The sequence below is a fragment of the Mangifera indica genome, chromosome 3, assembly GCF_011075055.1.
Source record: "Mangifera indica cultivar Alphonso chromosome 3, CATAS_Mindica_2.1, whole genome shotgun sequence".
NCBI lineage: Eukaryota > Viridiplantae > Streptophyta > Magnoliopsida > Sapindales > Anacardiaceae > Mangifera > Mangifera indica.
Window position 1 is genome coordinate 15,794,828 of NC_058139.1, and position 72,089 is coordinate 15,866,916.

At 32.2% G+C, this 72,089-nt stretch overlaps 1 protein-coding gene and 1 pseudogene across 1 annotated transcript; both read right to left on the bottom strand.

Annotated features, from left to right (window-relative positions):
- Positions 1-22,691: 22,691 nt before the first annotated feature.
- LOC123210226 (galactokinase-like) lies at positions 22,692-26,844 on the bottom strand. Its single transcript, XM_044628473.1, has 13 exons — positions 26,403-26,844; positions 26,108-26,292; positions 25,972-26,018; positions 25,597-25,691; positions 25,380-25,462; positions 25,190-25,258; positions 24,825-25,010; positions 24,311-24,445; positions 24,012-24,146; positions 23,856-23,926; positions 23,434-23,511; positions 23,186-23,327; positions 22,692-23,102 (listed from the first exon to the last, which is right to left on the bottom strand). Exons 1-13 carry the CDS (start codon positions 26,656-26,658, stop codon positions 22,959-22,961), a joined length of 1,626 nt encoding a protein of 541 aa, XP_044484408.1. The 5' UTR covers positions 26,659-26,844; the 3' UTR covers positions 22,692-22,958.
- Positions 26,845-29,539: 2,695 nt separating this feature from the next.
- Positions 29,540-55,452, bottom strand: LOC123210227 (annotated as a pseudogene).
- Positions 55,453-72,089: the final 16,637 nt, after the last annotated feature.

Below are 72,089 nucleotides of genomic sequence, written 5' to 3' on the forward strand. Positions count from 1 at the left end.
TTTCTGCTTTCTTGTATCATATGAGTCATTATAAAACCAGAAACACTTGTTTTTCATTTTTCGAAAACATGCATAACTTAGAAAATGTTTTTCCTCTTTCTTTATTTTTCTGAAATCATGCATATGCTATGATTCCTTATATATACATGTATAATCATAAGATGAAATATGTCCATTCATTGTTTTTCCTTATTCTTTTCAAGCCTTATCGAGCATCAGATTATTTTCTCATGCATTTACATACATCTCATGCATTCCATATGATTTTACATATTTATTATAATGGTTTTTTACACATATCATGCACATAATTAAGCAAAATTAACTTATATCACATAAAATGACACTTTTGTCCTTATGGCCAAAAGTTATATACCTACCCTTAGTGCAAATTATTCCATCAATTCATCATTTCTCACATACTCAATACACAAAATCAACTAAGCTAACCTTAAGAATAAGAAATATCTAAAATACCCTTATGGCCAAAAATTACATCATAAGTCCTAATGAATTTCTTTATTCTTTTAAGCATAAATCACCTTAATTCTAATACTTTACACATTTATACAAGTAAAGGTTATTTAAATAACCTAACTCAAATTACTTTAAGTATGTAAAGTATAAAATTCTTATCTTTTATTTGCTAATTAGGTGATTTAAATCTATCCTCATTTTCTTCTTCCTAGCAACCTTAATCAACCAAAAAACATAATCATCCATCAAAACTCTAAACTTCACATCTCTTAAAAATTAAATTTTTTTACCTTAGAACTTACCAGAATTGATAGATCTACACTTTGTATAACTGGAGACTTTGAAAATTAGATAGTTTAACTAGGTTTTTTGATGAATTTTTGCTTGAAGAAAAAACCTTTAGTGAAATTATGGAGATTCTCGGCCAAGGAAGAAGAAAATGAATAGTTTGATGGTTTTATAAGCATTTTGGACTAATTTACCCTTAATCTTTTCCAAAAAATGACTATTTTATCCTTAGCCAATTACCAAAAACTTTTAGCACCATTATATAATTTCAAGTGTGTCGTTCAATTTACATTCCCACTTTGTCTCTTAAATCCTTCTAAAATGATCATTTTACCCCCTTTGAAAATTATTGCTCATTTTAGTGTATAATTAAATGTGTCATTCAATTTAGTGTATAATTATCTAAAGGTATCGAAGTCATATAGATTAACCTAATTGTTTTCACTATTATATTGCACACAGCTTAGTGGTTCAAACTAGTAAAGTACTTCATAAAGTCTAACAATCTTCCTCACATAGATCTAACCCAATTGACATATACTCGTGTCTCTAACTACTATGCAATTTGTCGACTTGATTAACCAATCAACTATGACCCACAATACATTATAACCACCTTTGACCCTTGGTAATCCATCCATGAAGTCCATTGAATATGTGTTCCACTTTCATTCCTGTTGAAAAGTTTAGATGGTCTCTAATGTTCAGCCTTAACTTGTTGATACACAAGGCACTTAGACATAAAGTCTACAATGTCTTTCTTCATTCCTAGCCATCAGAACATCTTCCTTAGATCTTTATACATCTTTACACTCCCAGGGTGGGTAGTGTAAAGAGAATTATGTATCTTTACAAAGATATTATCTTTTAAGCTCTGCTCTTGGGAAACACATATCCTTCCTTAAAACCTAAAGATATCTTTTACCATGCTGAACTTCATCTAAGCTTCCTCAATCATTTTCTATCTAATATGTAGACATCTCTTATATAAAGTTCCTGCTACACAGATCTTATCCACAAAGAGTTAACTAAATTTGGAGACCTATTAACTGCTTTGTGATTACCTTAATCCGCTCTTTCACTAACTTTTGTTATAACTCAAGATGAGTAAAAATTTGTGATAGAACCACTTTCCTACTCAGGGCATTTGTAACTACGTTAGCTTTACCCGAATGATACTTAATCTTACAATCATAGTCTTTTACCAAGTCCAACCACTATCTCTATCTCATGTTTAGTTCCTTTTAGCTAAAGAAATACTTGAGGCTTTTGTGATCCATGTAGATGTTACTTTTTACCCCATATAGGTAGGGTCACTATATCATAAGTGTGAACACCATAATTGCCAACTCAAGATCATGAGTAGGGTATCTGGTCTCATACTCTTTTAACTAGCAAAAAGTATAAGTTATCACCTTCCTTTTTTGTATTAGTACTACTTTCAAACCTTGATGTGAAACATCTGTATATAAATCATATTTCTCACCCTCATCGAGTAAGGTAAGGATAAGACTTAAGGTTAATCTCTTTTTCAATTCCTAGAAACTCTGTTCGTAAGCCTCTGACTATCTAAAAGGAACCTTTCTGTGTGTTAACTTTGTGAGGGATCAAGCTAACTTGGTGAATCCCTCAACAAAACACTTATAATAACCTATCAATCCTAGAAAACTCCTGACCTCTTTAGCTATCTCAGGCCTCTACCATTCTAACACTACCTTAGTTTTGCTAGGATCCATTAATATGTCATTCGCTAAAACAACATGACCTAAGAATGCCACTCTATCCAGGCATAATTCATACTTAGAGATCTTTACAAACAATTGCCTCTTTCTTAGCCTCTAGAGCATAAATCTCAAACATTGCTCTTGCTTCTATCGAGTTCTAAAGTAAACCAGGATGTCATTGATGAATACTACTAAGAACTTATCCAAACAATCTTAGAACAACCTATTCATAAGGTCTATAAATACTGTTAAGGCATTGGTCAATCCAAAAGGCATGACTATAAACTTATAATACCTCTATCTTTTTTTGAAGGCAGTCATAGGTATGTCATGCTTTGCCACTCTTACTTGATGATACCCTAACCTCAAATCTATCTTAGAGAACACAGAAGTGTCTTTTAGCTAGTTAAATAAATCATCAATCCTTTGTAGTGGGTACATATTCTTCACTATTACCTTATTCAACTCTATATAGTCAATGCACATCCTCATGGATCCATCTTTCTTCTTTACAAAAAGTATTGGTGTACCCTAGAGTAAGTGGCTCAGTATGATAAATCTGTTATCCAACACTTATTTGTAATTATTTTTTTAGTTCTTATAATTTGACTAGGGCATTCTATATAGGGCTTTAGAAATTGGTGTTGTGCTTAAGGCTAACTCAATGCTAAACTCTAACTTTCTTTCTAGTACTAACCCTAGAAAGCTATCAGAAAATACATTTGGAAATTCTTACACCACTGGAGTATCCTTTATGCTCAGAACTATCTTTGCTAATTTTTGAACCACATGCACCCCATATGTCGTACATACCTTATTCAACATCTTTTTAGTTGTGATATTATTGATTGTCATGCTGAGGATTCGACCCTCTCCAAGTGTGAATTGCTCACCATTATCAATACTAAATCTAACTTTCTTCTTTTTGCAATATATTTCTACCTCATATCTACCCTAAAAGTAAATGTCAAATATCACATTGAAGTCTGGCATGTCTATGATTATCATGTCCATACCTATCTCACGATCTCTTTCTTATCAACATTGAATTGTTATGAACCTGGTCCCTATCTAGCATCTCTATTCTGATCCAAGGGATGACTAAAGGCTCTATTTCTAATTTTTCTACTATGCTTCTAGTAATAAAATAATGTATGGTACTAGAGTTAATTAAAGCATATAAAGACAAGTGTGAAACAATAACTAACCTATCACAACTGTAGGGCTAGCATATACTTGTATTTAAATAGTTATGAATACTTTGAGGGTTGATAATGACTAAACAGACTATAAATAGGATGTGTCTGTCCTTTACTACTACTATCAACCTCATCTCGAGGTGTTCTTACCCTCCTCTTATGATGCTACACAAGGGGTTACTTTCTTACTTAACTTTTTATGCATTTTTCAGATATATAAAATCACTAGGAAATCTATGATAGCAACTTTTTCCCTTACTCTATAAGCTAATCGAAACTACTAACTAACCATTTGAAGATAGCCCTACCTCAGGGTATATATGTGGTGCATCTTGCTGATCATGTGAGGAATGTCTAAAAGCCATATCCTAACCATGCACACCTAAACTAAACTGATCTAGATGGCTATGCACCTTGGTGTCGAGTGTGTGATACATCTCATGAGTATTCAGTGTTATCACTTTCATAATTATTATCACTCAAGCATACAACAAGTGACTATCTAAAGATATGACACTAACTTTAAGGTTGCTTACTTTTGAATCGAATTCAACTCAGTGCAAACTTGTGTTGTTGTCCACATAATCGAGCATGTAATCTATGTCTTTCTTAAATTCTTTATCCTCTGATGGCTCAATATTCTTCCTACTTAACTTTCCTCTTCTATGCATATAATTTAGGAGTATAATCATCTTTTGTCTTTAACTAGGTGTACATGGTTGTGTGTTTTTCTATCTATGCTCGTGTGCTTTCTAACCCATATACATAAGGATGTGGCATTTACCACACGGTCGTGCATAGAACAAGTGCACACGTGGAGTTAAACTGGACACACCCTCATGCACAAGGACCTATATATACATGTCATGTGTTTTTGGTTACACACCATCCACTTTTGGAAAGCCATCTACAGGCATGTGTCCAATACCACACAGTTGTACATACCATATAAGGTTTTAGGGCAGTACTAACTAACAATATAGTGGAATAAAAAAATAAAAATATATATATCAAAGATCCTAAAACCCATATGACATTCTTGTTTTAATGCATAGCTTTAAGAACATGATAATCCCATCAGTATTACATATGCCCTTGGTTATTGTAATGTTGAGATTATACCATTCTAAGGGCTTGTTTTTGCACAATCATATAATAGACAAGCATATGAACTAAATAACTATAAATTTTTTTATTAATTAATTAGATAAATTACAATTACAAATTTCAAATCAATTGGCTCTAAGGCATTTACCCTTACATACATTCCCTTAGAACGAGTGTAGGACTTTTAGACTTTCAAAATTTGTGGAACACACGGGGAATGTATAAGACCATACAAAGTCATGTATCTTTATGTGTCCTAAGGGTTTTTACACTATGTAAACACAACATAAGCATTAAAACCATGCCAACCAATTTCAGCCATGTCTCTAAAGAGTCCTAGATAGGTATATACATTAGGAAACATGCAATACAATTTATACATGATCACTTCTAGGAAATTATCATATTATTAAGCTAACATACATTACATCCATGCCACAATTATACTGCTACTATTCTTTGATATGTATACATTAATCAAACAGTCTATTTTACACCTAGTCTCTTAACATCCATCACACAAATGTGAGTACGTATGCCCTTATCAAAGCTCATATGAATATAAACCCTAATTTTTACTAATTCCATACACTTAAGAGACTAGGCATGCATATGGCTTATCATGATCGCATACAAAATCAAATACATCACACAAATCATCACTATCATGTCTAAACAACCTTAGATCATGTGTATAACAACAAAAACTTCTAAGATTTCATGATCAAGTGTGTTATTTTATACCTTGATTAGGTGAGTAAAAAATCTGAAGGTATTGATAACGTCGTTAATTGTTATTATTTTGAGTTTTATTTCCCTTATGTTGTTTGGAAATTTAATTCAATCTAATAGAATTATTTATCTTTTGCACTTAGGAGACTTTGAATATTTTTTGAGTAAGTTGGACCAAGAAGATTAAAAATTGGAGCAGACCTATTAATCTACAAAATCCGTAATGCTGACTAGGCATGGGCATGTGAAATGACGAAAGCAGAATCAAAAATTAAATCTGGACATCCAAATCAGCTGAAAAAGTCCATAAAATGTCAAGATTTGCTTTTTAGAAAAAGGATGATTATTAGTTGGAAAAGAGGAATATTTTAGATAGAAAATGAAGGATATTTTTGGGAAAAAGATATATATATCTTTTCCTTTCTTTTTGGGAAGATATGTATCACATTTGTTTGGCTGGATGAGAAGATTAGTATTACCTTTTATTTCTAGATTTGAGTAGGGCAAAAAAAATATTTTTTTATTTTTAGTTTGCGGGGATTCATCATTGTAATTGGCAGAAACATTATTTTTCTGGAATTTTGGCTTGCGAAGGATGGTTTATAGTGGCTGAATATTTTCTCTTCGTTGAAGGGATTTGAAACCATGGAACTACAAGAATTGTGAGATTAAGTTTTGTTCTTTAATGTTTCTTTTAATTATTCAAGTATTGATTATTTTCTTGAATTATTTACTATGATTGTATTAGTTGATTGCTAAGGCGCGCGATTAGTTTCTTGATTGATACAATCTAATGCTAGTTTAGATGTTGAATCCGTAATTATTTAATGCATCTAATCAAAGTGGCAACTGAAAATTATTGTTTGCTGCGTCAGAAACTGTAATTCCTAAGGAAAATATTCAATTAGATTAAATGCAACGTCGTACGCTTGTGCTGTCTTGCTTCGTTGGTCTTTCCAATTCTTAATGCTATTGTTTAATTAAATTTGAGATCGTATCCGAATTGTTAATCAGTAAAGGTTAACTAGAATACATGTTTTTGGTTAACTAATCATAAGGAAGGACAGGTAATTTAATACTACAACGAATATTTGAATAATTAATTTAATAATTTTGGTTGTCAATGATTAATCGTAGTTCTAATGGTGGATGTGACCATAGACCAAGGTTTGTTAAATTGATTACTTCCTTTCAAATTACTTCACCGAATTTTTATTTATTTATTTTTAATTATAAATCGCATTCAATTCAAAATCCCTCTTATTTCATTATTTTGATTAATTTGTGACGACGTATTAATTAAAACTCTTTGAGGGAACAATCCCTACTTTCCTTTACTATATTTTTATTGCAGGAATTTAGGATTTTAATTTGGGTGTCGATGATAGCACTTACCAGGTATTTTACATATTTTATATTTTTGGCTATTATGTATAATAAAAAAGGGCTAGATATATATACAAAGGAAAAAGTGAGAGTATTTTAATTAATATCCCAGATTAGTACAATAATAAAATTATATATATAATTTTTATACATAATTTTATGTACAAATAACAATATATTACTATATAATTTAGTATTATTTTATCATTATTTTTCAATTATCCAATTATATAATAACACATAATTATTTATATACAAAATTTGTATGAAAAATACAATCATGGGCTATTTAAATATTCCAATTTATATGTATTTGTATGAATATTTATGGTGAATATTTGGATTTTTGATAAGGCGACACATGTATTTGTATAAATATTTAATGATCTTCTAAGACTTCACGTGGCTATGTAAAGATCACTATCCGACTCTCTTGAGGTAGCGCTTCAGTATCTATAAGAGCATGAATAAGAGGCAATCTAAAAAGAAGGCTACTAGGGCTTCTGTCGACTGGATCTTGGAAATTAGATCATGACAATGAAAGCGTGCATCAAGAAGATCCTAGGCATAAAAATGTGTGTTTAGGATGTATACGTTTCAGATTTTTGTGTTACAAAAATCTAACTTAAACTAAATACTTTTATTTATAAGGTGTGCATGAATCCTAAGTTAGTTAGGACTCTAACTACTTAGGTGATAAGGTGTCCAAAAGTTCTTATTAAACTAAAACTCTTAATTTATTGAAAGTTTTAATGTATATGAATCCTAATTAAATTAGAATTTCAACTCAACCTAAACTTTCTAACAAATAAAAACTTTGAAGAATCATTGTTTAACTAAAACACCTTACTTATGAGTTAACTCAACCAGTTGACTCACATCTATCATTTGGCCTTGCTCAGTTGGACTCCTAAGTGGATCTAGTTGAAACCATGCATGCATTTACATAATGCCATATGGCACTATGTACACCAAATGATTTTAGTGAAAACTTAGCCATACATTTCTTTCTTTCCATCATCTTATGATTATCATCAAACGATCCTTATCTCTTGGTTTGTATCATCCCCTTAATATGTGTTACCTATAAACTCTATATTGAACAGGTAATATCTAAATTCGAGTTGAATTAAAATATAGACCAAGATTAGCCTTTAGCAAAATGTCATGGCTACCCAGACAATAAAGTGTCAATAAAAATCTCTATAAGATTTTACAACATCATAGTTATGTGCAATTCAATCCTTTTGTCAACTAATATCTCTTAAGGTTGAGACATAGAAGTGTGTCTATCTCAATAGTTCCTCAATATGAGCTAATACATATTAATGACTTACACAGATTAGGTTATAACTTCATTCTACTATGGTTATAGATTCAAGCAGTTATGAATGTCTTTTAGCATTCGCATATGAGGTATCTTCTCTTATGCCTATGAGTGATGAATCCTTTATTGATCAACTGTAGTCTCTATTTATCTCATGATATGGCCATTCACTACCTTTATAATACCTTTATTATAGTGATACGTTGGCTAATGTCAAACTGTATTGATCCTTACACAAGATGGTTTGGTAACCTCAAGTTAAAGGATCACATGCGCTCATAGTGTTTAGAAGATTTGTTTCATAGACACTAAAGCAACCATCTATATGGATATCCTCTAGTAGGGTTAGTCCGATGAACACATTTACAACGTACTCCTATCTATTGCAGCAAGTTGTAAGCAAACAACTTTGACATGTAAGAACTGTCGCCACCTTTCATTATTTCATGTGCCCTTGGTCATTACAATGTCAGCATTATGGACATTTCTAGAATGACAATCTAATGTGTGTATAAGGTTCCCATGATCAATTGTCAAATCCTCTCATCATAATTTTACCATTCTAAAGGCTTGTTTGTGTACAATCATATAATAGGCAAACATATGAATTAAATAACTATAATTCTTTTTATTAATTAATAAAATAAATTACAATTACAAATCTCAAATCAATTGGATTTAGGGCATCTACCCTAACATACCTTCTCTTAGAACGAGTATAGAATTTTTAAACTTTTAAAATTTATGGAACAACACATGGTAGTGTATAAGACCATACACAGTTGTGTATCTTGATGCGTCCTAAAGGTTTTTACAATGTGTAGACTCAACATAAGCATTAAAACCATGCCAAACAATTTTAGCCATGTCTCTAAAGTGTCCTAAATAGGTATACACATTAGGAAACATGCAATACAATTTATACATGATCATTTCTAGGGCATTATCATATTATCAAGCCAACATACATTACATCCATGCCACAATCATATTGTTACTATTCTTTGATATGTATACATCAATCAAATAGTCTATTTTGCACCTAGTCTCTTAACATTTATCACACACATGTAAGGACATATGCCCACATCATAACTCATATGAATATAAAACCTAATTTTTACTAATTTCTTACACTTAAGAGACTAAACATGCATATGACTCTTCATGATCGCATACTAAATCAAATACATCACACAAATCATCACTATCATGTCTAAACAACCCTAGATCATGTGTATAACAACAAAAGCTTCTAAGATTTCATGATCGAACAAAGGAAGTTATGCCACTTACTTGGATTTTGACAAAAACTTTTCCTTTGCGTGACTACTATGATTCTGATGATCAGTCTTGGCTCTTCAAATGAAGAAATTACTCCTCTTATGTCTCATTCTTTGTTTTCTGTGGCTATGAATGATAATGTGAGAGAATTAGGGTCATCGCATTTTTATTTCTAATTCTAGGACATAATACACTAGTGTGTACAGGTCATACACGGTTGTGTATCTATTTGCATAACTAAGACAACTTCCTATTTTGTCGCAATCATGATTTGATCAACTAATTTGACTTTCTGTTGACCATACATGACCATGTATGCATCTAAACATAGGTGTGTACCCCTGAAAATCATTAATCACTAACTTTAAAACTTAAAAAAAAAAGACTTAAATGTCTTTGGGCTTAATTATAGGTGCTACAACTCCTCTTTTTTACCTAGCTAAAACCAGACTTTATTTTTCCTATAATCAATCTTTACTTCATAATGACTTGAAAATCCATACCTAAGATAATGTCGAAATTCAACATGTCAAACTAAGGGGGCAAGGAATTCATTGCACAAAAGGGACAAGGAATTCCATAACATTAAGCATAGAAATGATAAACCTCTAATTCGTTAAGCCATAAGCTTTCATGAGATCCACTTTAATTACACATTTCTTATCTTTTTTATCCTTGTGGTACCCATGTAATAACCTTGGCAAAAGAGAATGTTGTCCTCTATGTTCCTTCTTTTAACAAAAGTTGTTTACACTTTCTTAATGCATCTTAAGAGAATGGGTTTTAGCCAATTACCAAGAATTTTTATGATGCATTTGTATATGGTGTTGCAACAAGTAATAGGCCTATAATCTTTACAAAAATAGGGGCTAGCAATCTTTGGAATAAAGGCAAGAATGGTATAATTTACCTTTTTGAGAAGGTGGCCAATCTTGAAGAAATGTTGAATGACTTTAACAACATTAAATCCTATCACTCCTTACACTTATCTAAAGAAGAAAACCTTATAACCATCTAGAGTAGGTGCTTTGTTGTTGTCCATGGCAAAAATAATTCCCTTAATCTCCTTCTCTATGACCTTACAAACAAGCGGGTAACCATCTCAGAAAGAAGTCTAAACTAAATTAGGTTCCTTATTTCCTCTTCATTAAAAAGATGTTCCTCTCCATTATTAAAGATCTTCTTAAAATAATTGATAAATTCCTCCTTGATATTAGATTTGTTAAAAAAGAAGTTCTTATCCTCAAGAAGCTCTCTATGGATCGAGTTCTTATTTCTTATACTATTAACACATTTAAAGAAATACCTAGAGTTATTGTCTCCCTCCTTTAGCCAATGTGCCTTGGAAATTTGTTTAGTCAAGGATTTCTCTACCCAACTAAGATGCCTAAGCTTTTTATTCTTCTATTTTTTTTATGGCAAAGATTAACATCTTGGGGTTTTACATGAAGCCTACTTTGAGTGGAATCAAGATTCTCCCTAACAACCTTTACTCTTTCTGAAATACACCAATACTTTTTTTTTGTTGAGTTCTTTTAACTTCCCTCTAAGTTTTTTAGCTTAGTAACCAGCTTGAGTTCCTTCCACCTCAACTCCCACATACTCATCACAGTTTGTATAAACGGTTCATGATATGCCCATTTATTGAAGAACTTAAAAGGGACTTACCTTATAGTTTCCTTATACCTACAACTGACCTATGAGTTATTCAAGAAAGTTGTGTAAGCTCTTAGGAAAGTATTACTCCACTCATCATTGATCAAAGTTTTATCAAGCTTGCACATTATATGATTACTTCTTTTACTATTATTGTTCCAAGTAAAGAAGTTACTCATATACCTAAGGTCTTCAAGCTCCACTTTTTGGCAACACTCCTCCAAATCATCACTATATGAGTCCTTCTTAGTGTTACTTCCAACTTTACCTTTAGTATACCTGATGGCATTAAAGTCTCCCATAATGATCCATGGTGCATTCAGAAGAGAATTAAATTGATTAATTAGGTCTTACTACAAAGATTTCCTTTTTATTGTATCATTTGATCTATAAACAACAAAGAAGAAGAATTTCGGTTCCCTAGTAACAAGAATGGCTTCATATAATATCCCTTGATCCATTGAAGAAATCTTTCTAATTGTAATTACATCTTTATTCCATCTAACCCAAATTTTTCCTCTATACAACTGGTTGTAATTGTGTAAAATGTTCCAATCACCAAATATAGACCTCCCTATAGACATAACATTCTCAACCCTCACTTTGGTTTCATTGATCTCATAATTACCACTTTATTTCTACCTACAAATAACCTTAACTATTTTTACTTTAAGGGGAAATTCAACCCTCTTATATTCCATAAGCTTAATATCATTAAGAATTGCTAGGGAAGATGGCTTTTTGTAGCTTAGCCAATTTTTTCTTTCGACTCTTTGATATGGACCTAACCTATTCCATTCTCCCTTATTTCCCTTCCATTGGCATCATCATGGCTTCCTTTATGTCTTTCTTATCAACTCAGATTTTAGTACTAAAAGGAATCATAGATAAAGACTTTATATCATCCAAAGACTCACTTTGGCATCCTAAATTGTCCTTTAAAGGGTTGGACAAGATCTCTTTACAATTACTCCTTTCATGATCCTTTTCCATATATAAAGCTTCATTCCTTTTGATAGACTCACCATTTTTTATTTCTTGTTTTCCCTTTCTAACTTCTACAACTTTTTCTTTGACAATCATCTCATACCTCTATTTAATTCTTGTTTATGCCACCTTGCTACATTTTCTTTCCTTAAATCGCTCATAATCCAAGGAGAGAACTTAGAAAGAATTAGAAGTTTTAGAAGATTTTGATATAGTCACACACATATTATATTTTAAGATATAATACACATCCTCTTCAATCAAAGATTAGTGAATCCTTCTTTGTCGCTTTTATTCATCTCTTTCTTCTCCTCTTTTCTCATGATACCTTTTCCTTTCCATAATTTTCTATTAATGGGGCACCATTTCAAATCTTGCTTGCATTATCTTTAGGAAAAGTTTTTCTACATTCCTCTTTTGGATTGCCAAAGCAAGAACATAGAGAGCATTTCAAAAGTCTCCAATTATAGTCAACTTTCAATCCCTTCTTCTTTCTATTTGGCATGGTTAAGTAAATGTAACCTGGAAATCTTTCATCAACTAGCATTTTAACACATATCAATGCAGATCTCATATATGTAACTATTGAATTCAAGGTGAATTAAGTTTTTTGAATTCTTTAACAAGACTTACTCAAGTTCAGCCAAGCAAGAAACAAAACAAAAATGTTTATGTGATAGTTTATAACCTAGTAACAACCTAAGGCTTAAAGGATGCACCACCTACCAAGGGATTTCCACCACCTAACTCTGAGCAAGACAGAAAGGATAAAAGAGAAAAGATTAATTGACCAAAAACACACCCACGACTTAAAAAGGAACCACTAACTAAAGGCAAATCTGTTAGGGTAGATTTATAATTATTCAGTTCATATGTTTGTCTATTATATGATTGTGTAAATAACTTACCTTTAGAATGGTAGAATTATGACAAGGGATCAGACAACTGATTATAAGAACCTTATGCATACATTAAATCGTCATTCTAGAAATGTCCATATCTCGACATTATAATGACCAAGAGAATATGTAATGGTGATAGGAATTTTATAGTGTTCAATGACCTTACCAAAAAATGGCAATAGTTTTCATGTGTCAAAGCTGTTTACTGATGACTTGGTGTAACACATGGTTGCATATTATAGACGTGTTTATTGGACTAACCCCAATAGAGGATATCTATATGAATAGTTACTCTAATATCTATGGAACAAATCCTTTTAATGTCATGGGTGCAAGTGATCCTTTGAGTTGAGGTTGTCAGACCATCTCTTATAAGGATCAATATGGTTTAACATTATCTAACATATCACCGTAATAGAGGTATTATAAGGGTAGTAAACGACTATATCATGAGATACATAGAGACTATGATTGATCAATAAAGGATTTGTCATTCATAAGCATAAGAGAAGATATGTTATATGCGAATGCTAAAAAATATTCATGACTTCTTGAATCTGTGACCACAAGAGGATAAAGTTATAGCCTAATCCATGTAAGTCATTAATATGTATTAGCTAATATCGATGAACTATAGAGATAAACATATTTCTATGTCTCAACCTTGAAAGATATCAATTGAAAAAAGGATTGAATTGCATGTAACTGTGATGTTGTAAAAGTTATAGGGATGTTCACTGATACTCTATCGTCTAAGTGGCCATGATGCTTTGCTAGAGGCTAATCTTGGTTTATGTCTAAATTCTACTCGAATTTAAATACTATCGGTTTGACAGAGAGCTTATGGGTCACACAAATTAAGGGGTTGATACAAGCCAAGAGGCAAGAATCATTTAACGACAATCTTGAGATTATGAAAAGAGAGAAACATATAGATATGTTTTGATTAGAATCATTTGGTGTGCACAATGTCATATAGCATCATGCAAATGATAGAAGTGAGTCAACTGGTTAAGTAACTCACGAGTAAGATGTTTTAGTTAAACAAGGATTCTTCAAAGTCATTGTTTGATAAAAAGTTTAGGATGAGTTGGAATCCTAACTTAATTAGGATTTCTAAGCATTAAAACTTTCAATAAATTAAGAGTCTTAATTTGATAAAAGCTCTTGGATACCTTATCACCTAAGTAGTTAGAGTCCTAACTAACTGAGGATTTATGCACACCTTATAAATAAAAATGTTTAGTTTCAGTCAAGTTTTTAAAATTTTTAATTTTGCTACGCTACGGTTAATGGCGCCTTAAAACCTACAATGGTATCATAGCCACTGTTTAAGGACACTTTTATTAAAATATACCTACAAGTTTTGGTTATATTTATATGTTATTATATGTAATTGATAAATAATCAAAACCCTAAATTTGGTAAAATTGATTTGCAATCATGTTGCCACATGATTTGTTGAGTTTAAGAACAATGCAAAGATGTGTTAAATTTATTGAGTGATTATTCCTAAAATTTTCTTAAGTTTAATTGTTGATGTACGATTAAATTCAAGGTTGATAACTGGTTTGTCATGTGAGCATGGTTTACACACGGTTGTTGCTCACATGATAATTGGCTTGCCTTTGCACAATGGCTCCTAGATTTCTTGTCATTGGAAAGTTCAGAAATTAAAGCTAGAAATATCACCTTGCACAACTAGAACAAAAATTGAATAGGGTAGTGCCATACATGACAAGGTTGTTCTACGTTGCGACGCATGCCTAGAAAAAATCTGTTTTGTCCAAGTTGCGTGCTGCCATTGGTGCATTGGCTGCACCTTGAACTTACGCATGGCTAGACTAATTAATAATGAAAATTTAATTTTAATTAGATGTGTATGTATGGATGTATGTATGCATGGTGCTTAATACATAATGAATAAACCAATGTAAATGTTTTTATTTTATTTATTTTTTAGGTTATAATTCTCAAAAAGGGTTTGTACACTTTACCTTAATTCTCCTTCTTCTTTAGTTTAGGTTGTTATTTTATTTTCCTAGAATAATGTAACTAAGGAATAAAGTCATATAATTATTGAAGATTAGAGGCAAAAGGACAAGTACGATGATGAAGACCCGAAGACAAAATATTCACCTAAGTTGACTAGTCAGACTTTTCTTCACTTGAGAAGTTTGACATTAGTTATAGCTATTTACTAACACGTTTTAATTTTATGTTGTTGGATGGATGTGAATGGTTATATTTTTTCAAAAATCACCTAAAATGCGGTGTAAAATTTGATGAGACCAATTAATTGAAAACTTTTAATTTAAATATTAAGTTTAAGATTGAATTGGTGTCTTCTAATATAATGCTCTAATTAAGCCTTTGTTCACTAAAGCAAAAGGTACACTTCTACAGGGTGGAAAATTAGGAGATATTCATATTAGGTCTAACTTAACTAGTGTACTTTACTTGTTCACCAAAGCGAAGGTGAAGTATATTAGAGGCATGAGTAGGGAATGCAAATTTATAAACAATCACAATCAAATAAATAAATTCAACAAGATGTTCAAACAAGTAAGCACAAACTATATTCAATAATCTATCAAAGCATACAACATATATATAAACATAAACTTTACGTAGCAACTTATCACAAACATAAAGTAAATAGAGTAGGGAAAGAAAATACTCAAGATTCATAACGGTTTGGGGTTTTCTCTTTCAAGCCTCCTACATCCACTTCTTCAAGCAAACCACTTAAAGTTTCACTTGTAAAAAATCCTTTCATTACAATAGTTCTCTGGGATTTTTGCCTTCATTCACTAGTTGATTTAGAATTATGCCCAACTTAATAGTTATCTAAGATTTCACCCACCACAATAGATATTTGGGATTTTGCCCAAGTATTTGAATATAGAAAATATTGTTTTTAAATGCTTTTACAAGGCTAATATAAGGAAAAATAAGTACAAATGTTTCTCTTAAGAATTTGAGTTATACGTTTGTGAGAGAAATTAGAGAAGAAATGAGTATAGGATTTTACATGTATAATCTCTAACTAATTTCCTATCAAAGAGTATTCAATATATAGTCTTGGATAGTTAGAAAGACTTATATGACCGTTAGTTAAGATAATGTATCCATTGAGCTTTAATAATGTTATTTTGGCCTTAAAAACATTATGGGACAAATATCCTATTTTGAGGGACGGATGTCCTTTTTTACCCCTTCAAAATTCAATTCTAAAAGCTTTATATAGAAAATGACTAGTAGGGTACCACCAGAGGAATGGGTGCCCTTATTCATTTTGCAAAAATTCTCGAGAGCTCTAGACTTGCAAGGACAGTTATAGGATGAGTAAAGGAACTAACGTCCCATAGGGGATAAACATCCCATATTTGGGGACGAGAGTCCTATGTCAAAAAAAATGAAAAATATACATTTTGCCCATCTTTCTATCATAAGAGTTTTATGTCATGGACTTAATTAGCTCCATAAATATAAATTAACAAATTTAAACTTAGTTTTGACATAATCAAAATACTTAAGGGTCTAATAATATTAAACATACATACATCTACATTGGGCTTAGTTACCAGGCATGGATCCAAGTGATCATATTACACTTAATAAAGTAGTTTGGGCTTAAAGATAAATGTAAGGCTGGTTGACATGGAGTTGAGGGATGGGCTTTGGCTAAGATGGCAGAGCTTGATAAGTTACTTGATGGATCCTTGGGTGGCTTCATATCACATATTCTTGCAAATTCCAATGAAGTACCTTCATTAGTAACTAAGTCCAAATATAGTGGATGTCTTAGGCCACTCGCAATGTACCACCTTTTTTATGCTTCTCGTGACCATAGAGAGGTTCTTTGTCCATTTATAAACAAAAAGTAGGAATTTATGCTTCCCATGACTATAAAGAGGTTTTTTAAGCTTTTCGTGATCATAACATCCTCATATTTAAAATTGAACAAGAACATGCTTTGTCCAAAAGAAGTTTTTTCAATCAATCTAAATATCTTCCATTTCCTAAAGGCAAATTTATTTATTTGCATATATGACAGTCTATGACTAGGGAAGAAGCCCAAAATACATTTCTCCCATTTCTTTACTTTTTCATCAATAATTAAAGAAGGAGGAGTAACACTTACTCTACATTCACGTGCAAGGGTATTTGGCTAAAAATACTCTAACGTAACATAAAAAGATGTCTTTGCTAAAAGATTATTCCAAGGATCAACAATTACCAAAAAAGGATAAAGAGTAACAGTTGTAGACACCTTAGAGGGGAACTAGAAAAAGGAGCCACTAAGGTTGAAGAGGGTTCAATGGATAAATTAGGACAAGAGTTTGAATCCATGCTAAATCAAGAAAATTAGGAAGCCTCAACACAAGTGCATGAAAATATGCATGTAAAACATAATCGCAAGGGAATAATAAGAGAAAAGCCTGACTTCACGTCAGAGAAAGGAAAGAACAACATTATAGAAAAGGCAAACTCCAGCCAAGAAAGGAAAGTCAAACAGAGTAACAAACTAAGCCTCCCAAAGGTTTATAGAAAACTAGAAAGAAGTATACCAAGGGAATTCAAAACAAAGGAGGAGACCACAAGAAAATTCAAATTGCCAACCATATTTCAAACCACCCACCAAACCATAAAACAACACCAAAGATAACTTACCATTAAGCAAAAAGAGCCACTAAAACCAAATCTAAAGCAACCACTAATAAATAAACAAAAGGAACAACATACAAGACTAAAGCAAGGTTAGACAACACCTTGCCACAATGAACCCTAAACATAGAAAATGATTGGAAAACACACAAGAGATAAATAAAAAGGACAAACTTTTACGGCATATTAGAATACTGACCAAGAGAGAAAAAAGTAAATCTAAAAACCAAAAGAAAAGACTATAGAAACTTTGTCAATGTAGACCAATGGGGTCTTTAGCCCAAAAGGCTACTATCGAAAAGGCCACCAGTCAGACACGATATAGGGCTAGTAGACAAACAGACACTGATTACCTAATAAAAGAAAAGGAGAAAATCATGCTTGATTGTCACAAGCATTAGCTTGATAAAATGACAAAGTTTATAAAAGGACAAAGAGAAAAGTTTCTTTTTTATTCAATAATCAAAGGTGGATGTGTAGTTTAGGGTTAACACAACCTTTATATAGGAAACGAATCCTAAGCCAACTAGAATATAACTAATCCTAGTAAAACCCTAAAATCAAATAAATGGGCTTAATAAGGTTTTTAGCCTAAAAAAAATACAAGTTGAAATAAATAAAACTAAGCATAATTTAAGTATAATTTAAGGTTGAAAAACGTAGCCCCCATATGGAGATAATAAGTGTTGCCTCCAATCATATGACCCGCAACAAATCAGGCCCAAATCGCCCATCTGCCTTTATGTTTTGGCTTGATTTCTCTTAATCTTGATCTTTTTAGACTTGAACGATGTTTTTAAGCCTTTTTGATTCCTTTGAGCAGTCCAAATCATGTTGCACATGACATTTGGCCTAGATATTTTTTATTAGTCTAATTAGCATATTTTTTTTATCCTCTTAGCTTTGGCCCTTGTCATTGGTCCGCCATTGATACATAAAGGATCATTGGATCTATCTTGTCATCCTTCATGTTTACTACCTTGATTTCCATTAGCTATGTTAGGTTAATATCAAACTATACTAATCCTTGCATAAGACAGTCTAGTGATTTCAAGTCTAAGTATTACAAGTACCTCTGCTCACTAAGAGAATATATTCCATAGACATTTGAGCAACCATTCTTATAGAATCCTCATGGTGGGTTTGTCTGATAAATATGTCTACAGTGTGCACCCATGCATTGTACCATCTTGTCAACTAACAAAGTTAACTTGTGAGAATTATCATCATCTTTCGATAAGGTCATACAACACTATAATAACTCTATTACTTTTATTCATGCCCTTGGTCATAGAAATATCAGAGTTAAGAATGTTTTAAGAGCAACTATCTAATGTGCACATATGGTTCTCACGATTAGGTGTCATGCATGGATCTCCTCATCATAGTTTAACTATTTTTAAGACAATTATCTAATTTGTAGAAACAATAAGAGATAATAAAATGCCATATTTATTAATTAAAATATCAAAGATTTCATAAATTATGAATGTGACAATTGGCTTTAGTGCACTATCTTAACAACTGAAACCCAAAAGAGAAAATGGAGACAACTTGGTGGAGATTTTGTGACAAAAAACATATGAGATGACAATAAAGTTCTCTAATTTGAGAGAATATAATAGACGATTTAGGGAAAGTGAGACAAAAAGAAAGACTAAATGTGAAATGAGGAATAATTAGAGGAAAAAACTTAGACTCAATGATACAAATAGTGTTGTTTTGTGTTTATGTTGAAATTAGATAGATTGGGTTGGGTTCCTGACCCAATACCGTAATAGAAACATTTAGATAGGTTTTGAGTTGGTTCTGGTTCCCTAAAGTTAGGAACCAAAATCGAATCTTGAACATATTAGTTCTCCTATTTTACTTCCTAGGACCTGTCACATTTTTTTGGTTTCAAATAGGAATTATAATCAACAATCAAATATCCAATGGTTTCACTTCTAAATGGGTAACTTTCTCAATGGCCAACGAACTTATTCCCACCTAAAGTATGTTGTTTTCCAAAGTTTTCACCCCTTAATTTTGAAAATCTTAAACATCCACCCATAAATGGTTAAAGTTAACACCTTAACCCCTTAAAATTTAATCTCCTTTTCCCCCTAAACCCTAAAAACTAAAATTTTTTCTCCTGGGTCAAGTTTTAAAAATGACATTCCCCCCCCCCCCAAGGTTTAGTTTTCAATCTTCAATGTTATCGTCAACAACGAAGAGTCTTCGACGTATTGCCATGCTTTGATGATCTCTATCTCCTCCTCTAAAACTCTGATTGATGAAGATCTCATTTAAGAAGACAATCTGAATGATGAAGATCTCGTCTAGGAAGACGATCGTCTTCTTAGACGTCTTCTTCTAGATGTGTCAGAAACTCTTCGTCATTGGCGATGACACTGATGATTGAAAACTAAACCCTAGGGGGAGAAATGTCATTTTTTACATCGTGGCCTAGGGGAAGACTTTTAGTTTTTAAGACTTAAGGGGGAAAAGAAAATCAAATTTTAGTTTATTTTTAATATTACAAATAAAATGATGATTTTTCCCTTGAAACTAATATACTTAACCCCTCATCGGTGGGTATTTGAGATTTTTAAAGTTAAGAAGTGAAAATTTAGGAAAAGAACATGTTTTGGGTAGGAATGAGTCCTTTAGCATTTCTTAACCCAACTCAAAAATTTTGAAGGTTTTAAAATGCATGATTTATATCTCAATTTAAAAAGAAAAATGGTATGCACTGACCTAAAACAAATTCAATCTAGTCGTGGTTTGAGATTGAATTCTTAAGTTGATTTAGAAGAGAAGTTAAACATTTAGTGCATGCAATTGTACTTATTTGCAAAAATGTGAATTAAATTTTCCATCCAAGGTTTGGCCTTACACTTCATCCAAAATCAAACTTTGTTAATGAAAAAATAATATTAGAAAATAATATTATGTTTTATCCATGTTGTTTCATTTTCCAAAATTTTAATATAATCCCAAATTAACCAAAATTAAAATAAACCTTTTAAATAACCAAATTTTCTAAGAACCCACTTGTTTCACTTTCCTTTCACAATCACCTCCTTCTTTGTCTCTTCCTATAGATAGGGGTGTCAATGACATATAACCATATGTTTGGGGCAAACTATAAGTTTTTAAAATATTAGGGTATTAACAAAATGTTTAGGGGTTTTAGAAATTTGAAATAAGTTTGGGATGTTTTTGAAACTTTTAAATTTTTAATATGCCCCTCAATAATTTCAATGTAAAGCTACACCCCCAAAATTGAATATAATACAAAAAATTAGGGGTGTAAATGTTATATTACAAATCATTGAATCTATAATAGTATTTTCAAAATACATGAGTGTTTGAATAGATTTTAGGGATTGATTTTATAAGAATCCATTTATTTCTCTTTCTTTTTACCTTCAACCACTTATTCCTCTCTTTTTATAGATAACGATGTTAATAACGTATACTCATATGTTTGAAAGTAGACAATAATTTTTTAAAATATTAGATATATTAATAAAATTTAGAAAAAGTTTTGTGGTGCTTTTAAAATGTTTAAAATTTTAATGTCTTTTAATAGTATCAAAAATGATAGTTACACTTCCAAAAAATTAGGAATTGATTTATAAGTTTTTAAATTTTTTTAGTGGTTATTTTTTTTTAAATAGTTTAGGTCTTGTATGTAAGGTATTTTTTTTTTAAATTTATAGATGGTAAATTTGCTAATTTATCCTTACACAATTAGTTTTTTTAATGAAATTTAATTTTTTGGTAAAAAAGTGTTATTTATACCAATGAGAGAAAATGTTTTTAGGTGAAATCTTTAATAGAAAAATGCTATTTACTCTTGACATAATCTTTTCAGATGCTAAGATGGGACCAAATTGACATTATTTGAGGGATTAAGAGTTTCCACTTAAAAATTCATCATGTATCCCTAATTAGTAAAAAGATGAATTATTCATGTTAAAACATGTCATCTTTCATTTTTAAACTCAAAATATATTAAATGCATGTTTTTACCATTTTATATGTTTTTCGTTTTCTATAAATTTTTAAAATACAAAAATATCCTTATATTTACAAATAATTATCATAGTACCATAACTATATAAAACAAAAAATTTAACTTTTTATCATCCAAATCTTTAATGAGTAATTTGCATTTTTAACAGCACTATGAAGGTATTCCATGGAGATCTCCTATATACATTTAATTTTCTTAAATTAAACATCAATAAAACATAATATTTTAGTGATGATTTAACAAAAAAATATTCATGAAATTTGTAATAATTGAATCTTGATTATATGTTATATTATATTAAGTTTAACAGTCAATTAAATACTTTATATTTGAATTAATATATTTTAATCAGATTTATAAAAATTATGAACGTATTTTTATAAATGCATTATTGATAATGTATTATATTAAACTTGTATATATGTTTCATATATTTTTCATATCCAAATTTTATGATCTTTTTTTTTACACAAATATATTTTTCATCATTTGTCGTATTATATCTATATAGTTTATGTATTTTTTTTTTCCTTTTGCATTTATTAACTAGGTATATGATTATAAATAAGTAGTAAATTTCATATATATATATACACAAAAAAATTAAAAATGAAAATTAAATCTGAGGGTAGATTGGTAAAATTAATCTTTGACAATTTAAATTGTAACATTATTTAAGGGGAATATCCGAAAACGTGATTCAATTTCTGAATTAGGTACGGCAACACCCAACAGGCAAGGCCGCAAGGTCTATCTGGTTCCTTTGCACTTCCACACGACACGGCCCTTTTATCACAAATTAAAAGTGGCTTGGGTAATTGGGTGCAGATTGTTCCAGGACAAATAATCGGCCGAAGTTATATGCACAGGGATTTAATTCCAAAATATTCTTTGGAATATCAAAATAACCCCGATGAGATCAAAACATTAATTTGCAACATACATATATATATACACACACGTCTGTGTGTAACACACATAGTGTCACATCCAAACTGATAATAATCAACAATGTTATACACATCAAGTTAGATGATCAGCATATCCGTTTCAGTCATTAGAGTATCGAAACTAACTTACCTCCACTTGGGATAATCCAAGAATAAAAATTATAAAGAGTTGTATAATAATTTACCATTTAAAATATTAAACGATTTAAAGAGTACATAGTGATCAATAAACAAGCTTAAAAAATCAGGCTTCTTTCAAATGACTTCCGAAAGAACACTGAAACTTGATTATAGCAGCACCGCTTGATGGCTTGGAAGCAAACACATAAAGCCCAAGATCATTCTTGCTGATCACACCCTTAATGATTCTTGCCTGGTAGAAATTTTCCTGATATATTTAAATCCAGTGTTAGATTGTCCTTTTCCAGACATTATAAACAGAAAACAAAATTCAGTCATTTATTATACTACCTTCAAATTGAGGATGAACTGTGGAACGATGTTCTCTTTCACCAAAGCAACCACACAGCCACCCCATCCAGCCCCTGTCAGCCTTGCCCCAAGCGCGCCATTATCACGACAAACTTCTACCAGTTCTTCCAGCTCTGGGCAGCTGTTAACAAAAATAATGGAAATTATAAAAGTAAATATAATGTTTATACAAGATTTGAAAGCCAATGGAGCAGATTTATGCTAGGAAGCCATATGCAATTGTATACCTGCACTCATATAGAACACTACAACTGTGGTGGCTGTCATTCATAAGCTCACCAACCTTCTTCAGCTTGTCTCCCTCACTGCAAAATAATACTTCAAAATTCATAATTTGACAAACTAGGGCTTAGATCATTCCCATTGACAGACATGCAAGGAAATGACATAGGAAATTCAAGTTTTGCTGTCAGATATGAGTAGTGTGCAAGTTGTGCAGGAGTAAAGATAATTATGAGTTTCCTCTGTAAAAGACCTAGAATTTTATAAATCAAATTGCTAATATAAAAAAAAAAAATTATAAACAAGCAATTATAAAAAAGAAAAAATTAAAAATGTTACATTTATACTTTTGACAAACACACTAAAAAATTTGCCCAAAATTCATACACAATATAAAGAATAGCTAAAATCTAATGATAAAACTCACTTTAAATTTGAGGATACAGTATCCTTGAAAGCATACACCCTCTTGGCTTCAGAGTACACATGGGCAGCTCTCTGGGACAGAAATAAAACTTTGAGCAAACAAGCCATTATTAAATAAACAGTAATTCTACAGGCATCAACTTAATGAAGAAGATACCTGATGTAACTTGAAGTGCTTGGCAGCTTTTAGCACCTCCAAGGAAGTTGGACTATTTGCAAAGACTGATGATAGCTTTTCCCCAGAAATATTCTCAATATCTTCAGCAGTGTATGGTTTCTCATGCAAAAGATCCTTTAAAGAAGACAATATATTAAAACTCGATAACAATCTATATTCACTGTGAAGTTAAATAACTGAAAACCAAAATCCAAATGCTGTGCATATAAGGGGATTTCTTAAACTGTCAAGTAGAATAAAAAAACACATTAAAACATTGAAATTCAATGAATAAGTACCTTAACAGCAAGGACAGGATCAGAGGATCCATGGTTACCAGCATATGCTACACATAACCCCTCTACATCAGAAAGAGTTTTCACTTCAGAAACTGCTTGTGTTGGCTTCATTCCCAGCTTTATACCAAGTAGAATCTAGTATTCCCAAAATCACATTTTGAGCCCAAAGTCATGGCAATGAAAAGTCCATTTGAGGAAATATTACAGAAGTCACTGAAATTTTATACCTAGGTACAGGTCCTAGTTATGATAAATCCTACTTTCAAAATAGAAATGAGGAAATATAGTAGAAATTATCAAAAGAGTTCCACAGGATCTTACTAGAACTTTTGATCTAGAAAATTTGTTTTCATTTATTTAAAAGATTTTACACCAGCACATGAGGAAGAAATTAGAGTTATATTGTTATAAAACCCAGGGCAGGTACAACTTCAAGCAAACTAATTATGGGCAGAGATTATGCAAACATTGGAACTAAGAAAAAGCATTTTACATTCAGTGATGTAAAACTTACCGCAGCCAATCGACATTCAACAACTCTGTTATTGTAATTTGTTGCAGCAGTAACTGCTTTCTGAGATTCTGCTAAACAATGGGCTATCACAAAAGTCCCTCCAGCAGGAAGTTGTACATCAGTTGCACGAACAGGGTTAAAGTCAATCAGTTCAGCAAACCCAGTTTTGGCCATGATAGAGATTGCCTGTCAAGAGAGACATGATAAGGACTAATGATAGAAAACTTCTGTGCATTCATGATGATATTAACCACTAATCATAAACAAGAAATTCCATCAAATTTAAGTCATGGAATAGACGATCCCAGATAATCATTCACAAAATGAGAATGAAATTTCCAATTCAAAGAAAAATTGTTGCTAACCTGGTCCATCCCTCCAGACTGTGTTCCAATATGTCGTTCACATTCACATGTAAGTTGTGCAAGTTCTTTCTGTGAAACAAGGAAAATTAGTTAAAACTCCAAATAGTAATAATCCGACAGTAGTCTTCCAAGAGAGAATTCAGAGGCTATAAACTATATTCTTGAAGCGTTCTAGCCAAGTTTGGTATACCTTTGGGAAATTCACATTAAAAGCAGCCATAATAGCAATGGCAGAAGAACAAACAAATGCTGCAGAACTCGATAGACCAGAACCTAGATTAAAGAAAAGTGTCTCAGAGTTGACAAAATATAAGTAACAAAGAACGTAACTCCATGTACAATACTAACAATAATTAACTTATTAACTTTTATTTATTGAACCATAGTAACCTTATCAGAAAATTCACCTGTAGGAACTATCCCATCGACAAGAATATCAAGTCCAGCAGGTGGTTCAACATTCAATCCTTTTGCTTTCACATATTCATAATAGCCTTTGTATCTAGACAAAACATGCCATTACAACAAAGATGAGGAAACCAATTTTAATTCATTATACATCACCTATTTTATAAATCATTGCCTTTAGAAGAAGTACACCCGTGAGTAACACTAAGAAATCAAAAAAATGTTGGAAACCAACATATCTAAACAAGCTGAAATTCTCGCAAGTCCCGTTAACTTCAAATTTTCACAATACTAAAGTTGTTCTATTTTTAATCCTTAAAACTAGAGTTGGGAAGTTATTAAATTGCACGGCGGCAAGTAATTTAATGTCTTACGCGCAAATGAAATAATGACCCCATTTATGGTTCTTCAAATCAATTTCCTGCCAAAAAAGTAAGCAAACGTGTTAACAGTTCATTTAAAAAAATTAAAAAAGCTCGCTAGCCTTTAAATAAATCTCTAATTAGTTACCTGATTAGGATCAGCAGGATAAGTACAGATAGTGTATTTGTCATTGACATTAGCAATTCGAAGAAGCTTTTGAGCCTCTCCAGACTTATTTTTTCGTATCGCCACGATTGTGTCTTGGCGAATAGCCATTGGCAACACCGAGTATCCTTCATAGTCAATATGTTCTCCAATCAAGTTGACTCTCCCTGCATAATTCAAGTTATTAGTTTTTAATCATCAAAAATATTACTTGTATGTTTGTCCCGATATATACTTTTTTCTAGGCAAACAAACAGATAGATAATAAATAGTTGACCTGGAGATCGAGCGTAAAGATCTGGCTGATGACCGAACACTTGAAGAAACTTAGACTTCAATGTATCAAAACGAAGTTGAGCCTCTTCGAGTTGAGATCCTCCTTCGTACACTGGCTCAAGCGAAGCATAAATCTGTATCGGTAATTCTTCCTGTGGCACAGTCTTCTCCACCGGTACTGGCAATTCTTCGTGTATGGCTGTCTTCTTCTCCATCGCGAGTGCCAATTCGTCTCCTTGTTTCAAAAACTGCGCCATTTTTCTGGTAATTCGCTTTTATTTGAAGAACCAAAAACACTACAGTAAAACAAGTTAAATTGAGTTGTGATTTAGATGACATTGACTTTATTAGGCAAGAAAATATTCGGATCAATCTAGATTATCTGCTAATCTCACAGCTAATCAGTGTTTAATAGGATTTAACAGGACACAAATTTTTCGTCTATGTTAATTCTTAATAGACGAGAATTACAGTTGACTTAGAAGTGGATTATCAATACAATTAAATTGTACATTATAAATCCAACGAGGCGATAATCATGTGCGCCCAATTCCACAGAAATTATATATTATTATAGGCCAAAGCTCTTATTCCCACCCAAGTTTTGATTTGCTATCAAAGTCATGTCTAAGAAATTTGGAAAACCTAAAGTTTGACACATGAGTCAACTGTCATTAAAATTTTTTATTAGAGGTAGAGATAAAATCATTATTTTATTAATACTATTAAAAATATATAAACTTTATTATGTTTTCCTCTTAAGTTTTAAAAACAAATAATTTTACTTTTATCTAAAGTTTTTTAACTTTGAAAAGTCATAATCTCTCTCCCCAAGCCTAAGGTTTTTTCATTAATCTCTTCGACCATCATCTCCAACACTGAGGACCTCCTCTCTCTATCCTAAAATATTAGACAACGTCTCTCCTTTTTATATCTATTTGTCAAAAACAAAGAGATCGGTCTAACAAAATGATTGTCTTTTTTTAAAATTTCTAGAGAAAGGAGACACCAACTAATGTTTTAGGGTGGGAAAGAGAGGTCATTAGAGTAAAAAATGGTGATCAGAGAGAAAAAGAAAAAAACCCTAGGTTTGAAGGAAGAATGTGATTTTTTAAAATTAAAAAACTTTATATATGAATAAAATTGTTAGTTTTTAAAACTTAAAAAAATATATAATAAATATATATTTTTTAATATTATTAATAAAATAATAATTTTATCTCAATCTTTAATAAAAGTTTATAAATCTTTTTAAATCTAAGTAACTCATAAGTAAGATTTAAATTTTTTAAATCTTATAAATATATTTTGAGTGACCGATCAAAACTTGGGTTGGAAATGGTCGTTTGGCCATTATTATATTAATTTGGTATTGAACAGCTGGATGCGTCCAAATGTCAAGTTAAAGGAAGACGTGGCACGTTAAATGGCAAATGGCGAAATTATCACAATTTTATCTCCGAAGTTTAAGAAATTACAATATACCCAAGATTTTTTGAATCATAACAAATAAACACAAACTACTTTTTTCTAAATATATATTATTTTTAATTTTTATTCTATTAATTTTATTTTAAATATATAAAACTAAAAAGTTAAAAATTAATAATAATTTAAATAATAATATATCATTATATAATTAAATAATTTAAATTATGAGTAAAATTATAATTATAATAATATCTAAATTGGTATTCAGCCCTCATTTCTATACATAAAATAAAGGTCAAACGACTATTTCCCACCCACCCATAGCCAATAAAATTTAACAAAATTCTAACGGTGGTAAGGGTAAAATCATCATTTTCTCTATAATATTAAAAATAAACTAAAATAGAATCTACTTTTGCCCCTATAAACTTTAAAAACTAAAATTTTCCCCCAACCAAAGTTTTAAAAAATCACAGTTTCACCCTAGGGTTTCATTTTGAAATCTCCGACGACATCTCCGGCTCCATTGCCGACAACCTCTCCCTCCCGAAGCATCCTCTTCTTCTGGTGATCTCTTTCCTCCCATTTGGGCCTCCAATCGACGTCGGAGAAGCAGTGGAAGACGAAGAACTTCGTCGGGGAAGACAAAGTTCTTCGTCTTCCCAGACGAAGACGAGACAATTCGTTATCCTCTGGGAAGATGAGTCGTCTTCATCTGGGAAGACGATTTCTCTTCCCAGACGATGTCTCTCTACACCGGATGGATTGGGGTGGAGTTGAGGGGGGCCGTCGGTGGAAGAGAAACAATTGGGAGGGGAAGACGATCGACGATGGCGCCGGAGAAAGTGAAAGAGTTTGGAAATAAACCCTAGGGGGGGAAATGCGATCTTTTCAGACTTAACTTAGGGAAAAAATGTTATTTTTTAAACTTTTAGGGGAAAAAATAAGATTAAATTTACCACCGTTAGGGTTTTGTTAAATTTAACTGGCCATGGATGGGTGTTTGATGTTTTTATAGTTAAAGGGTGGAAACTTGAGATTGCAGTATGCCTTGGGTGGGAAATAGTCGTTTGGCCTAAAATAAATGGTTTTATCGCTTGTCCTGATGTACTGGGGCAAAAAATTGTAAGCCTGGCAAACGAGACAAAATTGATGCCTAATAAAAATGGAATTTTCAATAGATTCTGTGGCTACTAAAATGTATGGACAAAGCATCTCCAGCCTTTTGGCACTTTCCACCAATGTGCTGTAGTATAACATAAATGTGTCACTCATCTGATCCAATAAAAATTTAAAAAGAAAAAATGTTGAAGACACTCGATAAATAATAAAATCCAAGCATGAAGCGCGCAAATGGCTTTCAAACGTATCGGCCATCTGTGCTTCCACCATGAGTGTAAGTGAAGCCCTTTGAACCCCCTAATATAATTGGAAAAATACGTTAATTTCAATTTATTCTCAAAAAGTTTTCTGTATTAAATTATTAAAAACCCTTTCCAACCAGAAAATAATAGAAGTTGAACCAATTCGAAAAGTATTATATCTATGAAGTTCTGAAGAGGCCTTTTTACACTGGAATGTGCAAATTGCGATGTCATCCTAGAAGAAAAACCTTATGAACTCAAAAGCAAAATGTGTTTAGTTAATGTTAAAGGTCCTATACAGAGTGTTCTATTTCAGTTTTTGTTCTCACAAACAAAACTTCCATTAGAAGGAAAACTTAGCAATCTCTTCATCTTCATCTACATCATCTTCTTCTTCTTCGGTAAATCTATCATAATCATCTAAATCTACTTCTTCGTCTTCATCTTCTTCTTCTTCAACCATCATATCCCAACTGTTGGCTTTGTTGTCCTTCAAACTTGTACTCAAGACCACGGTTTCTACCCTGGATTGCTTCATATCTTCCCTCGGCTTATTTATGTTCTTCTTTCTGTGCTCTTCCTCCAATCGTTGCTTTTCAGCCCGTCTTTCGTCGAGATCAGTCCTAGACAAAATGTAGTAAGTGGCTTAAATATAAAAAGCATTAACTAATCATAAGGATCTGAAAAACAGAAGAAAATATTTTTTCCAGGTTCAGGCAAAACTTGCATGTTTCATATACTTCTCAGCTCTTGCTTCAATGGCCTTAAAGAAGGCCTCCATTCCAGCACCAGAAACTGCCGATACTCCAACAGATTTTAAATTCCTATAAAATTCATCCAGTGCAAGGGAGGGGCTCTGTGTTAAAGGTATGTATTGGATACAGATCCACCAATGATGTGTCGATTCAATATGGTTTTCTTAACTGGCAAAGAGCAGTTATTGGTGGTTAATAATTGGTAGTTAGAGTCTTATAAAAAGTCCTAACTCTCTCCCCAAAAGAAAGATTACGCTCATTTTTATTATTAGAGTGTAGAGTTCTCTCCCCTCTTGTCCTACCAATGTAATACACAGATCCTGTCTCCCTAATTGAAAAGCAATACGTTGTGCAAATTGAGTCGTGGGAATAGACTAACGTTGATACCTTGCGTCGTATTCGAAAAAGTTTCATCGAAAAGTAATCCGGGTACTCAAATCTTTATTTACCGATTTCCTAGAATTTGATCATAGCATGTTTGATTATTTCCAACATTGGTATCAGAGCTAGGATGCGTATTTGCTATGTTTTCTATGAATCGTATTGCGTATATTGTGCAAATTACAATCTGTATATTGAATTTTGATTTAAAAAATTCATTTTTGCGCATGAATTTAATTCGACCAAAATTGCATGAAATTGGTGTTAGAAAATATGTTGGATGAATAATTGGAATGGTGCTATATGTTTTAAATTGAAAACCGACTCGAATTAATGCCGGAATCGATGAAAATTGACCCAAAATAGAGACCCAAGATGTGTTTTTCTTCCTCGCTGTTTCGACGGATTCTGACGCCATGGGCACCAGAACTTGGAACGATACATCTCACCATCGACTAGGCTACAAAAGCCCTATGGTGACATTGTCGGAAAATCGTTGGAAAACCGTCAATTAGAAGGACAGAAAACTAAGGTTCATCGTGTAGAACCGAATCAAAATCGGATTAGGAAAACCCGATTACCTGACCCGTTGATCAACGAGTTGGTCAAGACCATCAGTCAATAGGTCAACCCGTTGAGTCATCTAGGTTAAACCTAAACTGGTCAACGCCCATCGGGTCAGTTGACCAATCAATGGTCAAAAGGTTGACCGATGCGTGTGCGCGTGTGACAACATTATTCTAGCGCGTGACAGTCATAACTGGTGCATTTGACTCATTCCTCGCACGTGAAGAGGCATTGCAAAAACTTTACAGTGCCTGAAGGAGTGTGCAGTGTCGACTCGGTGCGTGATAGCGCGTGAACAACCCTTTCCAACGCTTTTTGGCACGTGAAACCTGTTTTTCGGTCCTTGGAAGTTGTGTAGTACTTGGATCTGTATATAAGATGTGTTTCATGGGTCTTACAATGCATAAAGACATGTAATACCTCATTCCCACTTTTCGAAAACACATATTGGTGTTTTGAAATACATGTTTCCACTCCATGCAAGTTTGTTGACTAGGTACTAACACATTACATGTCGAAACTATCAATACTCTAATGAATTCTTTTAATTGGAAAAGAGATAATATCCATGCATGAAAATGAGCCCCGTAATCAATGATCTTGTTCGAGATAAGAATTTGAAATCTTTGGGATAGGTGGATCTATTATAGCTTGCTATAGAGCAATACTTAATAATGTACGAAGGGATATCTACTACTTTAACGTTATTCCCAAAATTAACATAATACGAGATATTTGACCTAACACAAATGTAACCTCTCCTAACCAATAGGTGTGTTACAGAAAAACGACAAGAGTTCCTCTATTTTAGAAGGCCTAGGGAAATTTTTTATTATTATTTTTAATACCCTGTAACATTCATAATTAGCAATTCACACAAACCAGTCCTACCAACCAACTTGATTTTCATCACCCTAATCACAATTAACAAAATAAATATCTAATAATACCCATTATAAAAATTACCACCCACAGAAACTTTATAACCAATTTCAATGACTGGTCATATATATATATATATAGATATATATACATATATAGATATATATATACACAATCACATATATACATAGAGGAAACAAAATATATACATATCCACCAATATCTATATCAAGTTTATATATCTATGCATATATTCACATATACATCAAAAACATATAAATCAACAAAAATATGATGTCTTCCTCCCTCAGCCTCATGTTTCACTAGTGCTCCCTGGAAACCTTTGCTGCAACTCTTTACCTATAAAATATTAAATTAAACGAAGTGAGCGACCATGGTTCAGTAAGAAGATCATACTCAATACTCAAAGCATTTCATACTAGTACTAATCTCTTCCATACTCAGCGTGTCTAGGCTATTCACATACAAAATAATTGACATGAAACACGCATTAAACACATATCATAATTCTCTTCTTTCATCCATTTATTCATTTCCTTACTATACAAATATGATTCACTCGTTATGATTTATGCATATATAAGTGCCATGACTTTTCTATTTTCTGATCGTACATCTTTCTCAACTCTTTATTAGCCACATAGACTTGCATGCATGATTCTAATGCAAATGACTTTCATAAAATATTTGCTAATTCTTTTTTTTTTTGGTCAAATATTTTCATTGACCGGTCTAGACTACATAGGAGAGTACTCGCAGTCACCATACAAGGTACAATCCTCTCTTACACACATATTTCTCTATTTTTTTCTTTGTTGTCCATATAGTACAGCTGACATCTTTCTTTATTGTCCACACAGTACAGCTCGCGTGTAAGGATTTTAAGCCTGCTTTCTACTTTCCTATATTATATGAGTCATTATAAAACCAAAAACACTTGTTTTCCATTTTTCGAAAACATGCATAACTTAGAAAATGTTTTTCCCCTTTCTTTATTTTTCTGAAATTATGCATATGCTATGATTCCTCAAGTATACATGTATAACCATAATATGAAATATGTCCACTTATTGTTTTTCCTTATTCTTTTCACTCCTTATTAAACATCATATTATTTTCTCATGCATTTATATCTATCTCATACATCGAATTAATTTCAAAATATACAATATAGGTTTAATATAAGGGTTATTACACATGTCATGCACATAATTAAGCAAGATTAACCTATATAATATAAAATAACACTTTTGTCCTTATGGCCAAAAGTTATATGCCTACCCTTTGTGCAAATTATTCCATCAATTCATCATTTCTCACATGCTCAATACACAAAATCCATTACGCTAACCCCAAGAATATGAAATGTCTAAAATATCTTTATGGCAAAAAATTACTTCATAAGTTCTAATGAATTTCTTTATTCTTTTAAGCATAAATCACTTTAATTTTAATACCTTACACGCTTATATAAGTAAAGGTTATTTAAATAACCTAACTCAAATTACTTCAAGTATGTAAAGTTGAAATTATTACCTTTTCTTTGCTAAGTAGATGATTTAAGTCTATCGTCCTTCTTTTCTTCTTTCTAGCAACCTTAATCAACCAAAAACATAATCATCCATCAAAATTTTAAACTTCATATCTCTTAAAAATTAAATTTTTTACCTTAGAACTTACCAAAATTGATAGATCTACACTTTTTATAAATAAAGGCTCTGAAAATTAGGTGGTTTAGCTAGGTCTTTTGATGAATTTTTGATTGAAGAAAAAGCTTTAGTAAAATTATGGAGATTCTCAGCCAAGGAAGAAGAAAATGAATAGTTGGTTGGTTTTATAAGTATTTTGGACTAATTTACCCTTAACCTTTTCCAAAAATGACTATTTTATCCTTTACTAATTACCAAAAACCCTTAGCACCATTATAATTTCAAGTATGCAATTCAATTTACATTCCCACTTTGTCTCTTAAATCCTTCTAAAATGACTATTTTACCCTCTTTGAAAATTATTACTCATGTAGTAGTTTTCTATAATTTTTTTGCAATTTCTTTAAACAACAAGTTATAAAATCAACTTAGGGGTAATTTGGGAAGTGGAGTTTACTGACATACCTGAATCCGAGTGTTACATTTCTTCCCTCCTTAAAATAATTTCGCCCTCGAAATTTAAACAAATAGGTTAGGAATCTCTCTCTCATTTGTTGCTCAACCTCTCATGTGGTTTCTTCTACCTTATGATTCTTCCATAATACTTTTACTAATGGAATTGTCTTATTTTGGAGCTCTTTTATTTTTTTGTCTAGTATCTGTACGGACAGCTCCTCATAAGCTAAATCTTCTTTTAATTCCACATAATCTAATTTCAAAACATGTGAAGGATTACTGATGTACTTTCTTATTAAAGAAATATGAAATACATTATGAACTCGATCCATACTAGGTGGAAGTGCAAGTCTATAAGCCACCTTGCCCACTATTTCTACAATTTAAAATGGGCCAATAAATCTTGGAGCAAGTTTTCTTTTTCTTCCAAATCTTATCACGTGTTTGTAGAGGGCTACTTTCACAAAAACATTGTCACTCAGTTGAAACTCTACTTCTTTCCTTTTCAAATCTGCATAGCTCTTTTGTCTGTCCTAAGCTTGCTTCAATCTAGTCTTGATAGTCTTTATATCTTTCACCATCCTCTGGGTTAACTCAGGCCCAAGAACTTAACTCAAATCATCTCGCTCTCTTATGTCATCCCAATGTAATGGGGATTTACACTTTCTTCCATAAAGAGCCTCATACGGTGCCATTTTAATGGTGGATTGGTAACTATTATTATATGTAAATTCTATCAATGGAACCATTCCATGCCAGGTCATTTTGTAATCTAAATAGTAGGCCCTCAACATATCCTCTAGTATTTGATTCACCCTTTCTGTCTGGCTATCTATTTGAGGATGATATGTTGTACTAAATGCCAGCCTAGTACCCAATGCTCTCTGTAAACTACCTCAAAAAGCTGAAACAAATCTAGGGTCTCTATCTGACATAATAGTTTTGGGTATACCATGTAATCTCATAATCTCTTGTATATAAATCTGGGCCAATTGATTTGAAGCAAAACTATCTTTCAGTGGAATAAAATGTCTCAATTTAGTCAATCTATCTACAATCACCTATAATGCATTATAACCTTTTTGTACTCGAGGTAGGCCAATGATGAAATCCATTGAAATATCTTCCCACTTCCATTCAGGAATACTAAGTGGGTGAAGCAAACCTGAAGGTCTTTGATGCTCGGCCTTAACTTGTTGACATACCAAGCACTTGGCTACATAGTCACCAATATATTTCTTCGTACCTATCCACCAATAAATTTTCTTTAAATCTTAATACATCTTTACTATCCCAAGGTAGGCAGTGTAAAGTGTATCATGTGCTTCACTCATGATTTTCTTTCTCAATTCCAAATCTTGGGGAATACATACCCTATTTTTGAACTTGAGCACGCCATCAATCATTTGAAACTCAGTTGTTTTCCCCTCATATATTTGTTGACTCATTTTTTGGCACCACAAATCTTCTACTTGTTTCTCTTTTATTTCATTAAGGAGATTAGGTTGAATTTCCAATCTGGCCACCCGACTCTCTATCACCTCAATCTGTTCCCTCTGAAACTCTTCTTGTAACTTTATCTGAGTGGTGAGATGAGCTATGACAATCTTTCTACTCAAGGTATCAGCTACCACATTTGCTTTACCTGACTGATATTTAATATCACATTCATAATCTTTGACTAGCTCCAACCATCTTCTTTGTCACATATTCAAGTCTTTCTGAGTGAAAAAATATTTTAGACTTTTATGGTTGGTGTAGATATTACATTTAACTCCATATAAATAATGCCTCCAAAATTTTAAAGCAAAAACCACTACCGTTAACTCTAAATCATGGGTAAGATAGCGTGTTTCATAATTTTTTAACTGCCGAGAGGCATACGTTATCACCTTACCCCTTTGCATCAGCACAGCTCCCAAGCCATTATGTGAGGCATCACAAAAAATATCATAGTCTACACCCTTCTCTAATAATACTAAAATAGGAGCTATAGTCAACCGCCTTTTTAGCTCTTGGAAACTCATTTCATAATCATCAGTCCATAGAAAATGAGTTCCTTATCTAGTAAGAGTTGTAAGTGGCTTGGCCAACAGGGCAAAACCTTGTACAAATCTCCTATAATAGCTGGCTAGCCCTAAAAAGCTTCTGATCTTTTTCACTGTCTTCGGCCTCACCCATTCAAGTATTGTTTCCACTTTACTAGGGTTTACAACTATACCTTCCTCAATAACCACGTGTCCCAAAAATACTACTTGGTCTAACCAGAATTCACACTTAGAGAATTTGGCATACAATTGTTTTTCTCTCAATCTTTGTAGCATAAATCTCAAGTGTTCGGTATGTTCTTCTTCTGATCTGGAGTATATCAAGATATCATCAATAAATACTACCAAGAATTTGTCAAGGCATTCATGAATTACTCGATTCATTAAATCCATAAAGATTTTTGAGGCATTAGTCAATCCAAAGGGCATCGCCACAAACCTATAATGCCCGTAGCGAGTTCGAAAAGCTGTTTTTGGAATATCTTGCTCTACAATCCTCCCCTGGTGATAACTCGACCTCAAGTCAATTTTGGAGAACACAGAAGCTTCCTTTAATTGATCAAATAAATCATCAATTCGAGGCAACAGGTATTTATTCTTTACTGTCATTTATTCAACTCTCTGTAATCTATGCACATACGGAGCGACCCATCTTTCTTTTTGACAAATAGTATGGGTACTCCCCAATGAGAGTGATTGGGTCTAATAAAACCCTTATCTAAAAGTTCTTGAAACTGTTTCTTTAATTCTTGTAATTAAGCTAGAGTCATCTGGTAGGAGGCCTTTGAAATTGGGGCTAAGCTAGGTTCTAACTCTATACTGAACTCCAACTCTCTCTCTAGAGGTAAACCTGGTAGCTCATCAAGAAAAACATCTGAGAAATCTCGTACTATTGGGACATCCTGTACACCTAATATTTGAATATCACGTTCATGCACCACATGAGCTAAATATCCCGTACACCTATTTTTCAACAATTTTTTTGCCTTTACGGTGCTGATCATCATACTAGGTTGATGACCCTTTCTGAAATTGAAGCGAGCCTCATTGTCGAGTTAGAATCGAGCCTTTTTCTTTCTACATTCAATCTCAACTCCATATTTTTCTAAGAAATCCATGCCCAAGATAACATCAAAATCGGGCATATCAAAGACAATCAAGTCCACCTTTAACTCTCTCTTATGTATCACTACCCTCTGGTCCCTTAACATGTTATCAGTAATCACACTCCCACCATACGACATCTCAACTCTGATGGAATGGGTAGATCTAACAGACACTAAACCTACCCTTTTAATAACTTCCAGTGCAATAAATGAGTGTGTAGCTCCTGAATCAATCAATGCATACAAGGAAACAGAGTGGAATAAGAGCTGACTAGTAACAACAGATGGACTAGCCTCCGCCTGACTATGGGTAGTTGTATAGACTCGTGCATTAGTACCTCTCCCTAGTTACACTAGCAGAATCAGGATTTGTTGTGGCTGTATTGGGACTAGCACCTCAATACTCTAACAATATTTTGCTATATGCCCTGGCTATCGACATCTATAACAAATCACTTGTTTCTGTCAGTACCAACATTCTCCACTATAACGTCTCCCACAAATCTGACACTGGAGAATATTTTCTTTTCTAAGCTTCTTGTCACTCTTCCAGCATTTTTTACTTACTTTTAACTGGAAATTTCTTTTTCCCCTATTGTTTATGAAACTAGAGCCAATTGAACTACCCCCTGATGTTGTAGCAGGTGCTAAAATAGTCAATGAAACAAGTAGAACTGATTAACTTGGCATCACTATTTGGGGTACTGTCACTGATAGAGGTGTTGTCATGAAATGTGCATTCTTAGGTAGCTTATTAACATATACCTCTAACCTTAATACTTTCTCCAATGCCTCTTCATAAGTTTGAGGAGGTTGTGGTCTAACTAGCACATACAAGGCTATCTCCAGTCTAAGGTCCTAAAGAAATCTGTCTAACTAGAGACTAGGTATACTCACCATACCTAGAGCAAAACTAGATAGGACATCAAAACGGGTAGAATAATCCTTTATTGAACCCTCTTCCTGCTATAAAGAAATGAACTTCTGAACTTTGACTGTTACCACATCAGTTGTTATGTATTGGGCCTCAAATGCCCTTCTGAAGTCTTGTCAGGGTATCAAATCCATATTTTTGGTTTCTTTAACTAGGTCCCACCATACATAGACCTCTCCCCTCAACAAGAAACTGACATACCAAACTTTTTCTCTATCGGTCATAGGAAACAAATCTATGGTACTTTCCACCTATTTGATCCACTTATTAGCCACCAAAGGATCTTTAGTACCTTTAAATTTATGGGGGGTATGCTGACTCGGTAAGGAATAAATAGGCTCAAGCCGCCTTTGAGCTCCAACTTCTCCTCTCCTTTCTTTCCTTATTTCATTTCTGATTTCTTCTATGACCTCTTCACGAATCTCACTTCTAATCTCATCTCGGATAGCATCTCCGGCTATATTTTTAGGTATGGGTCTATCTTGACTCTCGATCAACACCTAATGGTCTATATCTCTGATTTTTGCTAGCCCGAATCCTAAACCACCTAACGAGGTAGGGTTAGATGGCTCTCATGTCTCTCTCTAAATACCCCTTCCATGACTCCGTCCTCGTCTTGTGGTACCCCTCATCTAATAACTACATAAGTGTAACTATATAAGGATTTTATCATTCTATTATTTGAATACGGGCAAAGAAAACAACTTACTACAGTAGATTCTCAAGAGCTGATCTATGAGACATGAGGGGCACCTATGCAGTACTAGAATGCAAAACTATATATAAATATTATATTCTATTATATCCACCTTTAAGCGGCCAAAATCGCGCTCTGATACCAAAAATGTAACCTCTCCAAACTAATAGGCGTGTTACAGAAAAACGACAAGAGTTCTCCTATTTTAGAGAGCCGGAGGAAATTTTTTATTATTATTTTTAATGCCCTTTAACACTTCTAATTAGCAATTCACACAAACCAGTCTTACCAACCGACTGGATTTTCATCAACCTACTCACAATTAACAAAATAAATACCTAATAATAACCATCATAAAAATTACCACCCACAGAAACTTTGTAACTATTTTCAATGACTAGTCATATATATATATATGGATATATATATACACAATCACATATATACATAGAGGAAACAAAATATATACATATCCACCAATATCTATATCAAGTATATATATCTATGCATATATTCACATATACATCAAAAACATATAAATCAACAAAAATATGGTGCCTTCCTCCCTCAGCCTCATATCTCATTAGTGCTTCCCGGGAACCTTTGCTGTAACTCTTTACCTATAAAATATTAAATTAAACGGAGTGAGCGACCATGACTCAGTAAGAAGATCATACTCAATATTCAAAGCATATCATACCAGTACTAATCTCTTCCATACTCAGCGTGTCTGGGCTATTCATATACAAAATAATTGACATAGAACACGCATTAAACACATATCATAATTCTCTTCTTTCACCCATTTATTCATTTCATTACTATACAAATATGATTCACTCGTTATGATTTATGTATAAATGAGTGCCATGACTTTTCTATTTTCTAATCGTACATTTTTCTCAACTCTTTATCAACTACATAGACTTGCATACATGATTCTAATGTAAATGACTTTCATAAATATGTGCTAATTCTTTCTTTTGTTTTTTTGTTTGTAAAATATTTTCATTGACCAGTCTAGACTACCTAGGATAATACTCGCAGTTACCATACAAGGTACAATCCTCTTTTACACGCATATTTCTCTATTTGTTTCTTTGTTGTCTACACAGTACAGTTGACATTTTTATTTGTTATCCACACAGTACAACTAATATCTTTCTTTGTTGTCCACACAGTACAGCTAATATCTTTCTTTGTTGTCCAAACAGTACAACTAATATCTTTCTTTGTTGTCCACACAATACAGCTAATATCTTTCTTTGTTGTCCATACAGTACAACTCACGTGTAAGGATTTTAAGCATGTTTTCGGCTTTCTTGTATCATATGAGTCATTATAAAACCAAAAACACTTGTTTTCCATTTTCCGAAAACATGCATAACTTAGAAAATGTTTTTCCCTTTTCTTTATTTTTCTGAAATCATGTATATACTATGATTCCTCATGTATACATGTATAACCATAATATGAAATATGTCCACTCATTGTTTTCCCTTATTCTTTTTCACTCCTTATCAAACATCATATTATTTTTTCATGCATTTATATCTATCTCATGCATCGAATTAATTTCAAAATATACAATATAGGTTTAATATAAGGGTTATTACACATGTCATGCACATAATTAAGCAAAATTAACCTATATAATATAAAATAACACTTTTGTCCTTATGGCCAAAAGTTATATGCCTACCCTTAGTGCAAATTATTCCATCAATTCATCATTTGTCACATACTCAATACACAAAATCCATTAAGCTAACCCTAAGAATATGAAATGTCTAAAATACCCTTATGGCAAAAAATTACTTCATAAGTCCTAATGAATTTCTTTATTCTTTTAAGCATAAATCACCTTAATTCTAATACCTCACACACTTATATAAGTGAAGGTTATTTAAATAACCTAACTCAAATTACTTCAAGTATCTAAAGTATGAAATTCTTACCTTTTCTTTGCTAATTAGGTGATTGAAGTCTATCCTCCTTTTTTTCTTCTTCCTAGTAACCTTAATCAACCAAAAACATAATTATCCATCAAAACTCTAAACTTCACATCTCTTAAAAATTAAATTTTTTATCTTAAAACTTACCAGAATTGATAGATCTATACTTTTTATAACTGGAGGCTCTGAAAATTAGGTGGTTTAGCTAGGTCTTTTGATGAATTTTTGCTTGAAGAAAAAGCTTTAGTAAAATTATGGAGATTCTCGGCCATGAAAGAAGAAAATGAATAGTTGGTTGGTTTTATATGCATTTTAGACTAATTTACCCTTAACCTTTTATAAAAATGACTAATTTATCCTTAGCCAATTACCAAAATCCCTTAGCACCATTATATAATTTCAAATGTGCCATTCAATTTACATTCCCACTTTGTCTCTTAAATCATTCTAAAATCACCATTTTACCCCCTTTAAAAATTATTGCTCATTTAGTAGTTTTCTATAATTCTTTTACAATTTCTTTAAACAACAAGTTATAAAATCAACTTTAGGGGTAATTTTGGAAGTGGAGTTTACTGACATACCTGAATCTGAGTGTTACAACAAGTGTAATAGAGACTTTATTATGGATAAAGTGACTCGAAGATCAATAGGGATTGATGAAATGGTCCTAGTCAAAATAGATGATGCATTGGTTGTATCATATATATTTGTTAAGTATGGGAATTCTAAGATTGATAGAATTTAGTAAAGGCCAAACGACTATTTCCCACCCAAGGTATGCTGCAATCTCAAGTTTCCACCCTTTAACTATAGAAATACCAAACACCTACCCATGAGCAGTTAAAATTAACGGTGGTAAGAGTAAAATCATCATTTTTTCTATAATATTAAAAAATAAACTAAAATATAATCTATTTTTGCCCTCCTAACCTTTGAAAACTAAAATTTTCCCCCAGCCTAAGTTTTAAAAAATGACAGTTTCACCCTAGGGTTTCGTTTTGAAATTTCTGAAACATCCTCTCATTCCGGTGATCTCTTTCCTCCCATTTGAACACTTGATCAATGTCAGAGAAACCTTGGGAGACGAAAAACTTCGTTGGGGAAGACGAAGAACTTCGTCGGGGAAGACAAAGTTCTTCGTCTTCCCAAAAGAAGACCTTTGGGAAAATGATTGTCTTCCCAGACGAAGAAGACAACTTCGTTTTCGTTTGGGGAGACAAAGAACTTCATCTTCCCTGACGAAGTTCTTCGTCTCCCAAGGTTTCTCCAATGTCGATTGGACGTCCAAATAGGAGGAAAGAGATCGTCGAAAGGAGAGAATGCTTCAGGAGGGAGAGGTCATCGGCAATGAAGCTAGAGATGTCGTCGGAGATTTCAAAACGAAACCCTAGGGTGAAACTGCCATTTTTTAAAACTTAGGTTGGGGAAAAATTTTAGTTATTAAAGTTTAGGGGGGTAAAAAGAGATAAAATTTTTAAGTGTTAGGGTTCTGTTAAATTTAACCGACCATGGGTGGGTGTTTGGTATTTCCATAGTTAAAGGGTGGAAACTTGAGATTGCAGCATACCTTGGGTGGGAAATAATTGTTTGGCTTTTAGTGAAATTCTTATCCAGAATTAATATTGACGCAATTAGATTAAAGTTTAAAATGTCAAACATTTATGTCATGGAAGATGATTGGGAACATAGTGAACTTTTGATTTTTTGCCTTTTGTGAGATATTTTAAATTTTAATATGTAGTTGTGACAATTGATGTGTATTTGATAGCGTTGTATCTGATATATGTGTCTCTGTGATCTACTTAACCATAACATCCTAAAAAATGATGGCTGATTTGAATGAGAATGATACTGAATAGAGAGAATTACAATGTATGACATTTGAAATGCATAATATCTTAGATGAGCAAAAGGCTTTGGAGGCCGTAGATCAGGTTAAGATAGAGTTGTGGCTGACTAAGGGATAAAAACTCAATCAGTGCCTTACACAAATGTGATGTAGACGTACATCACTCATGTTAGAAGCAAGACTCATTTCATACAATATCTTGATTAGTTTCATGAATAATGATCTACTATATGAGTACCATTAATGTTCAACTGTATATGCTAGAAGTATGGTTTTGATTGAAAAGTTTAGAGGAACTATAGTCCCTAAATAAAGACAACTGATTATTGAATTTGATTCAATGTCAAATCTGATTATGGAACTGAAGTCAGCTATGTGTAATCTGATACATCAACAGTAGGTTCATCTTTGAAAAGCGATTTCTTCCCTATAGTAGGAGCGTATGAAGGTGCATATAACCCATAATGAAAATGGAAAGATTTTGTTAATTGTTCTTGCCACATAGAACTAAAAGACAAATGCCCTTGAGGCAGCTGAACTTGGTACTCGTGCATATGTTATAAAATCAAGTTTAAAAGTGAGCGGCTTAAGTCCTAATACGAGAAAGAGATCGTATAATGCTCAAAGAATAAGAACAAGGAATTGAAATGGAAGAGTGGCAAAAGTACTAGAAGAAGAGACAAAATCAAGATGAATAGCTCAATAGAAGCAATAAGAATTATATCATCTGCAAATGAACGGAGCTAAAAATGATAGTCTTGTTCAACATAAAGTGATGAAACTTTATTTTCTAGTACTATGATATTAATTGAGTATTATCTTACATGGATTATAAACTCAGAAGCCACTAATTAAGTAGCTCATGATAAAAGATCTTTAGTATATTTTTGTTGAATTCTGAATAAATTGAATTGGATGTATGTAGGAAACTACACAAGAGTTGTAGTAAGAGGAATAGACACAAGCAAATGAGTTTTACGAGGTGATCAAATCTTATACCTACACGAAATCCAATATGCTCTAAATATTCAACAAATCTTGGTCAAAATACTTGTTTTTCTTAAACTAGGATATAATTTGAATTTCTCTGGGTGTTTTATTGAAATGCGGTAGAATTGAATTCTATAGTTTTGGTTTGTTGGTTGAATGGTTATATGGTGTTTGTCACTTTACACTTTGATAATGTTAAGTTTTTAATTATTTGTTTCTCTTATATGTATGAATATGAATGCGAATATATGACATGTTGAATTAGGACTCGTTGGCCAAGATGGATTGAATAAATTAACATTTGAAAGTTTATTAGGAACTTTCACATAAATACAACTGTCCAAATGTGAGTATTACCTAGTTTGAAAAATGTAACATCCCTGGTCCAATAACCCGGCCCACTGTTAAGATATTGTCCACTTTGGACACACAGTCCATCATGGTTTTGCTATTGGGCTTTGCAACCCAAAACGTGTCTTAACAGTTAAGGAGCTCACAGGCTATTTAACCAATCAAACTCTCCCACCACTAACCAATGTGGGATACATAGACAGACCTAACATCTCTCCTATGCTTTGTCGATGTGGGATTTGCCTAAGGTATCATATACACCCCCCCTTATGGGACTCAGCGTCCTCACTGAGGTTTGTCCCACCATCGTTCAAGAGGACATACGAAGTTGCTCTAATACCATTTGTAACATCCCTCGTCCAATAACCCGACCCATTGTCAAGATATTGTCCATTTTGGACACACAGTCCATCATGGTTTTGCTATTGGGCTTTACAACCCAAAACGCGTCTTAACAGTTAAGGAGCTCACAAGCTATTTAACCAATCAAACTCTCCCACCACTAACCAATGTGGGATACATAGACAGACCCAACATTTTTCCCATGCTTTGTCGATGTGGGATTCGCCTAAGGGTATCACAAAAAACCTCTAGAAAACCATTCAATAAAGCTGTAAGAGTTTGACTTACACCAGATGAATGTCAAGACAATTTTTCTTAGTGAAAAACTTGACAAAGAAATTTGCGTGAATAGATCTAAAACGTAGAGTGTGCAAGCTTCAAAGACGTTGAATGACCTAAAATTGTCATCTAGATACTGGTACTTGAAATTTCATAAGTGTTAATATCTTATGACTTTGAAGTGATTAATTAAGACCATCATGTCTATGTGACAAAGTTTGATGATAAATTTGTAATTCTATCAATGTGTGTGATGATGTATTGATAGCTAGAAATGATTTGAAGTAAGTGATAATCACAAAGAATGGTTGTCCATATTTTTAACTTGAAGAATATGGGAAAACAGATTACATATTATGAATTTAAATCTAGAGAAATTGTTCAAAGAAACTTTTAACTCTGTCATAAAAGCATAATATTCAAAAGATTCTAGAACAATATAATATAATATACAGTAAAGCTGTTGATATTCTTGTGTTAAATGATGAATTATTGAGTTAAAAGAGATATATCCCAAAAATTAAGATAAAAGCAGAGAAATGTCAATAGATATCTATTCAGATGCCATCAGATATATTATGTATGTTATAGTGCATGCATGCCCAAATATTCATTTTTTTTGTTGTTGGGCTGGTTAATCGATATAAGTAAATGTTTAAAAGAGCACTGAAAGGTTATATGTAAAATTTTTTTGATATTTTTAAAAGATCGAATTTGCTTTTGATTAGCTAATGAAATGCCAGTGGGAGAAAGAATTTAGACCAACGCAAATTAAATTATGGCTATGCTTTCTTACTCCAAAAGGGCCCATATCTTAGAGTATTGAGAAATAGAGATACATAGCCGTATCCATATCAGAAGCCTAATATATAGCCTGTTTAGTAAATGTACAAATAACTGTTTGGTTAAGAAGATTTTTCGTGAATCTGCGTAAACAGGACGATATTGCCGAAGCAATAGTTGTCTGTTGAAATTAAAGATCTTGAATTTTTATAAGATAACCAAACGTATCGACATTAGACACAACGTAATAAGAGACTCCATTTCCAAGAGGGAAATAAACGTACAATATAATTCTATGTATTGTATGGTCATTGATCTTTTGACCGAGATTGTTTCAAGAAAATTATATCTTGCACACATTAAATCTCTTGGATTGTATAGACTATGATTGATAAGTGTTAAACTTATATATTGTACTGGTAAAACAATGTCGAAAACCATGAATTCAAGTTCATTTTATGTTTTGAACTTGTGTCCCGAAATTCTTAGGTTTTCACTACATACACATTGTTTTTAGCTCAACAAGATTGTAATGTCACACAAGTTATAGATTGACTCACTCATACAAGCAATCGCCTTTGACATTAAGAAAGCAAGCAAAGATGAGACATTATTCTTAAGAAATGTGATGTTGAGAGAGTATACCAATGAGAGACAAATTTCTGAAGGAAAGATTTATCTAAGTTAAAATGTCGCCTTGATGATTGATCAAGATAAGGTCATGAATAGATGCATTTGAAAATGACCAATTTGGATTTCCCAAGTCCAAATAACTTGTGAATGCTAGATGTAAGTTTTAATATAGATAAATACCTACAAGTGTGAAGATGATTAAGAACTTAGGTTAGACACTGGGTGTAACGATAAACTAAGATCTATATAGTGTTGTGAATGACATTTGAGAAAATACAAGTTGTAGCACATGATTTATACCATATGTACATAAGTAAAACGACCATTTAAAGTAGTGAGAGGATGAATCCCTATTCCCTCACTACGTGAGACTTTATGAGATTACCTTTTGTTAGTACCCTTTGACTTTTTACTGTTGTTCAATATTTACTCTTAGTGTTGCTATCTTAGCTTAGAACCTATGCTCATGCATGATTTAGTCTATTAAACATTAATAGAAAAGCAACTAAGTTTAAATTGAGAATTTCAAATAGAACAAGAAGATTTACATGTTATGTATGTCCATTGGTCGGTCGATCATGTCATTTATATGAATATTGGACTTGATCATGGATACATAAGAAAATAACACAATGATAAATGAGAGATTAAAGGCAGCTAGTGTTATCGAGTAAGTTTGGGGTGTTGTGAGCCTAACGCTTTATTTTATTTTATTCGGATTGAAACAACTATGTTATTCCTAGCAAATGCATAGTATTTAGCTCTCAAATACAGGTTGCTCACGAGGTCGCACGACACATTTGTAAGTATGAAACGCATTACTGCATGGGATTTTTGTGGCTAAGCATTTGGTTTGGGTCTTCCGTCATGTGTGAGTGAGAGATATTTGATACAGGTCCACCCATGATGGGTTGATCCGATCTGGTTTTCTTAACTGCCAAGGGTAGTTATTGGTAGTTAATAATTGGTAGTTGGACTCTTATAAAAAGTCCTAATTGTCTCCCCAAAAGAAAAAATATGCTAATTTTTATTATTAGAGGGCAAGATTCTCTCCCCTTTTCTCCTACCAATGTAAAACACATATCTTGTCTCCCTAATTGAAAAGCAATACGTAATGCAAATTGGGTCGTGGGAATAGACTTACATCGATACTTTGCATCGTATTCAAAGAAGCTTCATCAAAAAGTAATCCAACTACGCAAATATCTATTTATAAATTTCCTAGAATTTGATCCTAGCATGTTTGATTATTTCCAACAATATGTGTATGAGTGACTAGAATTCATCACTGCTTGAAATGCTTCAAAGTCTTGCATAATGTTACATCTGAAATCAAAAGAATGAACAAAACTAGGAAAACTCATAAGAAATATATTCACCCACGATAGTTTAGGCCTACTTACATTTAATCATATTTTTCAAGAAGAAACTGTGAAAAAAAATTTACATATCATGGATGCAAACAAAATGCATGCTCAGGAAATAGGGATATAAAATCAATAACGAACTTGAAATCTCTTAACAGAAAATAAGGTTCCACAGAAGGGACTAATCCAAATCCAAAAACAAAGACTAAGTCGTTGATACAATTTTTTTCTGAAATCAAAAATCATTGCTAACAAATAAACAAGACAAAAAAACTGAAAGATTCCATAAAGAAGTTATCCAAATATAGAACAAAATATAACTCTACAACAAATTCGTAATGAGACCCAAGTTTTGTTAAATGCTAACACAAGAGGCAAACGTGTCTTATAGAGGATGTTGTAAGCATAATGCATATTGGTCATATAAGTTATTGGGCTTGTTGAACCAAGTGTATCCGAAGAATTTCGAATTAAGGTTGTGAAACTAAATGAATATTATTCATCAAATGAAGTACAATTTATAATATTACAAGATAGCTTGAATATAAACAAGATTCTGAATTCTAGTATGAACAGGAATTTGAATCGTATAAGGATTACTAATCCTAGTAAATATTAAAACTAATTACACATGAACTAATAAGATAAATATTTTATTTAAAACTCTTCTACTATTGTAATGGTAGCTCACGGAGCTGCAATTGATGGCACAAAAAGATGAAGCTTTCATGAGATAGTCCTTTTGTAAATATATCGACAAGCTGAGATATGGCAAGAACATGTCAGAGTCAAATAGCCCTACGAGCAACCAACTCACAAATGAAATGTAGATCAATGCTAATATGTCGAGTGTGAGCATGAAACACATGATTGGTAGCCATGTACAGAGCTGATTGATTGTCACACAACAAAAATAGAGATAAATATAGTGGAATGTCAAGCTCTCATAAAAAATAATAAAACCACCAAACATCAACAATCATATGTGCATGGGCACGATACTCTGCCTCGGTACTAGATCAGGAGACAATAACTTGTTTCTCAGCAATCCAATAGACAAGGTTGCATCCAAGAAAAACACAACCACTAGTGATAGAGTGACATATGGAGACATCGGTAGCCTAATCACCATTTAAGTAGGTAGTAAGATGAGGACTAGAGTTATGATGAAAAGTAAGGCCATGAAACAAAGAACTGAAAAATATGCTTGACTGCACGTATCTCCTTATAAGTAAGTGTAAAGAGGCATTGAGCTACTTGATTGATAATAGAGATGATATTAGGCCGAGTGAGAGTAAAATACTATAGGCCACCAACCATGGTACGATAAAGTGTAAGGTATAGGAATAAATCATCATGAACAAACAATGATGCCTTGGAATTAACAAAAGAGGTGGCACAGAGAGCATACGAGTCAAGTTGGAATAGACGAAGCAAATCCACCATGTAGCATTGTTAAGATAGATGCAAAGTTGTGGACTGTCGAACAACTTCCACACTAAGAAAGAAACCAAGGGTACCCAAATCTTGGCAAGCAAAAGCAGAACATAAGGTAGAGACATAGTTTGTAACAACCAATGCATCAGAGTTAGTAATAACCGAATCATCCATATAAACAAATAGAGTCACAACTGATATGAAGGTACGACGAATAAAGAGTAAAGAATCAAAATGACTATTGACAAACCCAAAGTCAAGTACAAAGGAATATAATCAACGATACCACACTCGAGGTACTTGTTTAAGGCATAGATTACCTTAATAGGATGACAAACATGGGATGGTCAACTAGGGTCTATAAACCCAAGAGGTTACTCCATGAACACTTCTTCAATGAGATACCTATGGAGAAATGCATTTTTGACATCAAATTGGCATAATAACTAGTCATACATGGTGGCAAGAACAAGAATTATGCAGATAGTTGTCAGTTTGACAACAAGGTTGAATGTATTAGTAAAATCCATATCTGTTTGCTTGTGAAAACCTTTGACAACCAGCCAAACCTTGTACCTCTTGGCAAACCTATCCACATAATGTTTGACCTTGTAAACCCAACGACAACCAACCAAATTCTATCAAAGAGAAGATGAAACAAGAACCCAAGTAGTCTTAGGCACAAGTTGGTTTGGCCCATTAATTGGACCAAAATAGGCCTATGTAATACCAAATTTGGTCTATGTAAAATCAAAAATAGAACTACCAAAATTGGAACCGATTTGAACTAGAATCAGAATTAGATTCTAAAGGTTCGATTCAAGTTTTTCTTATTTTTGCATTGTCAAATCACCATAATGGTCTCCTACAAATTCATGAACCAGCAGTTGAATAATTTAATTAAAAAATTATTAATTTTAAATAAAAATTATTAAATTTTTTTGAATTTTTTAATTGAAAAAGTATAAATTTGCAAGCGACCATAATGGTCTCCTACAAATTTTGCAAAGGCTGCTCTGTAACCTTTGCAAAATATATGGTTGTTAGACTTATTAATTTTTTTATTTTTTGATATAAAATTTTGGCCAAAGGATTATTTTCCACCCAAGGTATGTTGCATTCCCAAGTTTCCCCCTTTTAACCTTGAAAATTAGAACCCTAACCCTTTAAACTTTTATCTCTTTTTGCCCCCTAAACTTTAAAAACTAAAAGTTTCCCATAGCCTAAGTATTAAAAAATAACAGTTTTTCTCTAGGGTTTCATTTCCAGATCTTCGATGCCATCTTCGACTCTATTGCCAGTAGCCTCTCTCTCTCGAAGCTTCATCTCCCTCCGATGGTCTCTCTCCACCAATTTGGATGCCCGATCAATGTCAGAAGAGCCTTGGAAGACAAAGAACTTTGTCGGGGAAGACGATCATCTTCCTAGAAGAAGACCCTTCATCTTCCTAGACAACTTCGTCTTCGTCTTCGTCTTTGTCATCCACAACTCCTCTAATGTTGATTGAGCATCCACATGGGAGAAGAGAGACTACCAAAGAGAGAGGAGGCTTTGGGAGGGAGAGGCCACTAGCAATGACACTAAAGATCTAGAAACGAAACCCTAGGGGAAAACTGTTATTTTTTAAAAGTTAGGTTAGGGGAAACTTTTAGTTTTTAAAGTTTAGGGGGTAAAAAGAGATTATATTTTAGTTTATTTTTAATATTATTGATAAAATGACGCCTTTACCCTGCTACCGTTAATTTTAACTGCTCATAAGTCGACATTTAGAATTTTCAAAGTTAAAGAGAGGAAACTTGGAAATGCAGCATACCTTGGGTGGGAAATAGTCCTTTGGCTAAAATTTTACTTATAAATGTTCACTCAATCTTTCAACTTTCTCATTTTTCATTCTCTCAATTCTTAATACTTTCTTATTCTTTCAATCAAATTCTCTCAAATTTAATTAAATTCTCCTTTTATTTTTATCAACTCCAATTTTAATTTCTACAATTTAATTATTATTATCTTTCTATTATACAATTTCATAATTAAATATAGAATTTATCTCTATAATTAAATTTATTTATTATCTATTATTATTATTATTTTTATTATCTTTCATAATTAAGTATATAATTTATTTTATTTATTATCAAAAAATAGTAAGTAGTGAAATTTTTTCACGTAATAAGAGATTTGGACAATATTCATATATATCAAATACGCATGAAGATTAATTTATGAAAGATTTTTCAACACAAAAGGGTAAAAGTCAATATGTGGAGGTGAAACAATAATAACAACAACAAGTGGAGACAGAACAACAACCATAAAAAATTCATAACTCTGATATTTTTAAAATTCATTTTAAGAAAATACAAAAAGAACATGGTAATTATGAAGTTGTTTACAATTATTGTAAGCAAATTTATAAATTCAAACAAGGAGATGGATATGGGTAATTCAAATGACACTTGGAGTCAAAGCATTCGAAAAAAAAATGGGCAAAATAGAGGCTAAACACAAATAACCGAGTATGGTTCTCTACATAAATCTCTATTTATTTATAGTGATAATAAAAATAAAGAAGTATTTGCAAAAATTATAACAGTAGATCATTATTTTAAAAATTTAAGTTTTAATAAGTATTGTAAAACTGTATTAAATCATGCACATAAAAGTATTGCTAGAAGTACATTAAAAAGATCATTACTATGTTTATATAAAAAAAATTAATTCAATTATTTACAAATTTATAATGACGTATGTTTATATGTAGTGATATTTGGAGTGACCATTAACAATTTAACTCATATATGGGTATAACTTGTCATTGAATGGATAATAAATTTCAATTACAAAAAAGAATTTTGACATTTAGGGTGTTTGATGACTGGTATACGAACGATAATATTTATAGAATAATTAAAGGAATATTACAAGAATATAGATTAGTTTTTAAAATTTTTTCAATTTCATTTAATAATGCATTTGCAAATACAATTTCAATTACTGATTTAACAAAAATTTACCAAGCCTAATTTAGGTGATAGATTTTTTCATGTTAAATGTACATGTCATGTGTTAATTTATGTGTACAAGATGGTTTAAGATATTTTAATAATTTTATTAGTCTAGTAAAAATAGTAATTTCATTTTTATGGACACATCCCTAAACAATGAAAGAATTCGATAAATTTTGTAAAATACATAATAGAAGACAAAAAAAATTTCCTAAAGATTTGTTGAATCGTTAAAATTTAACATATGAATTACTCAACAAATCTTTTGAATACAGGAAATTATTGTGCACATTTATTTCACAAAATGTATCACAAGTTACATTATATCCCAAACATTGGGATAATATAAGACAATTTTAGATGTTATAAAAAATTTTAAGGCCAAAGGAATTATTCCCTCCCAAAGGATCCTTTAATCTCAAGTTTCCATCCTTAAATATGAAAATCTCTAGCACCCACCCATGAGGGGGTTAAGTCTATTAGTTTCAAGGGTAAAATTGTTATTTTATCTATAATATTAAAAATAAATTAAAATTTAATGTCTTTTCCCCCCAAAACCCTAAAAGCTAAAAGTTTTCCCCCTAGGTCAAGTTTTAAAAAAAGACATCTTCCCCCATAGGGTTTAGTTTTCAAACTCCAATGCCATTGTTGGTGATTTCTCCCTCTTGAAGTTTCCTCTCCTTCTAATTATCTCTCTCCACTCAATTGGATACTTGATCAACATCAAATGAAGCTTAGGAGACAAAGAGCTTTGTCAAGAAGATAAAACTCTTTGTCTTCCTAAAAGAAGATGTCTAGGAAGACGATCATCTTCTCAAATGAAGATAAGACTTAAGAAAAGAACAAAATAATTTGGTATCAAATTCATTACCACCATCTGAACGAATAATTTGAATAGAACAAGAAAAAAGTTTTTCCATCATTAATTTAAATTTAGCAAAAACAACGGTAATATCAGACTTTCTAAATATAGGATATAATCATGTATACCAACTAAAATCATCAACAATAAGCAAATAATAATGAAATAATGATAACAACAAGATAGGAGCAAGACCCTAGACATTAAGGTGAAGAAGCTCGAAAGGGCTCTGAGTAGTATAATTACTTTTGGTAAAAGAGAGACGATGACTTTTACTAAGAAGCCAAACTTGACAGACAAATGATGAATCCTATGAAGGACAAACTCAATTGGACACGAAGTCAAGAATAGTTTTGAGCACTGTGGAAGTTGAATCACTAAAATGGTGATGTCAAATATCAAACGAGACATGAAAAAACGGATAAACGACAATAATAGAAGGATTTAATTAATATAAACTGTTACTACTGTGACGAGAAAGAAGAATTTGGCTTGTCTGTTTATCCTTAATCATAAAACTGCATGAGTCAAGAAGACAAATAGAATTAGTGTCAAAGAAAACTTATGATTGAACAACATATAAAATAACTAGAGAATGAGAAGATTTGAACAAACAAACAAACCCTTGATATGATATTGACAATAAATGACAATTACTGACAATCATATAAGACATACCAATGGGACAGTGAGGAGAGGACATGATCGAAGCATTAAGTGTCATATGATGTGTAGCACTAGAGTCCAAAACCTAATTTGAATAAAAGGGATCACACACAGACATAATAACAAGAGGAGTAGTCATAGAATCAACTATAAAGGCAAAATTTCCTCATTTTGGATAAACACAATCAAAGTGCCCATGTTTGTCACAAATTTGATATGTGCCTTCAGGAAGAACACTTGTCGGAGTCTGGAACAAAGGAGGTTGATATGAGGCTTGAGATTATTGGCAAGAAGTAAATTATCTAAGATTACCATAATAATGACCATGACCACAACCATGTTTATCATGACCATGGAACTTGTATTTGCTAAAAGACTTGGATGAATCCGATGATTGAGGGGAGGATCTAGTAGCAACCATGGCAACAATTAGAGGAGGCATACTAGAGAGTTTCTTCTAAAGATGCTCTTCATAAATGAGAAAATCGTAGAGTTCTTCAAATATGGTAAATGGTTGAAAATGTAGGGAAGTAATAAAAGATTGGTTCTCGAGACCTAAACCATCAACAATGTACTCTACAAAATCAACATCTAAAATAGGAAAACTAGTTGTAATAAGAGAATCAAAGATAGACTTGGCATCAATGAGATAATTGGCCATTGATTGATTTGAAGCTTTTTAAAGAGTGCATAGCTTGTCACGAATGGACCAAAGGTGGATTCTAGAAACCAAATTCAAATAATAATCAAACAGGGACCATGCTTTAAAAGTAATGGAATAAGACAATAACAAAGACTAAATGAGGATGGGTGATATTATAGATTTAATCTAAGTCAAAACCAATCTGTCAGTGTGCAACTAGTGAGAATAAGTCATATTAAAAATGTCATGGAAAAGTGGCAGTAGAGGTTGCTCGTCAACATTAATCAAATGCTGCTAATCATGAATGACAAGCATATCAAGAAATTGGAACTTCCATACAAGATAAGTATCACGAACCATGAAGGAAGAAAAATAGCTCCTAATGTTAACCATTGTAGGTAGCAAAAACATCAAGAAAGTAAATGCCAAATTAGCTAAGATAGTAGCAACTGACAAGAGGTCAATAAGAACAAAGATGAAGAACTAGTGGCGATAGAAGAGCCATGATGGATGGTAGGAAAAAGATTTGTTGGCAAGAAAAAAGCTAAAGGGCAAAGTGTTAAAAGGAAAAAGGAATTAGAGGTGTTTTTGGAATCAGTTATCAACAGGTTATTAACCAGTCAGAGATAGTAGGAACTAAAGGTGTATCAATTTCGGTAGAGAAAACAAGCAACAGAAAAGCTCACAAAAAAAAAGAAAAATGTGTGTTAAAGCAACCAAAATAAGTAAAGGTGACAACGATGGCAAAGGGAGTAGTCGTGGTGCTAGTGAAAGAGAACACCAGAGAACCTATTCGATCTCAATAGAAAAAGTGGCCAATCAAGAAAAAAAAATACATTCGATAATGATACATAGGAGAGAGAAAACATGACATCTCGGGCATGCCAAAAAGGTTTGAGCTCATCAAAAATGATGATTGGGTTGACAAGGGCTCAATTTTTGGGTAGACAAAAGGCCAAAAATAGAGGGGACGAGCAATAGAGAGAGGTCAGCAATTGGCAGAAGAAAATAGAGGTGTGCTTAAAAATTTCAAAACCTTGGGGTGGTAATAGCAAAAGAGAAAAATATATAAGGGGATAAAAAATTGGCCAAAGAAAACCTTAAAACCTATGGAGAAATATCAGGTTTTTAAACCTGAGAAAAAGAAGAATTTATAGGGGGAAAAAGTTGTTTTTCAAATCTTAAAAAAAAATAATACAAGAAGATCTAAGACTGCTCTGATACCATGAAGAACTTTGAATTGGCTTTATAAAACTGAATAAATATTATTCATCAAATGAAGTACAATTTATAATATTACAAGATAGTCAAAATATGAACACGATTCTAAATCCTAGTATGAACATGGATATAAATCATATGAGGATTACTAATCCTAGTAAATAATTAAAACTAATTACATATAAAATAACAAGATAAATATTTTATTTAACAGTATCAATTACGTAAGTGATCATAGTTGGAAATGTTGAAGCAAAAGCTTATATGATGATGGCTTCTAAAGTAAACCAAGTGAATATCTCAATTTGACTAGAAGTATCCATAATAACATAATCAAACTTATCTACCTATCTCTTTGTCAATGAAATAACTTGATTCCAAGATATTACATTAGAAGTACATTAAACAAAGACATGATGAAAGTAACATGGCATTGACTAGGCCATTTAGTAATAAAATAAATTAATAATTTGGCCCAAATAGAAAGAATTGTGTGTAAAACTAAGTTGCCACATCATTTGACTGATTTAATTATTTAAACAACTTAATTGTTAATTCATATGTTGACTATTTATATGATTGTACAAATAACATGTCCTTACAATGGTAGGAATTACGATAAAACTGATCATAAGAACCTATGTATGTATTAAGTAGTCATTCTAGAAACATTTGTAATCCCGACATTGCAATGAATAAGGACACGTGTAATAATATGGGATTACAATAGTCCTTACAATAGTGTAAGGAGAAATAACATGTTCTTACAATGGTAGGAATTACGATAAAACTGATCATAAGAATCTATGTATGCATTAAGTAGTCATTCTAGAAACATTTGTAATCCCGACATTACAATGAATAAGGACACGTGTAATGATATGGGATTACAATAGTGTTAAGCAACCCCACCAAAAGTAGCTACAATTCTCATGTGTCGATACTGTTATAGACAATTTGGTGCAACACATGGGTACATGCTATAGTTATTATGTTCATTAGATTGACCTGACCAAAAGATATCCATATGGATGGTTACTCTAGTATTTATAAAATAAATCCTCTAAACACCATCGGTGCATAAGATCCTTTGACTTAAGGTCACCAGATCGTCTCACAGTATGGTTTGATGCTATCTAACAAGTTATCATAATTGGGATAACTATAAATGTAGTAATCGACCATATCATGAGATACATGAAGACTATGGTTGATTGATAAAAGATTCGTCACTTCTGAGCACAAGAAAAGATATTTCACATGAGAATATTGAATAATATTTATGATAGCTTAAATCTATGGCCACAGTGGGATAAGGTTATAACCTAATCCATGTTAGTCATTCATGTATATTAATTCATACTGATAAACTATTGAGATATACACATTTCCATGTTTCAGCATCAAAAGATATTGGTTAACAAAAGGATTGAATTGCACATAACTGTGATATTGTAAAAACTTAAGAAATGTTTATTGACACTCTATCGTTCAAGCGACCATCATACTTAGTTAGAGACCAATCTTGGTTTGTCTATAAACTCATCTGAATCTAGACACTACTTGTTCAATAAAGAGCTTATAAGTTTTATGCATATAGGGGTTTATTCGAAACTAGAGGCAAAGATTACTTGGTGATAATCTTAGTGTTTGGAGAGAGAGAGAAATCATTGAAAAAATGGGTTTGCCCATTCGGGTTGAAGAACCTAATTGACCATGCTTTGACTAAGGTATACTTGGTGTAAATGGTTCTAACACTATAGAAAATAGAAAGCATGACATGGTTGGACAAAAAATTATCCAATTGTGCAAGACTTAAAGACATGTCAAGCAACACATTTGTGATGCCACCCATGCATATATGTGTTGAAAGTGTTGGCCTACATATATATAAAACGTGCATTAAAATAAACAAATAACATAACATCAAAAAGGCAGAAGACCTAGCCATGATTTTTCTATTTTTCTCTCCTTTTCCAGTGAATAAATAATTCCAGTTGGAGAGCCCTAGCAACCTTTTCACCTAGATTGCTTTTCTCGTGTTCGTGATTCACATAGATTTCAAGGTGCCACCTCTCAAGCCTTGGATAACATTCAATCTCAAGCCATGTAAGGATTTCGAGGAGACATCAACACAAGTATAAATTTTAAAACACCTTATGAGAGTTTTTGACATGTTCATGAACATATGTCTAAAACGGGTATCTTAGTTAGGGTTTTTAGAATTGTTTGATTTGAAAATTTTTAAAATTCCATTGTGCTTCTAGTTATCATATGGCATTAGAGCCACTATTTAACATATTTTCTTGAAATTTAATACTTGTTTTATATCTTAATTGCATGTGATCGAATTAATCAAGATTGTTAAAATTTTAAAAAACGATTTATAATCATGTTGTTGCACCATTTGTTGAGTATCATGTATAATGTAAACTGTGTTAAATTATTGAGTTACGATTTCTAAAATTTTGTTTTAGTTTTATTGATATATATAGGTTTAATTTAGGTTGATTGCCATAGGTTTTGTATTGTTACACGAAATCACCTTTGAATCTTGTTACTGCATGATTTGAGGGTTACCATCTGTGTTAGTATAGTTTACATGTTGTATTCCCTTACCTTAGTGATTTAATTATCGAGAATGAAAAGTTTTATAGATTTTTCATCACTGGAAAAAATCCCAAAAATTGCTTTTAGAAAAACCTCCCTACATGGCTTGGTTCCAACCATGCATGGTAAGTACAAGGTCGATAATTCTATGTACCATGAGTGGTGCACGATTGGACCAATGTTTTGCCCAACCATGACTGTTTCTTAGTGCTTGGCACCATGTGTGTACATTGGTCATGGCTAGACAAAATTTGGTCTAACCATGTCTCTTTCACAGTGTTTGGCTTCATGTGTTATGCATGGTTGGACTAAAAATTGGTCTAGCCATGACTCTTCGTTCAGTGCCCCACCTTGGTTGCATTCCAACCATGCCCAATCCATGACTCCAGTCATGCAAAATTTTGAAATTTTAGTGAATTCCAAATGCATAGCTGAACGTCAAACCTACATGCTCAACAAAGTTAAAAATTCTAGTTTTGTTTTGTTTTGTTTTGTTGAATTTGAAGTCAACTGAGATTTTCTTAAGCTTTGGGGTTGAATTATAATTTTGTAAAACTTTAAAGACCAAAAACATTTAACACTTGGGATAAAAATATTTAAAATTCTTTTTTAATTGGTATAAATATATGTAGATGTATGTATGCATAGTGCCCAGTGTATAGCCAAAGAACCTTGTGAATGTTTTATATTTTTTTTCATTTTTGGGTTGTAATTCTTAAATAAGGCTTGCGTGCCCTGCCTTTATCCCTTTTCTTCTTTTAGATTAGGTTGTTTTATTTTTTTAGAATTCTATAGCTAGGAAACAAAATGTTGTAATGATTGAAGACTGGAGACAAAAAAACAAGTGCAAGACTCGAAGAGGAAGATTCACCTAGGTTGATCGGTCAAACTCCTCTTAGCTTGAAGGGTTTGACATTTGTTATAGTTGTGTATTAGCATATTTTTATTTTACACTGTACAATGCATATGTAGGTTTTGTTTTGCAAATATCACCTAACATGTAGCTCAAATTTTGATGAAACTAATTAATAAAACCCTTAATTTAAATATCAAATCTAAGATTTAATTGGTGTCTTCTAATATGATATCTTAATTAAGTCCCTATTCATTAGAATCTTATTCGCTAAAACAAAAGGTACATTTCTACTAGGTGGAAAATTAGGAATTGTTTATATTAGATCTAACTTAACTAATGTACTTTGCTTGTTCACCAAAGCAAAAGTGGAATATATTAGAGACATAAGTAGGGATTGCATTTGTTGATACAAAGAGATATATGAACTACTTACCTTAATAATACCAAGGCTCATAATTTAGGTAGCATGATTTGTTAAGGTAACAACTGGCTTAAGATCATAGGCTTTTAGTGATTAATTTGAAATTTATCAATTCAATTAATTCAAACTTGTTCACTAAAATGAAGAGAAAAATTAATGCAATAGGACTTTGGTCTATTAGAAAGTTCACCGGAACTTCCTGAGCACAAGAATAGTAAGAGTATTTTAATTATTAAATCTATAATTAAAATGAAATTAACAATTAAATAAAATTACTAATTCTTTTATTTGTAAAATGTAGATCACAAAATCACCATGTCAAACCCAGTGTATCGATCAATTCTCACAAAAAGAAAATAAGTTCACTGGAAGTAACTACACTTATTGGTACAAAAATCTTTAGATTATTCCGTATCAGGAGAAAAGGTTATACATCATTTAGGGGTTACTACGCCTAAGTCTAGTCTCAATGCCAACCAGAAATAAAATGATACTTTTAATAAATATCTTGATGACTCCATGGAAGTTCAATGCCTTATGTTAATTTCCATGTCACTTGATCTTTAAAAACAACATGAGGAAATGGATGCGCAATCCATACTTGCATACCTCTGAGACTTACATGGCACTCATGCGAGGGCTGAACGATATAAGGTGCCAAGTACACTATTTGATTGGCTAATTTCATTATGAATATTAACATAAACGAAAAGGAGAAAACCCTTGAGGAGTTGTTCTATATACTCAATTACGTTGAATAAGAAGTACGAAGGTAAATTTAACTAATCTACTTGTGGTTGAAGCCCAAGCATCAAAAGTCAAGGCTAAAGGAAAAAGCAAAGCCTAGACTAAGCTTAAGCCTAAAGTGAAGAAGCAAACTGATACTATTACTTAACCTATAGATGTTGTAGGGAAAGAAAATGTTGTCTACTTCTATTATGGAAAGTCAGGTTACTGGATAAGACATTGCAAGACCTTTCTAAAGAATAACAAGAAGAAAGTAGTTGAATCCTCTACTTCTAGTATGTTTGTCATTGAGATAAACTATTCTTTTTTTTCATCCTAAGTTATAGACACAAGATGTAGTTCTCATATTTGTTTTAATATGCAGAGATTGTGGTAGAGTAGATTGCTTGCCAAATGAGAGATTGATAGACGTGTTAGAAATAAAACATTTGTTATTGCATTAGCCATAAGGGTTTATTATCATAGGATGTCCACGAGGCTAGTTTTAGAATTAAACCATTGTTATTATGTACCTTCTGTTTCAAGAAACTTAATTTCTATATTGGTTTTAGACAAAAAAAGATATTCCTTTTTTATTACTAGTGGTATTATAACCATCAGCTTAAATAATATTCTCTATGGAATAGCTCAACTACATAATGGTTTATATAATTTGAAATTGGATAATAAAATTCTCAATGTGCAAAATAATAAATTATTAAAATCGAATGATCTGAATACCACATATATATGGCATTACCGGCTAGACCATATTAAACCGAAATGTATATCAAAACTTCTTGAACAAAGAATCTTGTAATCATTTGACTTTAGTCATATGATGAATGCGAAACATGCCTATTGGGTAAAATGGCCAAAACACCTTTCACTGGACATAGTGAAAAGGTGATTTAACTATTAGGGATCATTTACAACAATGTATATAGGCCTACGATAATGTATAATAGATATAGGGAAGTCTACTTTGTCACATTTACTGATAACTTCAATAGATATGACTATGTGTTTATGATGAAACACAAGTCTGAATGTTTTGATTAATTTAAAGAATTTAATAAACGAAGTAAAAAAGCAATTTAGGAAACAAATTAAAGTCCTTCAAAGTGATCAATAAGGTGAATACTTAAGTGCTAAATTTAGACAATATATGATGGAATATAGGATAGTATCTCAACTCACTCCTTCTGATACTCCTCAACACAATGGTGTATTTGAACAAAGGAATAAAACCTTGATAAAAATGGTCAAGCCCATGATGAGTTTTATTGATTTATCTATTTCTTTCTAACATTATACCTTAGAAACTTTTGTCTATATATTAAGCCCAATCTAGATTACTTAAGGATTTTAGACTGTGAAACTTAAATTAAGAAATTAACTTCGAACAAGTTGAGCTCTAAGTCTAAAAAGGGTGTCTTTATAGGGTAACTAAAGGTTTTTAAAGGATATTTTTTTCACCATCTAGAGAAGCAAAAAGTCTTTGGTACTCGTACTAGTGATAGAATGGTGATAGAATTATCATGATGTTGAGCTGCCTTACCAAAAGGTGGCAATAGTTTTCAAGTGTTAAAGTTGTTTGCTAACAGCTTAGTGCAACACATAAGTGCACATTGTAAACATATTCATTAGATTGACCATACCAGAGGATATCCATATGGATGGTTACTCTAGTGTCTATGGAACAAATTCTTTGAACATTATGGGTTCATGTGATTCTTTAACTTAAGGTTGCTAGACCGTCTCATATAAGGATTGGTATGGTTTGACATTATCCAACGTATTACGTAATAGGGGTATCATAAAGGAATGACTAGTCATATTATGAGACACATGGAGGCTATGGTTGATCAATAAAAGATTCGTCACTCCTAAACACAAGAGAATATATCTCATATATGAATACTGAAAGACACTCATGATTGTTTGAATCTGTGGCCATAGTGGAATGAGGTTGTATGTAAGTCATTAATATATATCAGCTTATATTAAGAGATATCGGATAAGGAAAGGATTGAATTGCATGTAATTGTGATGTTGTAAAAGCTTATAAAGAAGTTCACTAACACTCTATCATCTGGGTAGCCATGGCATTTTGCTAGAGGCCAATCTTAGTCTATGTCTAAAATGAACCTGAATTCAGACATTATCGGTTTGATAGAGAGCTTATAGGTCACACGTATTGAAGGTTTAATATGAACCAAAAGGCAAGGATCGTTTGATGACAATCCTAGGATCATGGAAAAAAAGAAACGTATGGATATGTTTTAACTGAAATCATTTGGTATGCATAGTGTCATGTGGCATCATGCAAATGCACTGTATGGTTTTGAATGGACCTATTTAGGAGTCTAATTGAGCAAGGCCAAATGATGGATGCGAGTTAACTAGCTAAGTTAACTTATGGGTAAAATGTTTTAGTTAAACGAAGATTCTTCAAAGTCATTGTTTAATAGAAAGTTTAGGTTGAGTTGGAATCCTAATTTCATTAGGGTTCCTATGCAAACTTTCAATAAATTAAGAGTTTTGATTTAATAAGAACTCTTAGACACCTTATCACCTGTGTAGTTAGAATCCCAACTAACTTAAGATTTATGCATACCTTATAAATAAATGTGTTTAGTTTAAGAACAAGCTAAAACATACATCCTAAACACACATCTTCATACCTAGAACCTAGTTTATGTAGGCTTCCACTGTTATGACTTCTTCTCACTTTGTCATGGTCTAATTTCCAAGATCTAGTTGATAGAAGCCTTAGCAGTCTTCTTTCTAGATCGCCTCCCATTCGTGCTGTATATAGATACCAATGTGCCACCTCAAAAAGGTTGGATAACAATCTTTACATATCGACGTGAAGTTTTAAAGGAGCCAACAACGTAAGTATAATTTCTAAACACTTGATGTGTGTTTAACATGTTTATGAATCTATACATTAAAAAAAATATCTTAGATGGGTTTTAGGATCTTTGATAATTTTTAAATTTTTAATTCTTTTATGTTACCAATTAACAGTGCCCTAAAACCCTACAGTAATATCAAAGCCACCATTTAGACATATTTTCATGAAAATATACCTGCAAGTTTTGATTACATATCGTTGCATGTAATTGATAAATAATCAAAACCCTAAAATTAGTAAAGTTCATTTGCAATTGTGTTTTCACACAATTTGTTGAGTTCAAGAACAATATAGAGATGTGTTAAATTTATTAAATGATTATTCCTAAAATTTTCTTGAATTTAATTGTTAATGCAAGATTAAATTCAAGGTTGATAGCCGGTTTGTCATGTAAGCGTGGTTTATACTCCATTGTTGCTTATATGATGATTGGATTGCCTTTGACGATGGCTCCTAGTTTTCTCGTCACTGGAAAGTCCAAAAACTAATTCTGAAAATAGCACCCTCCATAGCTAGAATGAAAACTGAACAGGGTGGTACTGAGCAAGGCAAGATTACTCTACTCTGTGAAGCACGCTTGGATTGAAACTGCATTATAAGTCAACATAGGTGGCAGCCTAAGCTCCGACCACTGGGACGTGGTAGGGTAGCTTCTGCCCTATCTCATTCCTAAGGTATGGGTTGGTTCATCATCAAACGACACCCACTTAGGTAGTTTTGTCTAGGCTGCACATTGTCATTAGTACACTCGTTGCACGTTGAACTTGTGCGTGGTTAGGTAGTTTTTTTGCTTAAGTCCTAATTGTTTTTTGTGCAAACTGTGTATGGTGGTCTTCCATCATGCCCTCAACATGCCTCTCGAGATGCCTATATGCCTTTCAAGATTACGAATTAGCTTTTGGTTTAAGTTTTGTTGAATTGGAGCAAAATTGAATTTTCCTTTAATCTTGGGCTTGAATGACTATTTTGCAAAGTTTTAGGGATAAAAATGTAATTTAACACTTGGCTAATTAATTATTAAAATTTAATTTTAATTTGATATGTATGTATAGATGTGTTTATGCATAGTGCCTAGTATGTAGCCAACGAACAAATGTAAATGATTATTTTATTTTATTTTGGTTGTAATTCTTAAATAGGGTTTGTGTAGCTCTACCTTATTCCCCATTTCTTTTATATTACGTTTTTATTTTATTTTATTAGAATTATTTAACTAGGAAACAAAGTTATGCAATTATTGAAGACTAGAGGTGAAAAGGACAAACGTGAAGACGAAGACCCGAAGACAAAATATTCACTTAGGTTAACCAATCAAAGTTCTCTTGACTCAAGAGGTTTGACATTAGTTATGATAGTGTACTGACACGTTTTAATTTTACATTGTTGGATGGAGGTAAATGCTTATATTTTCTAGGTATCACCTAACATGTAACATAAAATCTGATAAGACAAATTAATTAAAAACTCTCAATTTAAATATTAAGTCTAAGATCAAATTGGTGACTTCCAATATAATGTCCTAATTAAACCCCTATTTATTGGAACCTTGTTTGGGAAAGTGAAGGGTACACTTCTACCAAGCAAAAAATTAGGAGATATTCATATTAAGCTAACTTAACTAGTATACTTTGTTTGTTAGTCAAAGCAAAGTGAAGTATATTAGAGCTATGAGTAGGGAATGCATTTGTCGTGCAAGGTGATACGTAGTTTCCACTCTACTGATACCAAAAGTCACATTTGAGGCTGCATGATTTGTTGGGCCAAAACCTAGCTTGAGATCATAGGGTTTTGATGATTAATTTGAAATTTACTTATTCGATTAATTGAACTTGTTCATCAAAACAAATGGGAGTACAATAATGAGGGCTTTTAGCTTGAGGAAAATAGTAGAAGCAATTTAATTAATTAAATCTATAATTAAAATGATTATTAATTATGAATAAAATTAATAATTATCTTTATCTATAAATTGTAGATCAAATAATCATTATGTCAAACCAACATATTGATAAATTCTCAAAAAAAAGAATAAGCTCGATGGAAGTAACTTCACTAATTGGTACAAAAATCTTTGAATCATTCTATATCAAGAAAAGAGGTTGTATATCTTTGAAGGGACATTACCCAAAGAGGCTACTTCGGATTCCACCTAGGCAAAGAAAGATATTTTCAACAAATATCTTAATGACTCTATAGAAGATCAGTGTCGTGTGTTGACTTCCATGACACCTAAGCTTAAAAAACAATATGAGGAAATGGATGCTCTATCCATACTTGCTTACCTTTGAGAGTTATATGACACTTGTTTAAGGGTTGAATGATATGAGGTGACAAGTGCCTTGTTTGATTGCAAATTCTCTAAAGGAGGATAAGTTGGCCTTCATATGGTCAAGATGATTGGCTATACTGAATGATTGGCAAGTTTGGGTTTTATCATGGATAATAAGCATGCCATCAACTTGGTACTGAAATCCTTTTCTAAATTATGGGGTAATTTCATTATGAATTTTAACTTACACAAGGAGGAAAAATCATTGAAAAAGTTATTGTATATGTTCAGGCACACTAAACAAGAGGTATGAATGGTAGCTTTGAATAACATTCTTATAGTTAAAGCCCAAGCACCTAAAACCAAAGCTAAGGGCAAACATAAGGACAAGGCCAAAGCTAAACCCAATGCAAAGAAGCAACTTAATACTATTACTTAGCTAACAAAGGGTGTGGGGAAAGAAAATGTTGTCTGTTTCTATTGTGACAAAGTTAGTCACTAGATGAGACATTGTAAGGTGTTTCTAGAGAATAAGAAAAATAAGGCAACTAGAGTCTCTACTTCAGGTATGTTTATTATTGATATAAACTATTCTCCTTGTTCATCTTGGGTTGTAGATACAAGATATAGTTTTATATTTGTTTTGAAATGCAGGAACTATGACATAGTAGATCTCTTGCTAAAGGAAAGGTTGACCTACAAGTTGAAAATAAAACACTCAATCATATTAATGCAAGTTGATACTTGTACACAATGTTTCATTCAACTAATGCACCTAATCTCATTAATGCAAGTTAATTCTTGTACATAATTTTTCGTTCAACTAATGCACCTAATCTCATTAATGCAAGTTGATTCTTGCACACAACCTTTCATTCAACTAATACATCTAATCTCATTAATACAAGTTGATTCTTGTATACAATCTTTCATTCAATTGATACATCTAATCTCATTAATGTAAGTTGATTCTTGTACACAACCTTTTATTCAACTAAAGTAAACAAAATCATGCACATCATCTCATGGCTCATATAGATCCATTACCGTTCAAAACAACTTGCAAGCACTTTCACCATACATCATATCCTTTTAGATTATATGTAATTATATACATTAATCACATACATCATAATTTTCACCCAAATGTCTTAATCAATATTAAAACATCATTTAGCATGTCCAAATGTTAACTTAAAAAATAATCCAAAATTTTTTATGAACAATTTCAAAATATTAACATATCTCCATACATTAAACTTTCCTATACATATACATACATGCTTGCCCTAAATTCATGCATTTTATGTACAATACACAAAATTAGCATAAATTTTTCAATGTATATCATCATATACATCCAGCCAAGATGCATTGATAAAAATTCTAGGATTTAAATTTCAATTCTCAAGCCAAAAAGCACATGTATGTCTAAATCAAGCACATATACATCCATCCTATGAACACTTCATCATATACATGCCTTAAAGCACATGTTCTTCATCTTAAAATCATTAGAACATGGAAAAAAGAAATAAAACTCAGCAAAGAAAGATTCAGCCAAGAGTTATAAAGCAAAACACGCTTCTTGAAAAGCTTGATTTCCTAGCAAACTAACAACATGCATGTACACATATGATGCATAAACATACCCTCATGTATAAAAATCATATATTTCACTTTGAAAAGACATGCAAGGTGTTGAACCAAGCTCTAATACCATTTGAAAGATTGGGTGAAGAGAATAGATGCAAAACGAACATATATGTAAAGAGAGAAAGAATCAAAGCATGTATTTGCAGAAGAGGAAAAAGATAAGGATTTTACCTACTCCTTTGCCTCCTATATGGATATAAGATGATGGAATGCCTCTCCTACTTGCAAGATCTCTAAAGAAGTCTACCACCAAGCCAAAATACAACCCTTGTTGTGAGGTAGAGAAAGGGGAGAAAGTTTTGCAATTTAGTAAGAGAATTTTTAGTTTAAAATAGACTAACTCATTTTGAATTAACTAACTTCATTCTTTTATAATGTTAGTTAGTTGTAGTTTTCTAAAATTCTACTTTTGGCCCACCAAAATGCTGACTTAAAGATTTGTCATGCATATATATATATAAAAAACATATTTTAGCCACATTAATTTCATCTCACTAACATCTTAACTTTTAAGATATTATTTTTGCATCTATATAACATTTTTATGATTCTTATTATCCTTTGAAAAGTGCTAGCCAACCATGAATAATTAATTTTTTCTCTTGTAAGCTTGATTTATTGGTATAGCCCTTTAGGTTTACCAGAGCATAATCATGAGTTCTTTTTTGAACGATTTGAAAGTGTATTTGAAAACTCAATGACTATGAAAAATATCTAACAATGCATTATAGCCCCTAAACCATGATGAAGAAATACTTCATCAAACCTAAAATATCCAATTGTATGTTCTATGTAAGTAATATCATTTCGTTGTCCAATCCAGAACATTAACTTTTTAGACTTATAGATTGTTAAAGTCTTAATTTTGATTCTTTACGAATCATCGATTTAAATATTCAGAACACGTCATAACAAACTACGTTTGCATGACTTACATTATACTCTGCCAGAGATTTGATTTATAATATTTATCAATGTTCAATTCAGAAATCAAATCTAGGTCAAATCTACAGATATTTAGAACCCAATACTTTCTGAGTTAACCGAACCCATCTTTATCGTCATTTTTTTCCACATACAAATAACACATGACCAGTATAGGTTTTTTTTACAAGATATAGTTAACCTCATATATATATACCATATGAATCACACATATCTATATCGAATCTAATTATGACGTCTTAGGTCAAAAATTACTTCGTACACTAGTACAATCTTATAATAAGTCATTAACTATGATTTAATGACCATGTGACTTATTGTTATTAGTTATGTTCAAAAAACGACTCTCTAATTGTTAATCCATACTAATACCTTAATGAAATGACCATCATCATCACCGTACTAATGTCATCTTATGACATTCAATGGAGATATTTAGTATGCCTACTATGTGATTTAATTGTCCAAGTTATATCACATCCATAAGGAACAATTCAATGATTCAATTTGTATTAAGTGAGTCATCCAAATAGTTCATACACATGTTTTATATTATCGCACACTAAAGGAAACAACTTATGCATATGAATAAAAGAACTACTTCTTTATTAATAAATTATTTAAAATATTATATACAAGATGAAATGCCCTGAAACCGATAACACGAATGGTTCCTAGGGTATACACTAACAAGTGTTTTTCCATGAAAAACTTAGGAGAAGTAATTTATATTCTTGGGATTAAAATTTACATAGATAAAAGGCATAGATCGCATGGCCTAAGTTAAAGCATGTGCATAGGCAAGCTGTTGAACAAATTCTGTATGGAAGAATCCAAGAAAAGATTTCTACCCATGTCTCATGGTATATATCTTTCAAAAGAGATGTGTCAATCTTCATAGTTTGAGAGAGATAAGATAAGAAGGATTTCATATGCCTTAGTTATAGAATCTATCATGTATGTCATGCTATGTACGAGGATTGTCATACACCTTGAGTGTTTGAAGTAGATATCAATCTAATCTAGGTGAAAGACACTGGATGACTACTAAGAACATCCTAAAGTACCTAAGAAGGACTAAAGATGCGTTCTTGGTTTATGGAAGGGATTATGAACTCATTATTAGAGGCTAGTATGATGTTAGTTTCCAAACTGATTGAGATGACTTTAAATCATAATCTAGGTTTGTGTTTTATTTGAATTGTGGTGCAATAAGCAAGAAAAACTCTAGCAAAGTACAGTGGCTGATTCTACAACAGAGTCTAAAAACATTTTCTTTTTAGAACTAACAAAAGAGGTTATATGGATGAAGAAGTTCTTGACAAAACTTGGAGTGGTTCCAAGCATTATTGAGCCAATTAAGCTCTATTGTGACAACAATAAAATGATTGCTCAAGCAAAGGAACCACAGTCTTATCAAACATCCAAACACATACTTAGACGATATCACCTTATCCTATAGATTATTCAATAAGGTGATATACAGATAGAGAAGATTGATACAAATGACAATTTGGCTGACCCATTGTCAAAACCTATGTCGTAGTAAAAGTATGACAAGGGATTAGGCATTAGATACATGACTGATTGGCTATAATGTAAGTGGGAGATTATTAAGGCAGATGCCCTAGAGTTAATTGATTTGACATTTATAATTGTAATATATCTCATTAATTCAATAAAAAGGATTTATAGTTATTCAATTCATATGTTTGTCTATTCTATGATTGTGTGAATAACATACCCTTAGAATGGTAGAATTGTGATAAAGGAATTAGACGACTGATTGTAGAAATGTTCATAATCCCAACATTACAATGGCCAAGGTCATATGTAATGGTGATGAGATTATCATAGTATTGAGTGACCCCATTGAAAGACGACAACAGTTTTCACGTGTCGAAGCTATTTACTGATGGCTTTGTGTAACACATGGGTGCATATTGTAGACATATTCATCAGACTGAACCTACCAAAGGATATCCATATGGATAGTTATTCCACTGTTTATAAAATAAATCTCTAGACACCATGGGTGTATTTGATCCTTTTACTTAAGGTTGTCAAACTGTCTCATGTAAGGATTGGTGTGTTTTGATACTATTTAACATATTACTATAATAAGGGTATCATAAAGGCAATGATTGGTCATATCATGGGATGCATAAAACTATGGTTAATTAATAAAAGATTTGTCACTCTTGAGCACAAGAGAAGATATCTCATATGTAAATGCTTAAAGACATTCACAACTATTTGAATCTATAGCCATAGTGGAATAAGGTTGTAAACTAATTCGTGTAAGTCATTAATGTGTATCAGCTTATATCGAGGAAGACATACTTCATGTCCTAACCTCGAGAGATATCGGTTGAGAAAATGATTGAATTGCTTGTAATTGTGATGTTGTAAAAACTTATAGAGATATTTGTTTACACTCTATATTTCAGGTGGCCATGGTGTTTTGCTAAAGGCCAGTATTGGTCTATGTCTAAATTTGACCTAAATTTAGACACTACTAGTTTGATAGAAAACTTATAGGTCACACGCATTAAGGGGTTTATATGAGCTAAAAGGCAAGGATCATTTGATGATAATCCTAAGATCATAGAAAGAAAGAAACGTATGGATGTGTTTTGACTGGAATTATTTGGTGTGAATGGTGCCATATGGCATTGTGCAAATGCATTACATGGTTTCAGTTGGGCCTACTTAAGTGTCTAATCAAGCTAGGCCAAATGATTGATGCAAGTGAATTAGTTGAGTTAACTTGTGGGTAAAGTGTTTTAGTTAAATAAGGATTCTTCAAAGTCCTTGTTTAATATAAAGTTTAGGTTGAGTTAAAATCCTAATTTCATTAGGATTCCTATGCATTAAAACTTTTAATAAATTAAAAATCTTAATTTAATAAGAACATTTAGACACCTTATTATTTTTCCTACATACAATTAACTCACATTTCATTTTCTGTTCTTGTCTCAACTACTCCATTTCTTAAAGGAAATATGGTCATTTCAACCCACACATGATCATGCTAAAAATATACACAAGATGTCCATGTCTTAGTTGACTAATCATTGGTTAATGACATCTAATGACCATCGACCTATCCAGAAAACTAGAATTCAAGAATACAAAGATGTGTCATATACCATACAGTTGTGTGATGAGTCCAAAATCTGAACTAATCAACCAAAAACATACCTTAATTTTGTAGGGTTTAGGGTGTTGTTAATTAGCAGCATAGTAGAATTAAAAATTTTAAAAATTATCAAAGATCTTAAAACCTACCAAAGATACTCTTTTTAATGTATAGGTTCATGAACATGTTAAACACACATAAGGTGTTTAGAAATTATACCTGCTTTCTTTGCTCCTGTAAGACTTCATGTGGTTATGTAAAGATTGTAATCCAACCTTTTTAAGGTGATGCCTTGGTATTCATGTGGAGCACAAATGACAGGCAATCCAAAAAGAAGGTTTTTAAGGCTTTTATCAATTATATCTTTGAAATTGGATCACGAGAAAATGAGAAAAAGGTCACGACAATATAAGCTTGCATTAACAAGGTTCTATGCATGAAGATGTATGTTTAGGAAGTATGTGTTGGCTTGTTGTCGAAAAATTTAAACTCAAACTAAACACTTTTATTTATAAGGTGTGCATGAATTGTAAGTTAGTTAGGATTCTAACTACTTAAGTGATAAGGTGTCTAAGGGATTTTATTAAATTAAGACTCTTAATTTGTTGAAAGTTTTAATGCATGAGAATCCTAATTAAATTAGGATTCCAACTTAACCTAAACTTTCTATCAAACAAGGACTTAGAAGAATCTTTGTTTAACTAAAACACCTTACCCACGAGTTAACTCAACCTATTGACTCACATCCATCATTTGGCCTTGCTCGCCTAGATTGTTAAGCAGGTCTAATCAAAACCATGCAGTAGATTTGCACGATGCCACATGTTACCATGCACAACAAATGATTCTAGTTAAAACATATCCATACATTTCTCTCTTTCCATGATCCTAAGATTGTCATCAAACGATTCTTACCTCTTGGTTGGTATCAACTCTATAATCTGTGTAACCTATAAGCTCTCTATAGAATTGGTAGTATTTAAATTCAGATTGAAATTAGATACAAACTAAGATTGACCTTTAGCAAAGCATCATGACCACCCGGATGACAAAGTGTCAATGAACATATTTATAAGCTTCTACAACATCATTGTTATATGTAATTCAATCATTTGCTCAATCAGAATCTCTTGAAGCTGAGACATACAAGTGTGTTTATCTTAGTAGTTCCTCGATATAAGTTAATACACATTAATGACTTACATGAATTAGGCTACAACCTTATCATACTGTGATCATAGATTCAAGTAGTCATGAATGTCTTTTAGCATTTGCATATGAGATATCTTCTCTTGTACTTAAGAGTAAAAAATCCTTTATTGATTAATAATAACCTTCATGCATCTTACGATATGGCCAAACACTACCTTTATGATACCTTTATTAGGACAATACATTAGATAGTGTCAAACCATATCAATCCTTACATGAGACAGTTTGGCAACCTTAAGTCAAATGATCACATG

Bases quoted from the DNA above. Each gene is read 5' to 3' on its own strand.
- LOC123210226 (XM_044628473.1), bottom strand. From the start codon at position 26,658: ATGGCGCAGTTTTTGAAACAAGGAGACGAATTGGCACTCGCGATGGAG. The intron at 25,692-25,971 runs GTAAGACATTAA...TGTTTTGTCTAG, and splicing joins GGTCATTATTTCATTTGCGC to ATACAAAGGCTATTATGAAT. The intron at 23,512-23,855 runs GTGAGTTTTATC...ATTATTTTGCAG, and splicing joins ACTGTATCCTCAAATTTAAA to TGAGGGAGACAAGCTGAAGA.